Genomic DNA, 72,089 nt, shown 5'->3' on the forward strand with positions numbered 1-72,089 from the left:
CTCACAGTGTTCTTGAGATATTGTGTTCACAAGCATGGGACGTACCGCCAACTGGAAGACACAATGTCTCCAACTATGGCTGTTGCCGGCGCAGAGGCAAACATACATGTTTTGTGAGGTCACAGTGACCTTTGACCACCAAAATCTATTCACTTCATTGTTGAGTCCCAGTGGACATTTGTGTGAAGTTTTGTCATTATTAGCATATGATTTCTTGAGTTATAGCCAAAAAAAAAGTTTTATGGGTGACCCAGTGACCTTGACCTTTGACCACCAAATTCTAATCAGTTCATTTTCTAGTCGAAGTGAATGTTTGTATCAAATTTGTGGAGAGAAAAAAAAATTCCCTCAAGGTCTTCCCGAGGTATTGCATTCATTAGAATAAGATGGGCAGACAGATGTACAGATGGACAACCTAAAAAACATAATGCCTCTGGCCACAGCTATAAACAGAGGCATAAACACGTGTTCTGTGAGGTCACAGTAACCTGGACTTTTGACCTTCAACCATCAAATTCTTATCAGCTCATTCATGAGTCCAAGTGAACATTTGTGCCAAATTTGAAAAAAACAAAAAACAACCTCAAGGTCTTCTCAAGATCATGAGGATGAGAAGGACAGATGGATGGACAACCTGAAAACATAATCCCTCCAGCCAGGGCTTGCGCCAGCGCAGAGGCTTAAACAAATATTTTGTGAGGTCACAGTGCCCTTGACTTTTAACCTTGTGTAGTGTACTTTTGTGCCAAATTTGAAAAAAAAAAGAAAAGAAAAAGAAAAACAAATATGACACCCTGTTGTTTCATGTTGCATGACATTTGTGCCAAATTGCCTCTGGACATGGCTATCACCAGCGCAGGTAATACACTTTGTTCTGATATTGACTTTCTGAAGTACGTTGTTTTTAAAACAACTCGATGAACCTTTGGTTTCAGACTTTCTCGCTCTTTACACTACGGTAGTTGCCTGCAGTGTCAAAACTGCTGCTGTCTGATGCCTCTGTGTGTTAGTGTCTGACACCGCGGTCCACTGGCAAAGCGGCGGTATATGACGAGCTGGGAGTGAGAATGGGGTTTTGGATAGGGACATGTTGAATGCTGCTGCTCTGTGATTAGTTCACACATCTGTAAAAATGGTGGGACAGTTCAGTCAAATCGATCTGCGTCACCAACGCCTGCTGTGAACTCTCCACATGACCTCTTCCATCACAGCCAACTGACCGCTGGTTCCTCTCTGTGTTGAAGCAGGATGTTTGGCTGAACTCATTTCCACACACACAGTGGACATTAAACTTCCTTCTCTGTTGTTTGGGTGTGAAAATGTGAGGATGACCATGAACGCTGACTCTTGTACTTACCGATAATGAGAACTGTGCCTGCTGTGACCAAAGCGACCAACCCGAACAGAACACAGAGCAGAACCACATTTGTACTGCTGCTCTCCTGTAGGAAGTGATAAAAAGACACCGACAGTGGTAACACAACATTTTACATTTTTTATATTTATTCTTGTAAAAATGATTCTGAATTTCTCATGAAATGAAATCATACAAATCACATTAATATTTTCTCTCTAACCTTGGCCACGATGCTGCTGGAGGAGGAAGTTAGGGGGCAGTCAGTTGAGTTCACATGACCTGCGGGACAAGGAAATGAAAGCAGATGTTTTTAGTCCAGCTGTGTCAGCAGCGTGATGTCATGATGAAGGTTTAGACACAGACAGGGCTGGAGTTTTTTTAGCTATTGTCTTTAGTCTGAGTTTAAAGGTCAACGTGAACAGATGATCACTGCTGACAACACTCCGTCACTCTCTGTCTAAAGCACTCGCTGTATTTCCTCATCAGCGGTGACACAGATGAAGTCTGCACCTAGTTTATTGTCCACAGAACAAGGCTGCATGGCGACATTTTCAGAACAAAATAGAACAGGCTGCAGTGAGAGTCTCTCTCCATGGGATATTTAAAAATAGCAGCTTTGTGCATTTAGTCCTTCTCAGGCAAGCTCAGGGGTTTAGTGTTGCTGTAGCCCACAGGAACGATGCTCTGTGAGGCTTTTTTTCCCCTGAGGATTAGAATATATGCTGTCCTGGCTGAAATTAATATATATAAATGCCTGAAGTTCCACTCATTACTAAAAGTATCTGTCATATAAAAACTAAAGTGATGGTCAAAGTTGTCACAGTGAAAATTAAGGTGTGCTGATGGATTCCTGTCATCAACTCATGCATTGAGTAACATAACACGTTAACGTTCCACCTTAAAAGTTGCCGGCAGTCGGCCCAGTGAATGAAGTTATTGTTTCTCAGACTCCAGCTGCTGTGAGAGGCAGCAAAACATCTTTTCATTTTATAGTTACAGTTTACTAATAAAACTCTCCACTGTATGAACAGTGGTTACATGAGCCTCAAAACCAGACACAACTCAGCCCTGAGCAGAGTGACCGTCCTCTACTGACCAATCAGACTGCAGTGTTCACAGCTCCACCTTTTACTACCAGATCTGTGTGCTAAGTACCCCAACAGAGGGGGGACTGAACATGGGGACGGTAAGGAACGGTTCTGTTGGTACCATCCACAACTTTTCACTGTGGAAACAGAAAATAAAGTGTACTGAACTGAACTGTACTGCTTGATGGAAACGGGGCGTTGTGACTGTGTGTTGTACCTGTTACATCTTTGTCTGTCGTCTGCTCTGTAGACGTCTCTGTTTTTAATGTTGTCGATGTGGTCGTCAGTGGAGCTGAAACAGACCATAATTGTAACATTAGCTGCTATATAATGAACTCAAAGCGCCTCAGTGCTCGTCAGATTCACCTGGAACACTAACACCTCACCCAGTGATTGCTCAGGTGTGTGCAGGTGAGAAAGGAGGTGGGGTTTTAAATTCTACCTCAGCTCACTTTTCCATTGTATTCCTGTCACTTTGAGAGACAGAACAGATTCTCAGATTTGTCACAATAGTAAAAGTTAGTGATAGACGAGGACCTGCTCCCTATGTAGATATAAACGTCTCATTCTGAGATAACAAAAACACGATTCTTATTTTCAGCTGATTAAACACTAAAGAAAACACACTAATTATATTATGTCCCCCTAAATCCTCCACACTGGAGCTTTAACATACATCAGAGCAGCCAGAGGGTGATTGCTGGTTTCGTTTTTATCTTGTCAGCCATTAATGACACAGTAGATCTTGGGTGCTCTGACAGCTCTGTGCTTTATTTAAAGGGGTAGGACACTCATTTTCAACATTCATACATGTTATTCCTGTGGTTTAAGCGGTGGTTCCCCACCTGTCCAGTCACAGGGTCCAGATTTGTCCTTCGTCATTAGTTCAAGGTCCAAACAGTTAAATAAATTTGGTGTCATACTTGTGTTTGGTCATACCAATGAGCTAGTTTACTGTCTCTGTTGTCCATTATTCACTTGCTCTACAGCAGGAAACAGCACTTCAAAATAAAAGCTCTGCCCTGGAAATTCACTGTTCTTCAAAATAAAGTGTGTTATTTTACAAAGCTGACACATTTGCAAGTCACTTGTGGTCCATTTAGAATGGACCTGCAACCCCCCATTTGGGAACCACCGATCTAAAGCCCAGTTCAGACCAAAGATTTGTGACAAGTCAAATCTGAAACAAGCAACTACTTGCAACATGCCATTGTGCAGTGTTCTAAAAAGCTGCTGGTTCACAGGAAGTGACCACGATGAGACGGTGTATCATCTCTAGTCAACAACTCTCTGTACTTCTGATCTGTAACGTTGACAGGAAATGACCATGATGAGACAGTGTATCATCTCTAGTCAACAACCAGCACCAATTCATCAGTCAATGAGAATGTGTGTATGTGGGCGGGGCATAAGTACATACAGCCAGCAGCAGCAGCGACCCACCGTCTGACACCGGCACACTGTGAGGACAGAAACAGAAGGCTCGGCGGGGACGGAGCACCTGCCGCAGCAAGCCAACATGCCGTTTGTGGTCATTTTGACTTGACCAGAGGACTTCACTACAAGCTGACTGGCTGTTGAAACAGGTGACGTGCTTTATAACCAGCCGCCTGCCATTTGACCAGCTGAGTGTCAGATGACACCATCAGCCATCTTGAGTCGAGTTCAGACCGGCCAGTTCACACCGCTGACACTTTTCTCTGCTAATAGCGGTTTTGTCTTGTCGAGAATCTTTGGTCTGAACTGGACTAATGACAGTCTAAATATATTGATAAAAAAAACTTTCTCTTAAATCCAAACACTGAAGTGCTAAAACTCAAATCTGTGATGTCATAGGGTATAAAGTCTAGAGCTGCTCCTCAGACAATGAATTGAATGAATGAAAGATGACACTGAGAGCAGCCAGGGGACAAAGAATCGATATCATATCGTCCCGTCCTAGAACGTCAACAGCGGACACCAAAGGACACCTAGCGTGTCATATGTAGGCTACATGTATGTAAGTCCACTGACAAAGCAGTGATACATGATGACATGGGATCAAAGGACCCTGATTAGTCCTGACCACACAAACACATCATCTGAAGCCTGGCAGGACAGATTCTCATGTAATCCTGTGATGTTGTGAGAATCCAGCTGCTGTGCAAGGTGACCAGTGTGCTTCCTGTCTGTCAGCTTTGTTTCCTGAAAGCAGAACATCAGAGATACTCTACCAGCCTTTTAATAACAACATTTGCACAAAAACAAAAGAATCTCTCACCTTCCTCGATGGTCAAATCGATATGATATTTTAGATCATTGAATAGCCCGGGTACCGCAACTCTGCAGCCGTATCTTCCAGCATCTGACTCTGAGACGTTCAGTATCGTCAAGGAAACATCTCCTTCATCCTGTCGTCCCAGTAACTGATACCTGCTGGGAACTCTGCTTCCTTCTTTAACTTTCTGTCCATCAGTGGAGATGAGCTGCTTGTTGCAGCCAGAGTTTGGTATTTCTCCTCGACCCCAACAAACCGTCAGCACGCCATAATATTTGATGTCATAAGTACAGGGCAGAGTGACGTTTCCATGTAGTTGACCGACAACTCTGCTGCCGTCACCTTCACTGACTGTGGAGACACAAACAAACACTCAATGTTTTCACTTGATGTTACTGTTACTGTGTGTAACTCTTGAGTTATATCTTGGCTTTGATGTGTCAAGTCAAATTTGGCACACAAGACAATAAAGACTGAACTGACAGAAATAAAAATAAAACCCTCAACATGTTGGTTTTGTGCCCTTCAAGTTCAGTTCACGCAGTTCAGTCGATACACTACACCCTGCAGCCGACTGATGTTAAACTCTTTGAAACCTACGCCCTCAAATTAAGATCGTCTTCTTGACTTTAGACTTTGACTTCCAGTGGCTTAACAGTGGATCTATATGGCAAAACCACAGGTCAGAGAGCGAGAGAGACATTTAGTGCTAACTTTAAGCATGTTTTACCACGTGAGAATAGGACTGGGCGATATAACGACTACAAATGATATATTGATATATTTTCAAGCAAGATATAAATTTAGACACGGTTTATATCAATACAGGGTCGAGTTGCTACATGAGCCATACCAGTGTTCATCTCTCTCTCACACTCCCACACACTCACTCAGAAGTTCTCCAGTAACATGAGGCCCGTTTCCACTGAAGAAGTTCCTGGTACTATTTGGGGGGCAGGAACTACTACAGGAACGTCCTCTCGTTCGGCCCTCTCAACCGCTTTGTCTCCACTATAGAGCTATAGCCTGACGTGCTACGACTTTGAGGAACACCACAGGAAAATCCATGCTGTGATTTGGAATCAAAAGCTTTTGATATTTGTGGGTTTCTGTAAGAGTTGCATTTTTCAGCATTTGGATGGCAAGCACTTCTTTTCTGGAAACTGCTGAAAAACTTCCTTATTGCTTTGAAAGCCATCCATCCTCTGAATGCCCGAGGTCTCTAGTTTGTAGCTGTAAAGTTTCATGGGACTGTGATGATCCCAGAGGTCACTATGGGTCATTTTATACATAGAGAAATGGTTTCACTACAACAAAATGGCTGCTGAGGAGGCTAAGGTCATCACATATGAACAAAACTAGGCTCACTGAATCCACAAGAGTCTCATCTTTACAGTCAGACCAATTTTGTAAATCCAATCAACTTCTGACATGGTGGCTGGGGACAACAATGAGCCTGTTAGTTACATGTTTTTTGCACAAAGTATCAAAACTGTTGTTGAATAGCAGCCGTCAGCATTCGCTGCATAGCTAACATGCTCCTAGCTACGGCAGCACATTTTAAAAAGCATTGACATTGTGGCGCAAATTTGGTTTATGTGTGGGCGGCGACAGTGGTCAAATGTTGGTAATAATGCTGTTTGCAAGTCACCGTTTAAAAGAAGAAGAAATGGTGGTTAAAAAAACCCTTGTCACTTCCAGTACGCACCAGCAAGTTTGAGACAACACTACCTTGTTGAAATCAGTGCACCACACAGGAAGTATGTTGTGTACATAGTGAACTATGTACTGCATACGAAGTAGGTCTATGCAGGTTGAGATAAACTGTAAGACACTTGTTTTGTTAGTGAACCTTGTGAGTTACAATAAAGCTGGATTTTACAACATTAGTCTTTAAAGATTTTTTTTGGGCATTTTTAAGCCTTTAATTGATAGGACGATGAGTGTGAAGGGGGAGAGAGAGAGGGAGTGACATGCAGCAAAGGGCCACAGGCTGGAGTTGAACCTGGGCCGCTGCGGCAACAGCCTTGTACATGGAGCGCCTGCTCTACCACTAAGCCACCAACACCCCATTAGTTGGCATTTTTATCTCTATATCTGCACTGGGCACTAATAAACTGTTTTTATATTGTTGCTAGGGCTGCACTTGTTTTTGTTGTCAATGTCTGTTTTGGTAGTTTTATTGCTAAGATGTTTTTTAGTGTTAAGTGTCTGGTTTTAGTGATAACACCTTCTCACAATATTTATTTTTGCATTTTGCACCAGAGATCCTGAAACACTCTCATTCTGCTCTGCACACAAATGTAAAGCAAAATGACAAAAAACTGAACTTAATTTAATTTAATTTAATTATTACCTTTGTTATATGTTGCTGATGTTCCTGGCTTCATAAGAAAACTCTGCTAGCCGCTAGGCTAAAATGCCATAGGCTTGTGCTAATAACGTTAGCATGTTGTATTTGTGGGAAAATGTGTGTTTTGAATCAGTCAAAGTTTGCAGCACTTGACAGAAACTGCTCATTCCTTCACGGGGAACAATAGCTTGACACGTTCAGGACCTGAATGAATCAGAGAAAGACACTGAACTCGGACTCCTGAAAAGTGACAATGCCGTCACATTAACCAGATCATTGGACATCCGTGAGTTATTGAAATTATATCAGAGTACCTAAACTTCCTCAACAGTAGCAGTGTAATCCTTGCAAACAAACCAACAAACAGTGTATTTTACAGAATAAGCACTGTGACGTGGTTCATGGTTTCAGACATCACTGTTGTAGCTGTCCAGCTCTGATTTGAAATAAATAAATCAAAATGTAAAGATCGTAAATAAAATTTCTTTGCATTAATTTGATTGCCAATCAAGACACTCTGGTAAGAATTAATTTACCTCATTAATATGGACCTCCAAACTGCTTTGAAATGCAAAATAGTGGAATTTTATGCAGTTAAAAATGTGATTAATCGCAAAACTACTGAATTTCAGAACTTAATCGAGTTTAAAAAAATTAATCATCCAACAGCCCCAAAATAATAATAATAATAATAATAATAATATAAATAAAAAATAAGCCTCCAACAAAAGAAAAAGTGCAAAAAATGCAATAAAAATTTGGTTTGGAGGATAAATGTGTTACAAATTAATAACTTTAACAAGAAACAGAATTATTGTCAGTAACAGATGTTGAGACCTGAGCTGGTGAAAATAAAGTTAACGTGGAGATGAAACCTCGACAGACGGAGAGACGTTCAGTGACCTTTTCCTGTTTGATCAGTTTTAAATCAAAGACAATGAAACAGTGACAAATTGAATGTAAAGTTACCTGTGAGCAGAGCGAGGAGCAGAACGAGCTTCATCATGAACACACTGACAAACTGTCATCACACACACACATTTAAACGCACAGCTGCTGCTGACACACTGTGAGTCACCACCGCTGCACACTGTAAAAAATCTCCCACTGCTGCTTTAAACACACACATACAAAAAAAGAAATGTAGGAACAGGGTCTCTTCCTGTGCAAACACCTGTTGTAGTTTCAGTATCATGAAACAAAGGTGTTGTTATTGACTAATAAACAGCTTCATTTGCTGGGAGAATTCATTAAGAAAAATCAAATGATGACTTTGTGTCTCGTTATTTTAATAGTTTAAGATACTATGTCAGAAAATGGAACTAAGTCAGTGCTTCACAAGTAACGTTAGTCTCAAGTCTTTGCACCCAAGTCCCAAGTCCTAAACTTTGAGTTTTGGGTCCTAAATCCTAAATGCCTTTTAAAATTTGTAATAATAATACATTTTAGAACTTTTCATTTTACCCAAAGACACTTTACATTAGTTAGAAATGATCATAAAATACACACGTTATTCACTCATTAAAAGCCATTTTGAAAAGCTGAGTTTCGATGAGAGACGTGCAGGAGAGGTCGGTGCAGTGTTTGGGGACAGAGTTGCAGAGGGAGAAGGCGTCTATGGAGAAGATCCAGTGTTTGGTCCTGTTTGGTGAAGTCAGGAGGTCGGAGGTCATCAAAGGAGCGGAGACTGCAGGAAGGGGTGTGGCAGGTAGGAGGCCGTTCAAGTGATAATGGACACCTTGAAGGGCATTATCCTGCTTATACCATGGTCACTTACCAAAGAAATAAAAAGTCAGAATATTCATTCATATTGTTATGCTTTTAGCAGTCAAACTCTAAAGTTTTTCACAGGCCATAACGTGGTTCCCGTAGAAACACCTGAGGGTTTACCTAATACCTGGAACAATCAAATTCCCTGTAAGGTTCTTGTGCAATGAAAATGTTATTCATTACTCCATTAAATAGGATGGACCTTAAATACAACCTAGCAACAGGAGATGTTCTGGTCCATGCAGCTCATGCAACCCTCTGGATCAGCCATTAGTGCAGAAAGCTAACATTATGCTAACAAGATTCAAAGTCAGTAACAAACAGTAAATATAATTTGACAGTATGTTTAACAACAAGACAGCGAGCTGTCAACCATGTCCATCATGATTTTCACGAACAAACAATTCGCCTTGAGTAATGTTACTTTTGGCTGCAGCTAAAAGTGGCGAGTAGAATAGCAGACGGGATGTCAGATGACTGTTGGAGTTCAGAGGGGCAGTGTCGTACCTGCAGGAAGTGTTACAGTCTCCATCCTGTGGTATTCAGAGGACGAGACTCTGAAGGACAAACATTACTCTCTAACGACACTATTATGTAGCCGACAGGTTAATTTAGAGCAGTGAACACAGTTTCACCAAACTACTTACTAGGTGTCCATGATCAGTTTTTATCAGACATCCTGCAGCCAATCAGAATAAAGTCTTCACCAAGCCCACGGGATATGGTTTAATAACAATGAGCCAAAGTGATGAAATAATATCTCTCCTTTATGACCTTCTTATTGTCATAAACATTTTGTCATAAAATGTATTTTTTCCTTTGTAGCTTTTCATCTATCAGTATTTCCTGTCAGGAACAAACCACTGTCACATCATCATCATCATCACAGAGACAGAAGGAGCCTCATTTTTAGAAATAAGGGAACTATGTGACAGGACGCTCATGTCATCAGATACCAGACGACCTCAAATGGTATTCTGTAGTGTGTCGCTGTGAACATGTGGAGCAGATGAGCGCGGTCAGCACATGACTTTCTGTAGCATGAGGTGTCGGCTGCTTCCTGTTTCTGAGCCTCGGACTTTCGCTTCAGCAAAAGCTAAAAGAGGACAGCTGAGCTCCACACTGCAAGAAATATCTGCAGCTCCATCTCCTCCTGACTACAGACAACAATTTCAAAATTAAAACATTTATAACATGTTTGAAAAATCTTTTAAGAGTGGATATTTAATACCAACAAAACCAATTCTTTTATTAGTTGTGACGTAAAGTTTGTGTTTAATACAGTCTACAGTGCCCTCTAGAGGCTTGCACTCGCACTTTTAACTCAAAATTGCACTACTCACTTCTTTCGTGCCGCTGAATTCACATATTTTGCGTTGCATCCATTGCGCCGACCTGTGGAATTTCGCGTTTAGTCATGTCTTTACATATAATTCACTCACCTGAAGTGTTTTATTCACGTCTGGTGTGAACACAGAATCAGGAACTGTGTTTTTTCTGGATAAAAACAGGACCCCTGCCAATCCTTAAAAGTCTTAAAAGGCATATCATTTCTTTATCTAAAAATAAGGCCTTAATTAGTATCAAAACGTAAATCAGCCATTAAAAAGTCTTAAAAATGCTTAAACATAGAAAGTAGAAATTTTGAAATCTTTTTATCCTGTCTATGCGTTATAAAATCTTCAAATAATTGGTTACTTCAATGAAAACAACAACAACAACAACAACAACGTAATGCCTCTCACATCAACACCAAAAATGTTTTATGTTACAATAAATACTTGGCAAAATGTCGATTCATGTATTGTTGCTTTTTTTAATTTTGGTTTTGTAAAATTTGTCTTCACTATCATTCAGAGCAGTTTGTTTACTTCTCCCTTTCACTCACTACGGTAGCACTAAGGGGGAATTTATACTTCTGCATTGAATCGACGCCTTAGCTACGATGTAGGCTCCACATAGACATAGAACCTATGCTGTTACCTGACGTGCACCTCCCCAGAAATCTAACAACACGTCCTGGCGACACAGACCTCCTGTTTCTGTAAGCTGAAACCATTTCCCTCAGTGGAAACAAAGCTTGCCATGCCATAGGCAATGGAGAAGAAATGTCTTTTTAAGTGTAAGTGAAAACTGTTTAATCAGAAATTGAATATCATATATATCAAAATATGAACTGACACGAAGCTGTGTTTTTGCTATTAATTTGCCATAGGGAGTGATGAGCAGACGTTCAACTTTATTAAGTTCAGAGCGGAGAATGAGAGGCTGTTCACAGGGCACAGAAATGCCTCTTCCCAGGGATATGAGTAAGTTATCATGCCCATAGCATGAGCAAACAGGTTTGTTATTTAAGTGTTTCATTCAAAGTGATGTAGGCCTAATTGATGAACATGTGCCTTTCAGTGAAATTATCACAATCATGGGGCTGGAGGGGAAAGTCACTCCGCAGCAGTGGAAGAAGAAGTGGGAAAATCTGAAAAAAAGATACAAGGTAACAGCAATTTCCACATTTTATGTAGCCTAATGCTTTAACTGTATTAATGACACTATTCAATGAATGTCTTGTAGGCCTATATAAAACCATGTTATTATGTTAACTATTATTACCCTTTATAATATAAAACCACATTATATTAACTATTATTACCCTTATATATGTGTGTGTATATTTCCCTCTGATGATTAATAAAGTTATTCTTATTACAATTTACATAGGACTTAACACTGCCAAAAACAAGGTCAGGGACAGATGTAGGAGAGGTCACTGCTGCCTCATGGACTTTCTATGCAGCAATGCATGAAGCCATCGGCCAGAGACCCTCAGTCAGGCCAGTCAGTCTGTTTTCATCTGGACCATCTAGTGTAGAGAGACCCCAGACACCTCAGTCAGTGAGGTTGAGGTGGAAGCAAGCTCACCAGCAGGCTCCTCCACAGAGACAGAGACAGCAATCCTGCAAGCAGGAAACTTCCCAGACTCACAGACACATGGCAGTGATCAACCAGGTACCTCAACAGAAGTTAGACCAGGAAAAGGAAAGAGTACTGTAGAGTACCTTAAAGAGTACTGCACGCGCCTTGAGAAAACACAGAAGGAAGAAAATGAAAGGGATAATGCTTGGCTCCAAAACTCTCAGCAGCAAATGGACAGGATATTAGATTTGTCTGGAAAACTGGTGGGCCATTTGACAGAAAGGTAGAAATTAACTTCCTGCATGCATGGAGTTCTGTTCTGTTGTTTGCTTTTTATGAATAATATTTACTGTTATACAACAGTTAGTTCCGGCCCTGCAATCTGATTGGTCGAGAGACAGTAAAACGGTGATGATACTGGAGTACAACATCACGGTTATTTCACTGTGTATGTATCACTCCGCCTCACAGCTGATTGCAATCAACAATCAAATCAAAACTGACGGTTAGTGTCAGTTAGGTCAGCAGTTGCGTTGTAGGCTAATTCATTCATCCACTGTCAAACAGCCAAAAATATGGATTTATTTCCTAAAATAAGTTTTGAATTGAACTATGAATGGTCATGAGGGAGAGGAGAAGCTGAATCCATCTGAGCACACATCCAGGTTTGTCAGTGTTAGGGTGACCATATTTTGATTTCCAAAAAAGAGGACACTCGGCCGGCCACGACATAGCCTTTAAACCCTAAACCCTAGGCCTTTAAACAGCGTCGGTCCCTTTCGCACTTACGCCCCTAACTGCACTTTTGGCAAGTGCACTTCAGGGAAGACCTCAGGGCGCAAGTGCGGGTATTTGGACAGGGCCGCAGTTGATGCATTCATTGGCAGCCTGACCAAACGAAAATAAAGTTTGACCTTCGTGATTATTTTAAAAAGAAAAGAACAGGTGAGAAGCTTGGATTTGACTCATGCCCAGACAAGTGATGTGATTTCTCACACAAAACTTGAATGTTGCAGTGGCTGTTTCCACAGAAATGCCTTATTTAGCTATGCTACTGTTAGCCTAGGCTATTTTGTGATAGAGCTAACATTCAGCTACCCAAAGTGAAGTTAAATTGACCAGCTAGGCAGCTAGCTAACTGCAAACTTTACCTGCTTTTCTGTGCATACCTTGGTGACATCTGGTTATGTGGTAGGGCATAACTTGTTTGATAATTGGAGTAGAAAAATAACACTGGTATCATTTGTTGTTTGATTATAGTCAAGGTTAAGGTGTCCTGCAATAATGTCCTTTGGATGGTGTACATTTTGTGAAAGTCGTTGTGGGCATGATGTGTGCAGACAAAAAAAATCAAAGCTACATTGTATCACCCTTGTTAAAAATTTGACCACTGGCCATAGGCTTGTGCTAATAACGTTAGCATGTTATATGTATTTGGAAAATGTGTTTAGTATAAGACAGCTGTTGTGTCAGTGAACCTTCTGAGTGTCACAGAGCTGAGTTTTGTAAAGTTAACTTTGTAAAATGTTGCTGTTGTTCCTGGCTTCATATGAGTAGAGGAAAAGATGCTAGCTGCTAGGCTAATTTATACAATGTAAAATGCCATAGGCTTGTGCTAATAACGTTAACATGTTGTATTTGTGGGGAAAATGTGTCCAGATAAAGACAAGTGTTTGTCTGTGAATGCTGTGAGTTATAGTGAAGCTGTTTTGTGTACAAAACCCAAAACCAGTGAAGTTGGCACGTTATGTAAATCGTAGATAAAAACAGAATACAATGATTTGCAAATCCTTTTCAACTTATATTCAATTGAATACACTGCAAAGACAAGATGTTTAATGTTCAAACTGAGAAACTTTATTTTTTTTTGCAAATAATCATTAACTTAGAATTTAAAGGCAGCAACACATTGCAAAAAAGTTGGCACAGGGGCCTTTTTACCACTGTGTTACATCGCCTTTCCTTTTAACGACACTCAGTAAACGTTTGGGAACTGAGGAGACCAATTTTTGAAGCTTTTCAGGTGGAACTCTTTCCCATTCTTGCTTGATGTACAGCTTAAGTTGTTCAACAGTCCGGGGTCTCCGTTGTCATATTTTACGCTTCATAATGCGCCACACATTTTCAATGGGAGACAGGTCTGGACTACAGGCAGGCCAGTCTAGTACCCGCACTCTTTTACTATGGAGCCATGGAGCCATGCTGTTGTAACACGTGCAGAATGTGGCTTGGTATTGTCTTGCTGAAATAAGCAGGGGCGTCCATGAAAAAAACGTTGCTTGGATGGCAACATATGTTGCTCCAAAACCTGTATGTACCTTTCAGCATTAATGGTGCCTTCACATATGTGTAAGTTGCCCATGCCTTGGGCACTAATACACCCCCATACCATCACAGATGCTGGCTTTTGAACTTTGCGCCTATAACAGTCCGGATGGTTCTTTTCCTCTTTGGTCCGGAGGACACGACGTCCACAGTTTCCAAAAACAATTTGAAATGTGGACTCGTCAGACCACAGAACACTTTTCCACTTTGCATCAGTCCATCTTAGATGAGCTCGGGCCCAGCGAAGCCGGCGGCGTTTCTGGGTGCTGTTGATGAATGGCTTTCGCTTTGCATTGTAGAGTTTTAACTTGCACTTGCAGATGTAGCGACAAACTGTAGTTACTGACAGTGGTTTTCTGAAGTGTTCCTGAGCCCATGTGGTGATGTCCTTTACACACTGATGTCGGTTTTTGATGCAGTACCGCCTGAGGGATCGAAGGTCACGGGCATTCAATGTTGGTTTTCGGCCTTGTCGCTTACGTGCAGTGATTTCTCCAGATTCTCTGAACCTTTTGACGATATTACGGACCGTAGATGATGAAATCCCTAAATTTCTTGCAATAGCTCGTTGAGGAATGTTGTTCTTAAACTGTTCGACAATCAGCTCACGCATTTGTTCACTAAGTGGTGACCCTCGCCCCATCCTTGTTTGTGAATGACTGAGCACTTCAGGGAAGCTGCTTTTATACCCAATCATGGCACCCACCTGTTCCCCATCCCTGTGGGATGTTCCAAATAAGTGTTTGATGAGCATTCCTCAACTTTCTCAGTCTTTTTTGCCACTTGTGCCAGCTTTTTTGAAACATGTTGCAGGCATCAAATTCCAAATGAGCTAATATTTGCAAAAAATTACAAAGTTTACCTGTTCGAACATTAAGTAACTTGTCTTTGCAGTGTATTCAATTGAATATAGGTTGAAAAGGATTTGCAAGTCATTGTATTCTGTTTTTATTTACGGTTTACACAACGTGCCAACTTCACTGGTTTTGGGTTTTGTACTTGTGTTTGAAATTGTCTCTATTAAGCCATGTTTAATGTGTGTTTTGAATAAACTAAACTTTACAGCACTCCACAGAAATCTCCACCACCAACTAGTGTTTTTTAGGTGTAACTGCAGAGTGACACACACACCACCGCACAAGTATAAATGCTCGCAACATGCTTAGGCTACGGTGTAGGGTCTGCTGCACAAGTATAAATCTCACTTTATCCCTTCAGGATATCCTCACATGCAATATATTCTTGACCACAAGTGGGATTTAGGTGGTGCTGTTTCCCCACTTTCTTAACAGTAATGTTGTGTTCACACCAAATGTCACTGACATTGCGTCCATCTCGCCGCCTGGCAGGAATTCACGTCTAATCGTGTTTTTACACTGACTTTACATGTAATTCACTCGCACAAATTGTTTTATTCATGCCCTGTGTGAACACAACATTAGGAGACCTGTCATCTCTTTGGGTGACAGACGGCACAGCAGCAGCAGAGAACACAGTAGGTTTTTTCCATTTTACAGTGTTTTATCACGCCTTTGGTCAACCAAAAAGTCAAACTTGAAGTACGGCTTATTTTTTCAAGCACCAAATCAACAATTCTCAGATGTATATATGGGCAAACTGTATAATCTTGCTATAAGCTGGCTCAAGTTTTGTTGTTCAGCCTCCATTTGTTGTTAGCTAATACTAAGCTAATGTTAGCTGAGGCTCATGACGTTACATTTAGGTCATGTGCTGTATGTTACTGTAATCCACTGACTCCCTCTCTACACCTCCCCTGGACTCTGCCGTGTGATTTTACTTTATAGTTTTGGTGGAGTGTCGAGCAGAGAGAAGGAGGCACCAGACACAGGATTCTGGATTGTGGTTGAGACCATGACTGTGTTTTATTTCACAGTAACACTCAGTAACATTTCTGCTGCTGGCATCATACATACATACAAAATCATACATCAAATGAAAATGAATATAACTGTCAAGTTAATGTAAATAGGACTCTCTGACAGGAATAAACTACCAACATAAAACACACATTATAATAATATGTAATATATGCATTGTGTTTTGTGGTGCACAGGAGATGATGAAGAAGGCCAACAATTTATTCCCAGGAAGGATGACAACCGCGGCGGGGCCCCTCAGATGAGGCCATGAGGATTAAAAAAAAATCCTTCGCTTCAGGACAAGTGTCCCCCTCAGAGACGTGACCTCGTGAGGACTAACACTCTCACTGCGGTCCTTCAGCGGGGGGGGTGATGTGTCGGACCGACAGGAGGTAATGGGGGAGTACGTGCTGCAGTTCGAAAAGTACAAGGGGAAACCATACAGGTGGCTCCTAGAAAATGATGTCGGCTACACCATCTACCTGATAAATAAGGTAGAAGAGGAGGAGAGAGCTGGGACCTTCAATGCCCAAGTGAATAGCAAGGACAGCCTGCTGTCATTGTTGGACTATGCGAGGAGATATTCTCCAGGATGCCTGCGCCACCAGTGTCGTCAGAGGGGGACAATATAGTTGGCTTTGGAGCCGAGGACGCCTGGAGGCAGATCAGGAGAGCAGGGGGGGGACGGTTACGCTGCCTTCATTGTAGGAGTGAAGTGTGTGAAAAACAGCAAGATGTACAACCTCCAGCAACAGAGGGCTGAGTCCTGTGCACTGGCTACATTGGCTGCTTCCACACAAACATCTCAACCTCTGGGTCGGTCAGAGCTACAGAGCTGCATGTCTTCCACCTTCACCAAGCCCAGTGGGTGACAGGCAACCGAGTGTCCTGTGAGCTTTTCCAGGTCCAGGCCTTGAATGAAGCACAGCGCTTGAACTTCCAGAGGCTGGTAGAGCTGAAGCTGCCTGGGTGTGGAGCCGTCAGCTGTGTTTGACCCCTTGTTGACTGCAGAACTGAACTAGAGCTGGGCAATAAGACGATCTCGAAACAGGATCACAATAAAATGTATGTTGACGATGATAAACTATAGTCATTTTTACTGGATACGGACAGACCTTGATAGATCCAGACAGCGTGTCATGCAGCAGAAGTTAACAGACAGCTGTCAGTCAGTGTTGGGGATGTGTGTCACTGTACACGCCCATTTTTTTTACTGCAAAGTTTGTGCCGAGGTGAGGAGGTGGAAGCTGGAGGTAGATGAAACGGCATCCAGAGTGAAGTGACCAAAACTGTAACATAAACTGGTGGATCCAAAAGTATTCTTTCCTCTGATATGTAGTGGAATAGATTTATCAAGTGGTAAAAAAGGAAAGACTTAAGTAAAGTACCTCAAATGTGTACTTAGGTACAGAACATGAGTGAATGTACTGTGACTTTCCACCACTGCACATGCCAACACATCTCCAGATATGTGAAGTGAAACAACAGCAACTCAGAGAAGGTTTCGGAGACACAGCAGCTGTTTGACCGCAGGTGTGTGTGTGGTTGTAGCACTGCATGACATCATCCAACATTTTGTCATTTTGTCAAAGTCATAAAGCTTCAGCATCACAGCGTTTGTCAGTACACACAGATCTACACATTCCATCCTCGGGGAGCACAACTGTGCCTTCTGGATACCTAACACCATGGTGCGTGGAAGATACTGCATGTCTCCAGATGTGGAATGTAGAATATAACAAACTGCAACAGTCTACAGCACAGAGACGCTGGGGGTTTCCTCCTATTTTAAGTTCATCTGAAAGTGAGGGGCTTCATAACCACACTGCAGTGTCACGTCAAAGTAAAAACAAAACTGTCAGTATACACTCACCAGCCACTTTATTAGGTACACCCGTTCAACTACACATTAACGCAAATAGCTAATCTGTCAATCACGTGGCAACAGCTCAACACATGGAGAAGACAACCTGCTGAAGTTCAAACTGAGCATCAGAATGATGAAGAAAGGTGATTTAAGTGACCTTGAACGTGGCATGGTTGTTGGTGCCAGATGGGCTGGTCTGAGTATTTACTGGGATTTTCAGCACAACCATCTCTAGGGTTTACAGAGGATGGTCCCAAAAAGAGAAAATATCCAGTGAGCCAAAATGCCTTGTTGATGCCAGAGGTCAGAGGAGAATGGTGTCACGTTCCATGCTCAGGGAACAGGACAAAAAGTTGGAGACCACACGCTGCATTACTTTTAACAAAGAAATGTATTAATTAACTTAGAAAAAATAGAATCAAAATCATTTGGAAGTGTTGCATGGATGTGTGTTTGCAAGTAAAGTGGGAGAAAATGTGTGTATGTCTGTGTATGTGTAAGAACCTGAGGATCAAAAGGCCACAAACCACTAAACAAAGAAAAGGAGACCTCAAATAACCCCCACAGCATGTGCTGGAGGTCCAACCAGGGGTACGTCCCAAGTCTCTTAATTTTATACTGCTAACTCCTAACGCCTTACTTGAACCGGAAGTCGTTCGAGCTCCGCCATCTTTAAGGCCGTCTCATGTCTCTTATTCCTGCCAGTAAGGAGTTAGCGTTATGAGTTAGGAGGGATCTGTTAGGTGCGATGAGTAAGGTAACACCAGAGGTTCCTAACAGGAAGTCTTTTTCAGCTTGAGGCCCTGACGTATAAATACCCGCCCCCTACATCTGGCTCATTTGAATGAGATGGCGGAGAAACAGCTAAAGTGTACCCGTTACATGCATTCTTTGTAATGCAACGCTGTAATTCACATGCCTACGTGACTACAAAAAGTAACGTTAATGATATTTCGTGCAAGACTGTCATGTTGTAATTAAGTTTATTTCATTCACAACCCATTGCGTTGTTCAGCGGACTGTCTGTGATGCGTGGCTGTTAAATGTGCAGCTGCTCATGTCCAGAACCACACGTGTTGATATAACACCACGCACACACACACACACACACACACACACACACACACACACACACTATACGACATCTATTGCACGTCTGTCCGTCCTGGAAGAGGGATCCCTCCTCAGTTGCTCTTCCTGAGGTTTCTGCCGTTTTTTCCCCGTTAAAGGGTCGTAAGGACAGAGGGACGTTGTATGCTGTAAAGCCCTGTGAGGTAAATTGTGGTTTGTGATATTGGGCTTTATAAATAAAATTGAATTGATTGAGGTAGACTGACAGGTCTGATATGTCTTATTCAGTCAGCACCTGACTTATTGAATGATGGTAAGTGGATTTAATAATAGTGATAATAATGATGATGATAATAATAATGATAATGATAATGATGCTCATCACAGTAACAGTAGCAGGGCTACAGACCGTTCTTTAATTGCAACAAACTTAGGCATATGACTCAATAACAATGGTAATACATGCAAAAGTGTGTGACCAAAGTCATGACAGCGGGGGGTGGGGGTTATGGCTTTGATCAATGAATATAATGTGACTTGGGATGTACGCCAAACGCTGGCTCCGTTATGCAGCAGATCCAGCTGTGCCGCCGTCATCAGAAAAGGACGTCGCTTTACGTGACGCTTCAGAGTAAGGCCATCTCATGTCTCTTAATCAGCAATCCTCGCTCCTCATTCCTAACTCTTGACTCCTTGCATGTTTTCCTAAGTGGGAGGGACTAAACATTTAGGTACGGTGGCTAGGTAAGGTGGTTAGCAGTAATTTTAAGGGACTTGGGATGTACCCCAAGAAGGAGTGCAGAGAGAGACTGCCTGCACAGAGCTGAGCCTTCTGCTCAGGCCTGCTGGCCACACCCAGCCAGGTGTCAGCCCTCAGCATAGTGAGCAGGCAGCATCAGGACATGGAGAGTTCTCCTCCTTCAGTCACAATGGCCAAACTGGTTCAAGATGATAGAAAGGCAACAGGAAGTCAAATAACCAATTGTTACAACCAAGGTCTGCAGAAGACCATCTCTGAAGCAACAACATGTCCAACCTTGAAGCAGATGGGCTACAGCAGCAGAAGACCACACCAGGTGCCACTCCTGTCAGCTAACAACAGGAAACTGAGGCTACAATTCACACGGGCTCACCTAAACTGGACAATAGAAGATTGGAAAAACCACATTCAGATGGGAGCATGGATCCATCCTGTCTTGTATCAACGGTTCAGGCTGCTGCTGTATGTGGTGGAACAGGAGATTCTCATCATGGATGTGCAGCCGACAAATCTGCAACAACTGTGTGATGTCATCATGTCAATATGGACCAAAATCTGTGAGGAATGTTTCCAGTACCTTGTTGAATCTTTGACAACAAGAATTAAAAAGGGGGTCCAACCTGGTACTAGCAAGGTGTACCTAATAAAGTGGCCAGTGAGTCATTATATGGGGTCATCCCTATGTTCCCCGGGTTCTATGTTCCCCATTTAACTCTGCAAAAAAGGTCCTATGTTCCCCGCTTACACAAAAAAGGCAGGAAACATAGCAGTTGCATTAATATGTTGTTATAACATCTCTAAACACACACAACGGAACGTAATGGGGAGAAATTACAATAAGCTGTTAAGTGCAGTGTTTTTTCGGGAACTCTGTTCAGTAAATCCACCATGATTATTTATTAGTTTTGTGATAAAAATAAATGCGTCTATGTTGTTGATCACGGATGTTGATATCAACTGTTCAGTTCGGCCCTTCGACCAATCAGATACTCAGATTTCTTCCTCTCTTGTTTTTATGACGGTAGCGTCAGGAGTAGCCAAAGACCACCTGTGGCAAGATAGTTATCTACCAGTGTTCGTAAACGAAAGAATATTGATCATGGCCGAAATAAAGATAAATAATTATGTATAGTTAATGCGTTTGTTGATATCAACATCCGTGATCAACAACACAGACGCATTTATTTTTATCACAAAATGAATAAATAATCATGGTGGATTTACTGAACAGAGTTCCCGAAAAAACGCTGCACTTAACAGCTTATTTATCTTTATTTCGACCATGATAATTATTCTTTTCTTACCAGTTGGTCTTTGGCTGCTCGAAGAAATCTGCACTGACTGAAACACTGCATTTAACGGCTGGATTAAAAAAACCTTCTGTAAAGTATATAATTGCCCAGATTGCCCACCACAGATTGCCCAAAGGGTAAGTTTCTGATTGTAATTTCTCCCCATTATGTTCCGTTGTGTGTCTTTAGAGATGTTAAAACAACATATTAATGCAACTGCTATGTTTCCTGCCTTTTTTGGATAAGCGGGGAACACAGAACCTTTTTTTTTAGTAAGAGGTAAACAGAGAACCTTTTTTGTGTAAGCGGGGAACATAGAACCTTTTTTGCAGGGTTAAATGGGGAACATAGAACCCGGGGAACTTAGAACCCGGGGAACATAGATACGCTCCCGAAGTTAGTGTTGTGACAGCCTTCACCACGGTCAAACACAGTGAAACAGCTCAGTGATAGTACAGTTAGCTAACAGAGTATCCTGACACGGTCATGCTAACATTAGCCTCTATGCTAACATTAGCCTCCATGCTAGGTTTGCACAGCAGGCGGCGCACAGAGATGCTGAATATGAGCACTTACCACAGACCGGAGGAAAAACCGGTCGCCCTGGTGGTTGAAGAGGTTGATAAAGTCTGTGTTCATTAAATTATGGAGAACACATCTATTCAGGAGGTTTAGTAGTGCTGCAAAACGACGGCAAATGAGTAGCAGCTTTCCTTTAATGCGACAAATCCAACTGAGAGCTGCGTTTAGTGACATATTGGAAGTTACAGTTCCCTACTCCATCACCACCAACAGACATTCAGCCTGAATTACGAAACATCAGTAAATGTGCTCCTGTTTATGACGTTCAGTTAGAGGACAGAAGTGTTCTCGTGAGTTATGATGAACGAAAAATCAACAACTGTTTCCGCCCGGTTTCGAACCGGGGACCTTTCGCGTGTGAGGCGAACGTGATAACCACTACACTACGGAAACTATGTACAATGCTGCATTCAGGAACATGTAGTAAACCCCACGTTCACACGCACCAACAATGAGCTGTAAAACATATTTAATGAAGGTAAAACAGTCTGAAACAGAACTATTGTCTTAAACATCAAAAATCGATAATAAATAATTTAAATTAAAGAATTTAACATGTCACATATTACTACTACCACCTTATCGATGACTACTTCTGGCATCACATGCACTAAAGTGTCTTTCCTTGTTAGTATAGTGGACAGTACCTCCGTCTGTCACGCGAAAAACCGGGTTTCGATTCCCCGACGGGAAGTAAATATGCTTTTCTTCACGATGGTTGTGATTCCCTCATGGCTGTACTAGAAAAACAACAACACACATTTGTTTCTAAACTTTATACTAAGTCGTTAACAGCTCTCCTGTTAGAACGGGCTATCTGATGGAAAGGTAAAGCGATTAAAACATTTCAATAAAGCACACACTAAAACTCTGGCTAAAATTCATTTTGCTGCAGACCTCATCCACAACTTCTGACTCTGACTCCAGCCTGCTTCTCCAAACTGGGGCGTGCCAACTGACATCTACTGTAGGTAATACACTGACAATGGATAAATATCCCATACAACCCACTTCAAAAACTCTGAACTATTCCTTTAAGACTGAGACCTTTTCATTTGATAATCAAATATCATTTTAATTTTGCCACATACATGTGTCATTTGTTTTGTGCAGCATGTCAGTTTTTTAGCTGAAGTTCAAGATGGTGAACAGGTAACTTATAAATAATATGTTAAAGTCTTGAAGGAGGAATTTTATTCATTGACTTGTACGTTAAATTGTTTGTTGTATTGTTGGCATTAAATGTCTTGTTGTCTCTTTTTTTTTTTTTAAATAAAATGTGCACAGTTCACAGTGTAATCTGAGTCTTTGTTAGAAATCCAAATAAGTTAAAAACATAAACATACAGTTAATAATTGTATAGTGTTAAGAAGGGGTGACTGTGCAAAGAAGTGACAGTTTGGTCCAGGTTCAGGTTGTAAACCCCCCAAAATCTAGAACAGTACGTTGAGTTTTTTTTTTCCATTTATTTTGAACATACAGTCGTCTTCTTCGTCTTTTGGCTGCTCCCATCTGCCTCCCTAGATGGTCTTCGACCAACAATCGTCCAATTTCCACTGGCACCCTGCTGGTCAACAGCACCAGAGGCAGTTAACCTCCACTGATCCAGTATGGCAGACATGTTTGTTTTCCACATCACTGTTTGGCACGAGTTTTACGCCGGATGCCCTTCCTGACGCAACCCTCACCATTTATCCGGGCTTGGGACCGGCATCAGGAGTACACCGAAAGTTACATGCATTCATTCAAACTCTGGTGCCATCCAGTATTAAAAAAACACAACTCCCAGAAGGTGCAGCTCCTACCACCAGAGGTGCACACAGGTGTACTGCATACAGCCAGTGATCAGACTGAGATTGGTTACTTTTACCAGCCTGTTCATTACTGCCTGATGTTTGCTCTGGTGAAGATGGAATAGACCAAAAGCTCAGCAATAAAGTGAGACACTGCACAGATATAAATGTGCCAAAATCTTTCTCTAACTTTTCATTGTTAAAATTAAGGCACTTTTCAAACATTTCTATGTAACACTGAACAAACAGTTTCCCAATGGTCCACAGGTCACAACAGGCTATAAAACTGAAAAGCATCTCATTATATGAAGTTGAAAACACAAAATATAGTTTGTTAGTGTGTTGAAAGCAGAGTTTTACAAGCTACCAGTTACTTCACACTGGAGCTACCCTGGGGAGAAATTAAGTTTCGTTACCAAAAGCTACTTAGAAAAAAAAAAATAAATAAAATCAAACTAACAATATTCATGTGATAAGAAATTATAACAAAATATAATACATAACAAAAAAGCCACTAAATTGAGTTTATTGCAAAAACTATCCACCTGTTCATCTTTGGTTTTGTATAAAATAACATCCATCAGTCAGACAGCTGCCTGCTCGAACAGCATGCAACAGCTTCATAAATCTGACACTGAAGTCTCTGGTTTCTGAGAGAGCGCAACTCACATTCACAAATAGTGATCAAACTTTCCTTGACCATGGAAATGATGTATTGGAATTTTTAATTTAGGTGGTGTTCTTTTTTTAATGTTTCAGGGACTACTGTGCTGCCTTCAAGGTCCTGCGCCCTGGGGCTCAGGAGCACCTCTTGTGGCCTTGCTGGAGGATTTCAGAGGCTATCGTGGCAGGAAACATGACTAACAACAGTGCCTCTAGACATGACTATAAAGACTGTGTCACTGCATGTGGTGGTTTACCAGAGAGTGTGTGTCAGAACACCAGCCCAGAGAACTGCTGCAGAGGGTAGAAGATGTGTTACGTCATTTCTACCTGGCAAAGGACAGCAAGGATGTGCCCCTCTTCAAGGCCTCCATGTTGAGTGTGTGGAGGATCCAACGCATCTACATCCTGAGAGGCTGCCTGAGCGACCCTGAGGTGACAGAGGGAATCCTATACAGGTATGATGGCACCTTGCAGCTCAATTACACCAAGGGCGCAGGAGCTGCTGTACCTATTTGGATTCCCCTGAGAGGCACATCTCAGCAGGAGGGCTTCCACCTTCACCAAGCAAGTGGGTGACAGGGAACCGGGTTCCTGTGAGCTCTTCCAGGCCCAGGCCTTGACTGGAGTGGTGAGGTGGAACTTTCAGAGGCTGGTGGACCTGACGCAGCCTGGTGTGGAGCTGCCAGCTGTGTTTGACCCCTGTTGATCACACAACTCAACACAGCTTCTGTCAGAGTGACAGGGAGAGCCAAATATGCAGCTCTACAGACATTAAACAGGGACACAGGGGAGCGATTTGGGCTGCAGTATGTAGAGCTGGGCTGCCGTCCGGTTGTTTCAGACTAGAACAAGAACGAGGCAAGGCAAGGATTAGAAGAATTCAGTGGCATATAAAGAAAAGACTCAACTAAGTATGAGTACCTCAATACTTGACTTTCCATCACTGCACATAACAACACATCTACAGATACGCAGCAGCTCAGAGAAGGTTTTGGAGACACAGCAGCTGTGTGACCTCAGGTGTGTGTGGTCACAGCACTGCATGACATCATCCAGCATTTTGTCGAACAAGAAATATGTCTCAGACTTGGTCATTGTTTGGGCAAAGTCATAAAGCTTCAACATCACAGCGTTTGTTAGCAGACACAGATCTAAATCTTCCATCCTTTCCAAGGGCTGACTCAGGGAACATGACTGCGCCCTCTGGATATCTAACACCAGGTGGATGTGACTCCCAGTCCCTCCAGAGGAAACCCAGAAACATCTTTCGTCCTTCAGAGAAGCTGCAGACGTCCTCTGCTGTCACTGCATCACTGTGACGTCTTGTCAGTCTGTCAGTGAACACAGAACATGGAGTCTTTATTAACCTAAAACCTTTCAGTATATGAGCTGTGAGATCACCTGTTAAGATTTGTGCTGGTGTCACATTTCCATGCAACGATTATTGCAGCCAAGATATCACAGTAAATGATTATATCACAACATGTATTAAACTCCACTGTAATATAGAGGAAGCACCTCACATCATGTTTGCTTTGGATTCTATCAAACCTTCCAAACCAAACAGTTGTCCACCGAATATCAATTAATATGTAATAAAAAAATAACATTTTTGAGAAAACTTTTCATGGTTGAAGCTGTTAATGAGTAAAAATGTCTCCAGTTACAGCTTCTCCAATGTGAGGACTTGCTGTTTCTTTGTTTTATATCATTTTACGTTTTATATATTTGCCTTTTTAGATGTTTGGTCTGACAAAACAAGTCATTTGAAGATGTCATCTTGGACAACTGTGACGGATGTTTTTCATAATTTTTCTGATATCATCTAGATAATTTTCTCGACTGACATTACTTTCTTTGATACCTTACTTTCAGTAACATCAATATTTTTTGCTACAAAACCTGTTTCTCATCTAACAAGATACAAAACTTCTTAAGTACCACACTGAACAAAAATTAAAATACAGCACTTTAGTTTTTGCAGTTTTAGAGTGTCCTCTTATTGTGACCAGCCCGAGGCACACCTGTGTAGTAATGATGCTGTTTAATCAGAATCTGGATATAACACACCTGTCAGGTGAATGGATTATCTCGAAAAAACAGAAGCACTCAACAGATTTGAACAAATTTGCATCCAAAATGTGAGAAATAAGTCTTTTGAGTGTGTAAAAAGTAGCAGAGCTTTTTTTTTTTTTTTTAAACCTGTAAAAAATGGAGGCAAATACAAAAGAGAGATTGGCTGATTAGCTCTATGTTAAGGAGCAGTTGAACAGGTGTACCTAATAAAGTGGCCGGTGAGTGTAGATACATGTACACAAACAGCCAAAATATTCACCACACAGCCATAACAAGCCTGTTGTTTTAGGCTTGATTATTTCAGTCAGTTGTGAGCAGTGAAATTGGACAAACAAATACACAATAAACATAGAGGGGCAGCGTGCTAAAACTTAAATTTGTGATAGTTATGTTGTTTAATGTTACCTCTCTCAGTGACAGCTTATCAGCCCCGAACCGGAAGGAACACGCGGGCTTAACATTAAATAAGCTCGTCTCATTGTAAAGAAAATGACATAAGTAAAAATCTATAAATCTATAAATGCAAAAATAAATATATAAATGAATAAGTGAATGTGGAAATAAATAATTAAATATGTGGATAAAAATATAAATAAATATATTGACATTTATTTATTTATGCATTTCTACATTTATTTATTTATACATTTATAAATGTATTTATTTATTTATTTATTTCCACATTTATTCATTTATTTATTTCTGTATTTGTACATTTTTACATGTATTTATTTCCACATTTATTTATTTATTAATTAATTTATTTATTTATTTTTAAATTCCTACATTTATTTCCGTATTTATTTATGTATTTCTACATTTCTACATTTATATATTTATTTCTACAAGGACAAAACATGACATAAATATAGATAAATATATAAATGTAGAAATGCATAAATAAATGTGTAATTAAATAAATAAATGTGGAAATAAATATTTTGACTAGAAATAAGACAAATATTCTTGGTATGATTTTGAGTTTTTGCAGTGTGATGCAGTCTGACATTTTGAGACAGTCAATCTACCTGCACATTAATGCCCCCCCCCCCCGCCCCCCCCACTTACTACGTTACCACATTGGTTACGTCATCACAGCAGTCTGGGTGAAAGGAAAAGGGGTGTGGGGGTGGTCAGAGGGGATTCAGTTACAGTAGGAAAGAAATGGTAAAGTGAAATAAATACATAAATCATTAAAAAAATTCTTTCATGGCCCCAAATTGTTTGCTGTTTTAGTAGTTAACTCCACAGAAGGACACTTAAGTCATTTAACTACTCGAGTCACTATACAAACATGAATGTAGTTGAACCACCAGTTCAACACCAACTGTGTAAATGACAAAAATCCAGATTTGTTTCCGCCCGGTCTCGAACCGGGGACCTTTCGCGTGTTAGGCGAACGTGATAACCACTACACTACGGAAACTGTGAAAACGTGCTGCGTTCAGGGACAAACGGTAAACTACTGTCAAAAGAGACATTTTTCGTCAAATATCTGTACAATAAATGATTGTTCCACATAGTTACGCCAACACAGCCTATTTAATCTGCCTCATATCTGCAGAGGGATATTTATGATTATCTGATAAAACTGAGACCTTCTCATTGATAATCAACTATCATTTTGAATATTTTGCCACATACATTTCTTTTTTTGCGGCATGTCCGATGTTCATGATGGTGGACAGGTAACATATAAAGAATATGTTTAAAGTCTTGAAGAAGGAATTTTATTCATTGCCTTGTATGTTAAATTGTTTGTTTTATCGTTGGTGTGGTCTTGTATGGAGCAGTTTTTGTTTAATTTTATTTGCACAGTCCACAATGTAATCTGAGTTTTTTGTCAGAAGTCCATATAAATAAAAATACAAACATACAGGGAATAATTTCATCTTAAACACTGACAGCTGAAGTGAATAACATTTATAATAAATATTTTCAGTCAAAGAATTTAACATGCAACATATTGAACATATCACAGATACCCCTGGCTCGTCGATTTCCACTTTCCATATCATTTAACTCTTCATACCACTCCTCGTTAGTATAGTGGACAGTATCTCCGCCTGTCACGCGGAAGACCGGGGTTCGATTCCCCGACGGGGAGAAACACAAGTTTTCTCAACTCTGGATGTAATCTAGATATGGTTGTAGTGAATGCGCAAGACATACGGCACGCAAGAAAGACAGAAAAAGAGTAAAGTAAACATGAATGAACAGAAGAAACTCGAAAGAAGGAAGGAGAATAAGTACATAAAGAAAAGCAAACGAAGGAAAACAAGAAAGACAGGAAGCAGAATAAGAACAAAAACAGCTGATCAGAGCAGTGGTTGACCAGCAGCTACTTTATAACTGCAATACATATCATCACAGCAACACAGCCATATATATATATATATATATATATATACATTCTCAATAGGTCTAAATGAACATTCAATAATATGTTTAGCCTATGTTAGTTTACAACAAAGAAGCCACTCTGCAGTTGGATAATTAGGATGATCTCGTACTTAAACGTTGAGCTCTGGGGTGTTCTGTGGTGTCTATTGAAGGCGGATCCTTTGAGACCTGTCAGGTGTGAGATGGGGTACCTGCATGTTTCATAGACACTGGAGCAGATTGGGATCTGGAGAATTTGGAGACCAGGACCCAATTTCAGAAAGCAGACTCAACAAACTCTGAGCCTAATCCCGATCTTTGAGAGGCCGTTTACACGTACATCTTCCTTCGTTTGTGCCCTTCGTTTACACGCAAACGGAGATTTCTCCTCTGAAAACGAGTCTTTCTAAAAACTCCGGCCAGAGTGGAGATTTTGGAAAACTCCGGTTGCGTGTTTGCATGTAAACTGAGATAAACGGAGATAAACTGAGTTATAGGCAGCCGACATCACAGTATGCGCCGGAACTTGCGCCTGTGTCAAAAGTGCGACCTATGTTGCTATGGTGACAATGGATACATGGAAGGCTTGAGCTTCTCGTTACACTGCCACCTACAGGTTTGGCATGCTCTTGTGTATATATACACGGGTAAGTGTAAACGAAGATCTTTTTGAAAACGGAGATGGTGAAATGTCCGTTTATGAAAATAGCCGGCCACGTGTAAACGGCCTCTGAGTTGACTGAGCCTGAGAGGCCGTTTACACGTGGCCGGCTATTTTCATAAACGGACATTTCACCATCTCCGTTTTCAAAAAGATCTTCGGAGTTTTCCAAAATCTCCACTCTGGCCGGAGTTTTTAGAAAGACTCGTTTTCAGAGGAGAAATCTCCGTTTGCGTGTAAACGAAGGGCACAAACGAATGAAGATGTCTCCGTTTATCAAAATCACTGTGTACGTGTAAACGGCCTCTGAGTTGATGAGTTTTCAGTTCCAGAACAGCTGATCAGAATTAGCTCAATCAACTCTGTTCAGCCTGAGGGAAGCACAGGGAAGCCCCCAGGGGGCTGGCAGGGGTCCTCTCTGTCTCCAAGTAGGATGCCATCAAACTGTCCTGTAATCATGAGTGGTGGAGGTACGTGTGTAATGTATCTGGAGCCTGAGTCTGAAGATGCATTTGTTTTTTTAATCATGAAGCGAAACTTTAGAGAGACATTACCTACTCCACCTGGTCTTACCTGCACACTGATGCTGTGAATTGACTTATGATTCACATCATCTCCTTTATTCTCAGATGACACAATGATGGGGATGTGAGTCCCATCAATGCAGCCAATCACACAGGGAATCCTTAAATATATTAAACGTACTCATAAATAATTGCATCATGTATCCACGTAGATTAATTTATTAATAACACTGACAAACCTGCAGTTCTGTGGAATTCCTCTTTTATGATCCGGTCTGATTTATGTCCAGGGAAAATCACAAAAACATGCGGTAAAAGTCTTTTCAGAGCCAGAGTCACTTTTCTTACAGCCCGACAAACTGTTGTCTCTCTGATGTGTTCAGTGACTCTGATGTTATAAAGGAAACTGCAGTTCCTGAATTGGCTGTGTGAAATGGAAAACTCAGAGATTCCCTCATCTCAGACTCAACATACTCAGAGTTTTCATTAATCCTGCTTTCTGAAATAGTGCTGGGGTTGAGGTTTTTGTCATGTTCTGTCGGGGAATAACTTTTCATGAAAGGGGAACTTGGTCCACAGGTAAACTTGAACGTACCCTGAGATCGGATTTCCAACTCGGAGCAACGGCATCAACCCCGACTTACGAATTCAAAATGGCTGTTGGTCTTATGGTGCGTTCGCTTTGTACTCGAAGGTCGGAAATTCCCAATTCCCAGTCGGAAGTTTAAACTCGAACGCACCCTGAGATTGGATTTCCAACTTGGAAACTCGGAGCAACTGCATCAACCCCGATTTACGAATTCAAGATGGCTGCCGGTCACATACATAGTGGGTAAACACTATAGGTAAGTACTGTTTATAGCAATTTTATCTTATTTGTTTTACATTAGGTCAGTCATATCTGCGGCTTTCATCAGTTGGAGTCCATGATGGTTTTGAAACTGTCTATACTCCGAAAGTGCAAGGGCAACAAAGGCTTTCTTGCAGGCGTCCATGTTTTTTTCCGACTTGTCCACTGTCGTCAAACTGTTGTCAACTCGGAGATGACATCATTCCCACTTCCAACTTCCGACCTCCGAGTACAAAACGAACGCAGCAATAGTCCTTTCCATTTGTTTTTGATCCAGGACAAATGTTCCAGTCCCTCCGCCTCCAGTACAGGATTGGGACCAGCACAGTCTCCGCTATCGTCATGGAAACATGCTCGGCTTTGTACATTACCATGAAGAATGACTGCCAAGACGCAGAGGGACATTCTGAGGGACTACTTTGTGTCACCGGCTGGCAGTGGTCCTTGGCAGGAGGAGCACATCTAGATCTTGATCACTTTTAATTGACTCCATACTACTTTTTACCAAATAAACATCCTCAAGGAAATCTAATGTTGTGTTGTTGATTTAACCTGAGTGAGAGCAACAGAATTAGATTTTCTTAAAGTTACAAACAGCCTGTATAAAACCTGCATAGCCTTGGGTAGCCTGGTCACATGACAAGTTGATGATGGGGGTAGGGTGTGAGACAGCAACATGTGGACATGGAGGCTAATCAGATCATACAATGGTTGAATTGATCACGTGATAAGTTGTTGATAGGGTGCAAGATGTCAAGACCTGGACAAGTGTAATGCAAATCAGTTTCTCAATTGTCCCAATTTGAATATGCTCTCTGACTATTCACACATTTTGCATTACACTTGTACGGGCGTCGGCACCTTGCACCCCATCAACAACAACTTGTTCCTGTCTGAAGTTCTACTTTGAAAAGCATTTGGAACATAATTACCCATTTTTCAAGTGAGGCCACACACACATTTATTCCAATGAACACAGATACACAGCAGGTAAAGTGCAGAAAAATATGTGTTTACTGCAAAGAAAATAAAAATACACCAAATACACTACGGAAACTATATATAACAATGCGTTCAGTGACATCCACTAAACTCTGTTTAGCCAGGTGAAATACACCTGGCTAAACAGAGCTCAGACGTGATAACCACTACACTACAGGAAATGATGATTACAATTTTAAAGGTCCAGTTCATATAAAATAATTATATCCTGACGTGACCTTTAGTATAATAACGAAGCATGAATAGGAAGTGTTGGGGAGAAATGAGTTTCATGCAATTAAATCACATCATTGTAGTCTGTTACATTTAATGAGAAAAAAAGTAATTTAATTACAGTTACTAATCAAAATGTTGGTGATTACAAAAAGGTTAGATCCTAATATTCTTTTTTAGTAAAAATCTTATACACAGAATATAATATTCATTCTGTTGCTTTGCATGTTTTCACTGTGCACGAACACTTCTTTTACCCACCTCTGGACATGTGTCGGCTTTGTGGCCAAGTTTAAAACATTTGTCAGGAAAGTCATCAAAGAGTAATCAAATGTTAAAAGTTACATTACTTTTATGAAGTAATTTAAATAGTGACATTTCTTATGACAGACATATGTTTTTTTTCATTCTCTACATTTTACTGTTTTTATTGTTTTATTGTTTATAATTCTTGATTAACATTGCTGCTCGTTATTTGTTTTTATGGACTTTTTTGTATCATTTATTGCAGTTGCTATTATTTATTTGTATTAGGGATGTACGATAACATTGATACCTCAGCGGTATTGGCCAACATGTTTTTTCTTATTTTGCACAATAAATGAATATTACAGACACTGAAAAGTATTAGATTTCATGTCTCCATCTGCTGGTGGGCCGTCACCATAAGAGTATACATGAATAATATGTTAATTCCACTACAGAAGAGACTTGATGATCACTAAAATTAGGAGGGAACAGGCCAATAAAAGGGGATATATCGATATCGGTTATCAGTCAAATGGGTTGTTATATATCGGCATATCTGATATCACCAAAAAAAATTCAATATCATGCATCCCTGATTTGTATCCCTCAAACCCATTGATGGAACACTGTGCTCTTGTTCTTAACGGCTATTTGTCTCCACCTAGTGGCTGACTCAGATTCAACAGAGAGACTCGTCACATTCAGTGAATGTAGAGTCTGATTCAGTGAATGTAGAGTCTGTAGGCAAACCCCGGAGATCTTGTCTCCGGAAGAAGAGGGGAAGAGCCCTGGCTTCCGGTTGTAGGCTGTTTGTAGGCTGCATGATATTGACCAATCACGTTTGAGCCAGCTGCAGTTGTTGCCTGGTTAAATGGTCCGTGCGGTGAACTAACAAGGCGGAACACAATTGGCGTCACTGCAAGCTCTGGATCCATCGCAATGGTTCAGCATATTTACTTATATATAAACGGAAGTCGGAATAGGAAATTCGCCTCCTCCGCCCAAATCAAACCGGAATGCCAAAAAATAAGGGGTCTGCCCCCAGAGGCTGTATCGCCGTCTGCCGGAAGTCAGGCACTGAATACAGCCAATGGGTTCCGAGAATGGGAAAAGTGTCTGTTCTGTCAGTAGATTATTTGTCAGATACTTTAGGATCATATCTGTCTTGAGCAGTGATGTCAGTGCCTCTTCAGCAGTATGCTTTAACAACTCTGACTGGTTCAGAGGAAACTCAGCTAAAATGTATTAATAAAGCACATTTTAAAAAACCTCATGTTGACCAAAGTGCTGTACGAAAGGAATAAGACGCTAAAAACACGAGAGGCAACATAAGTCATATGTCAGGCACACAGCTCATACATTCAGAGACACACACTGGCACATGTCAGAAAAAGCCACTCAAACGCTAATGAATTACAGTAAGTGTTGAGCCTGGATTTTAACGAATCAGTGGAGGGGGGGATGCAGTTCCACAGTTTGGGGGCAGACACAGCAAAGGCACGATCACCCCTGAGTTTGAGTCTGGAGCGTGGGACGGCCAGGAGCCCCAGGTCAGCTGACCTGAGGGACCTGGGCGTAGAATAGAGGGTTAGGAGGTCTGCGATGTAGGATGGGGCCAGACTATTAAACAGGAGAAGCTTCAAATAAGTTCTGAACTTCGCAGGCAGCCAGCGGAGAGAGGCTAAAACAGATGTGATGTGGTCTCTCCTCTGGGTACCTGTGAGGAGTCTGGCAGTGGCGTTCTGAACCAGCTGGAGGCGGGACAGGGTGGACTGAGTAATACAGGTGTACAGAGTGTTACAGTACTCTAAACGGAAGGAGATGAGAGTGTGGGTGACTGTGTCCAGGTCTTTGAGGGAGAGACATGGCTTGATTTTGGATATGGTGTGGGGGTTGGAAACTCTGACTGGCTTCAGTGAGCTCTGCAGGACTTGGATGAGGGGCCTCTGTGTTTTGCTTCTCAGGTGCAGCGCTGACAGTTTTGATGGGTGTGATCGTGTCCTTATCTTGGTCAGAACTCATGGGATGTATCCGTCTTCTTCAGCAGGCTAGAGGTTCAACACACTTCTTTGGAGGCATGATGGAGGAGACATCAGGTGATGTTTCAGGGCCGGAACAACTGTGCTGTTGAAAACTGAATCATGTGACATCATTGCAGCCTGCAGAACCTTTGCAGAACCAAACTGCCAATGCAGGTCTCTTAAAATAGTCTTTCAAAGGTTTTATCATCAGCGGTCATAGTTCTGCTTTCAACACCATCATCCCACAGACTTAAGTCAATAAACTGCTGCTGTTGGGACGAACACCATCTCTCAGCAGCTGGGTCCTCGACTTCTTGACAAACAGGCCACAGTCTGGTAAGATCCATGGCATCTCATCTTCCACCATCACACTCAACACTGGCACCCCACAGGGATGTGTCTTGAGCCCCCTGCTGTACACGCTCCTCACATATGATTGCCCTGCGAGGTACGCCAGCAATCATATAGTGAACGTTGCAGGTGACACGACTGTGGCTGGACTGATCTCCAACAATGAGTCTAAGCACAGACTGGAGGTGAAACTGATACTAAGGAGATGGTTGTAGACTTTAAGGGGAGAGGCCACACCCTCCCTTCTCCTCTTCATCAGAGAAACAGCTGTGGAGGTGGTGTCCACCTTCAAATACCTGGGCCTGCACATCTCCAATGACGTCACGTGAGCCACCAACACAGCCACCGTCTTAAGGATGGCCCACCTCAGGCAGAAGGCTGCGCAGCCTCAAAGCATGAACCAAAGTGCAGCTTCTTCCCAGAGGCTGTGAGGCTTATGAACACTCTGCTCTCAGTCTGTTCTTCTTTCACCATCCTATCTGCCAACAGCTCAATGATCTCACTGAGGTCTTTGAGGCTCAGCAGAGAGACAAGGCGTTTGCAGTAGGCCTACGTGTCACTTCTTGGTGTCATCTGAAGGGTTTGGGATGTTATGGGGGAAACATCTGACATGTCTGTTGATCTGTCTCTGTGTAATGAAGGCAGTGTGCATGTAGTCTCTGCAAGACAAGGCAGGAAAGCTGCTGCGTCTCCAAATCCAAAGTGGACAGCCTGTTGGCCTCAGATTGTTCCTGTGTATCTGTCCAGTCACGACTCTGTGTCTCTTCTGGAAATTTCTGTATGTTGTCTCAAAGTGCAGAATCAGCAGCAGCTCTGTATCTCGGAGCCGAGCCAAGAGACCCAGCGCTTTGACTGGCTTTGCCTCCAGTCGTGCTTTGTGTTGCGTGTTGGCTCTTCAGTCGAAGCATGTACTGCAGCCATGACGTCACCAAGTGTTGTTAAAGAAGGGAGGCAGTTTGTGCCAAAATTAGAAGGACAGGTCTGTACCCACAGCTTTAGAAATGTTCATTTACAGCGTCGCCTCTTTAACAACTAACATGATCATTTTCTCTGAGCTCTCATCATATCTTCCTCCATATATGCCTATTATTAATAGTTTACAAATGAAGGTGGGTGCTAAGGGTGCTGTAGCACCCCCTGTTGACGAGCGATGGAACAACACAGTCTGTAAATAGCTATTTTACCATAACTCATGTGCTGTCTGAACATGTTTTACATTTTGAGCAGCATATGAAGAGATTTTAATTAATTGCTCTGATCTGATATGATGTCATCACGTCAGGTCAAAGTGAAAGGGTCGGGGTCAGGTCATGGGGTAGCTAACATTAAACTTGAGAAAAGATTTGCTGTAGCAGTAGCGGGAGCTAATCAATTGCCCATACTAGGGTTGCAGTGGTATATACATATATATATATGACAGTTACGTTTATCGTACTGTGAACATTTGCTTATCTACGATATTGGGAAAAATATGCAACTGGACGGAGAATCTCACCTTTAGGGCCTTTTCACACCTAGGTCGTTTGGTCTGGACTTTTGGACTTTTGGTCCGCAGGTGTGAAAACTACCCCCGGACCACGGTCCGGACCAAACGTCCGAAATTTGGTCCGGCCAAAAGAGGTGGTCTCGGTCCGGACCACACGGAACCATGGTCCAGTCCTTTACTAGTGTTAAAGCATTGTTTTGGATGGACTTTCGGACCATTGACAGGAAATTCTGGTGCGCCGGTTGTTCATTTCTGCCAGGAGAGAAGTCAAGTCCACCATCAAAAATGAGCCATCTGTGGTCACTCACCTCGACACTTGTCGCTCCCGAGTTGGCAGGGCTCTCAGCATTGCTAACATTGCTAACTGTCTCCTCCTCCTTTCCTGCCAGTGACGATGACATCTTCGCACAAGGTGTAGATTTATATTTCGTTTTTGAACGAGCCGCGAGTATTGTGCTCTACATTGGTGCTGCAGCTGATAGCAATGCCATAATAGTATGAGTAGCGTGGCAATTATTAGAATCGGTTCGTCCATTTTCGTGAGGTAATGTTCGTAAACATTGAGAGGATTTCTACCCGCCTACTTGACAACACGCTGACATCAGACCCCCGCACATTTATAAACCAATTGATGTCAAATATAAGGTGACACAACCCACGTAGATGAATGTAACTATGTCACGTAAAGTTCTTTAGTCCACTCACAGAATTGCAATGTCAATGCAAAACAAAGGGACCAAATGTATACCATGTAACAAAAACAGAACCTTGGTCCGGACCTTGGTCCGGATTTTCAGGTCTGAAAACGCCCTTAGTTTGGTTGTTTTCAGTCTATGAATAAGCACTCCATCTGAACCATCCCTTTAAGGATCTGAGTGCTTCATTCACCACTGCAAACATGCAAACGTGGCAACTGGGCAACAAGTACAACTAAACAAAAGGCAGATGTGCTTTGCAAAAAAACTTTTGGCCAAATTGTGTTGTTGTAACAATAGTCCAGTCAGTCTAACTAAAAAAAGGGCCCAACCAAGGAGAAATAGCATGTTTCATAGTTTTTGTTGGTCTCCTCTGCATCATAAATTAAAAAGTATACCTTCATGGATTTAGTGGATCATTCTTTTCGCAAGGTCAAAAGCAAGGTTATGTTTTACAGTCTGGGTAAGATGGTGTTAATACAGAGGGTCTATGTCGCCTAGTCAACATATTTGGTGCCTTTTCCTGAGATTCAGGGGTCAATCTTGTCAATAAAACTGTTTTTCAGAGGATACTCTAATGCACTTGTATTTGGGGTACTTCCACCCAACACCCATTTTTTTGTGATGAATCAAAGGGAAGGGTTATTTGGAGCACCGATCTGTACCTGCTACACAGGCATGCCTTGTGGTCACTGTAAAGGACACGCCTAAATGTTCAGTTTCATCACACAACACAATGACAAGGATGTCTCAAGTATTTAGGGATTGTGCCTCTGGCATGCTGACTGCAGGAATGTCCACCAGAGCTGTTGCCTTCTGAACTGAATGTTCATCTCACTTCCATGAGACATCTCCAGTGTCATTTCCCTGAATCTGGGAGGACGTCCAACCTCACGACTGCAGACCATGTGTAACCGTGGCCTCAGAGGTCGCCACCTGGTTAGTGTGAATGGTTTATGTTTTTGGCTAAACTGTAAACCAGACATAAAGTGATTTGATGAAATGTCACTGTTTTAACCTCAGATTTGGATGTTACCTTTTTGATAGAAGGGTTCATTGCACATGATGTGTCCAAAGACCGTTGGAAATTTGAAAATCCAACCATAATTTCTGTTTTTACAGTTTCTGGCTGTGATAAATGGTGTAATTCTGGTATGTAATGTAGTATTTTTACAGTCTGGTATTAGTACTCTTACTCAAAGGTCTGAATACCTTCTCCACCTTTGTACATATGGTCCTGAATGTAAGCTACATAAAAGAACTAAGAGAGTGCTGCTTCAATTTTTAAAACTTACCCTTTAATGTTGGAAAATTAAAAGCTGAAAATAAAATCCTGAAGTTGAAAGAAGTCTCAGTTTTTCACTCTTGTCATGCAAACGGATTATTTTTGGCCACAATTTAAATGAGACATGTGATTTTGATTAAATATCACTATTTTAGGGTCAGGTTTGGTTCTGTTTTGTTTGTTTGTTTTTCTGAGGGAAGCCTTCCTTGCACATGATGTGTTGAGGGACCGTTGGAAATATGAAAAGTCAATGATAATTTCTGTTTTTACAGTTTCTGGCTGTGATATATGGTTTTATCATGGCATTTAAAAAACCATGCCCTCCAATCTCCTGTTTTCTTTAAAACTGGCAGTAAAATGAATACAAAACACAACCATTTGAATTTGTATGCCCCTCCCCTAAGCCAAACTTTAAAAAAAAACTCCCTCTGACAAGCCTCCCCCTTTTTGTACCACCCCTCCCCCCTTATAAGTAACGAACAGTCCCTTGCTGTTGCAGTTTTCCAGAGGTCAAACCACAGTTTGACTGGACTACAAAGACCTGCAGGACAAACTCATGAACAAATGAACAAATTTTGTTGTCCCTCTTGCCCTGTAAATGTGTCAGATTCAAACTCTTTAAACATAATTTAAGCTTGCTTGCACAGAGAAAGTGCAACAATGTGGAGGATAGGCCCTTATGAGTGATTGCAACCAATAAACTATAAATCACCATTTAGATTTGTTAAATTAAAATTTTTATTTCTTAATTCATTATTTTCTTTGGTATTTTATACAGATATACAAGCATCATAGCGGGTAATATATATATGTTGATGTTATCCAATGTCTGATCATGTGACGAGACGATACGTGCATGATGGCATGCACTAGGGCCCAACATTATGTGAAAGGCTAACCCTGAAAGACTATTGTAACAATTCTAGTACAAACAACAAAATTCCGTGACTTTCCCAAAACTTCCAATGATTTTAGACTAATTCCAGGCCTGGAAAATGAGACTGTGAAATTCTATGACTTTCCCAGGTTTTCCAGGACCGTGGGAACGCTGTGATTTGTCCTGGTACATGAAAACACCCGCGGAGTGAGAGCTCTGTATTTTTATCCTCTCTGCCGCCATCTGACGCATGCGCATTAGGACGCCGCTGGCTCTAAGCAGAAACTATGGCCGTCGCGATGCAAACGGAGGATTTTCCTTACCTACCTTCGGGGCCGGCGGAGGGTATGACCTGTTTATTCAGCATTTATACGTTTATATTAAACAAAAGCTGCGTCATCGCGCTCAGTCACAGTCGCGGTGAAACGGGCTCGAGCTGCTACTGTTGCCGTTAGTTTCCTGCAAGCTAACGTTAGCCGGCACTGCAGGCTGAGCGGAGCGGAGCAGGTTTATGCTAAGCTAGCTGTAGCCGCTCCAGCTCCAAGGTCGATGAGAGCATGTCTGCATCCGATGGTGCCTCACAGTGATCGTGCATCAGTTGATGTGTCTGCGGGCTGGTGGAGGATGAGGTGACAGAGGCAGGTGTGGATGTGGGGCAGCAGGCGGGCATGTGGTGAGGCCGTCGGTAGCTAACGGTGTAACGTTAATCCCTGTCCTGCGTGTGTAACGTTACTTTGCGTTAGTAACAGAAGGCACATGTGACTGTTGAGCAGCATGGGGGCTACGTTACATGTGAAGTGCCTCAATCTAGATATTAAAAAGCAACTGTGTCTGATGGCTTTATGTATGTGTGACTGGATCATATATAAGTCATATTCTCTGTGTGTTTACTTCAGCTCATATTAGGGACTGTTCTGTATTTATTAACGGGGAGGGGGTGAAAGAGGGGGAACCATGTCAGAGACTTTGTTCAGCACTGGGAGGGTCTTATGGTTTTATTTAGGCTCAGAGGAGGGACACACAACTTTTATATGACTGAATATCTGTATATTTTTCCCCACCTCATTTTAGTGATCATCAAGTCTTCTCTGTAGTGGAATTAACATTATACTGGGCATTTATACTCTATGCAGGATTTATACTTAAGCGTTGAAACGATGCTGTACCCTACGCCGTAGCCTGACGTGCACCTCCCCAGAAATGTAACTACATGTCGAGGTGACACAGACCTCCTGTCTGTTTCTATAAGCTGAAACCATTTCCCTCAGTGGAAACAAAGCTTTGATTTACTTTAATTTCACAGATAAACAATGAATTGTTAAGACAATAAAGCCTCCACAAAAATAGCATTTTTAGTCGTGTGTGAGATTTATCCTGGCTTCATATGAGCAGAGGCTAATTTATACAATGTAAAATGCCATAGGATTGTGCTATAAACATTAGCATGTTGTATTTGTGGGGAAAGTACTTTTCCCTGTTTGTAATATTCATTCATTCATTGTGCAAAATAAGAAAAAAGCATGTTGGTGGATTCTGATATTTCATTTTAAAGCTGATATCGGCCGATACCAACAATGAGCTGATATCATTGTGCATCCCTAATATTTTATTTTTATTTTTTTTAACCTTTATTTTACCAGGAAATAGTCCCATTGAGATTCAGAATCTCTTTTGCAAGGGAGTCCTGAGATTATTCATTTTGCTGCTGATTTTTTAAAGTAAATGTGGGTTTTAAAGTCATGTTTTCTTTTACAATCAACATAATTACACCTTTATCACAGTCAGAAACTGTAAGAACAGGAAGTATCATGGGATTCACTTTTTAATCGCAATTAATCGCAGAATTTCAGTAGTCAGTCTCGATCAAATGTTATTTAACATGTCGGTTTAAAATTTCATTATGTTACATTTTGAAACAGTTCTGAAGTCGGAAGGTAAAACAACTCTTACCAGACTGTCTTGGCTGGCAGTCAAATGAATGCAAAGAAATTTACTGTATGATCTTGGCTTTAAGATTTATTACTTTCAAATTCGTGCTGCACTGCTCCAACAGTGTGATCTTGAAACCATGACTTAGGACGGTGGTTCTCAACTGGAGGGTCACAGGTCCATTCTGAATGTCAGGTTTAAATTAAATTGTGCTCATCCAAACTGACGAAGAAAAAGACACGGTGATGTGAAAACACTCCTACGATGTCACATCCAACCAGATTTAATCCCCTGGTTTAATACTTGGCTTAATCACATCTGTCTAATATATCACCAGTTGTTTTTGTTGACGCAGCGACTTAAATACATTTTCCAGATTGTTTGAGTCAAACTCACAGTCGGGCCCAAAACGTGTGTCTGGTGTTTACAGATTTGCTGCCCCGCATACTTGCATGTATTGTTAACACGTATTCAAGGGAGCATCTCAGAGGCTGAGTTAGTATGAGACAGAAAGCTCTTTACAAGGTGCTTGTTTAAATATATCTAACACAGAGGATATCAGTGTGGACACTGCTGAGCTTACAATCATGATCGTTTGTTGTTTGAACTTTTGCCACAGATTATTTTTTATGTTGCGTTAAAAATACATTTTCCCAAAAGATGTGACCTGATTTGAAATCTTGTGTCTCTCTCTTCCCCCCTGCAGTAAATAAGATGATAAAGGAGCACGGTGACCTGTTTTCTGACTCCCAGTGTAAAGTCTGCAGTGCTGTCCTCATTTCTGAGTCTCAGAAGTTGACTCATTATCAGGTCAGTGAGCCCACAGTCTGCTGCTGCTGCTGTTTCAATGTCAGGAGACTTTATTTTTTACTACTATGCTCAGTGAATGCTGCGTAATTATTAGCTCGGAGGAGTGATTGTTGAATGCACTTTACAGCTGTGTCCTGCACGGGGCCATACCCGTAAAAGCCAGTACTAGAACTGACCTGTTCCCCGTCATTATGTCTAAAGCCCTATTCGGACGGGATTAGTTTTACATAGGTACGTGGGGTAAAGTAATAATTACCAGAAATTTTAGTCCCGTCCGAATGTGCCATGTCAGTAATCATTACCACACGATGTCAGTAAAGATTACCGCGGCTTTTACCTTCTGTAAAAGGTCCTGGAAAATTACCTCAGGTAATACTAATCCCGTGTGAATAGACCAGCAGTAAATATGTGTGTAGATATTTCGTCATATCCTGTTTACAAGTGGTTTTTCAGGGATTTTCAAGCATGGAGGCTCTTGAAGAAGCACTCAGTTTTGCACTTCACAGTCGGACAAGTCTGTGTGAAACCTCAGGTACTGTGGGCCTACGACGAACGAACGAACGAACGAACGAACGAAGTGTGTTCGAGTGTGGTACGCACAGGAAGCATCATCATATGCACATGACGACGAGAGGGGACGGCGGCGCGTTAATTGATTTACCCCTCCCACTTGTGATAGTTTTACTGATATTTCTTATCCCGTGTGAATTGGCCATTAATATTACCGACGTCCTGTGGTAAAGTGACATTACCCCATGTGCCCATGTAAAACTAATCCCGTCCGAATAGGGCTTAAGTCAAAGCTGCACCCATTAATAAAAGTCCCGTGATTAAACCCCCCCAGGCTCCAGTCCCTCAGATTAGGCTGGTTCTCCCCTTCTTGAATTGGACGTGTCTTTGACTGGATGGTGAAAACATTCAATCACTGCCAGGTTAGGAAACATTTTAGCATGCTCCTTCCACCACCATCAAACCTCCAAAGGATCCTCCTTGGGTGTCTTGAACTCCATGTAGGCTGCCACCTCATCCTCGGGCTGCAAAGTTTCATGGCTGGAGTCCTCCACGTCGGTGACCAGTGTGAGCACGGGGTCAAAGGTTACACTTGTGTCACTGACTTTTTAAAAATAAAAGGAACTGTGGCTTCATAATAGTTATTTAGATGTTAAAGTATTACACATATACTGTATAGCTTTTTACTTTGTTTTATTCTGAAAAATAAAGAATATTTGCTCTCTCTGCTGCTCACCTGTGTGTAGTTTTGTGTTCTTACACATTAAAGTTAACATTGCAGAGTCGCCTCAGCTTTTCAGCAGCCCTTAAAATATTCCATCTTAACAGTATCACTCAAGTTCTCACTAATCAGACCCCTCTCAACTCTTTCAACAGTTCCTATCACTTCCTTATTCTTACTTCTGAAAATAAGTTTGACACAGCGTTTGTTGTCACTTTTGTGATAAAACAATTCTGCTTGTGTCTCTTCAGAGCAAGAAACATGCCAATAAAGTGCGCCGTTATTTTTCCCTCCAAAATGAGAAGGAGCCAACGGTCAAGAAGTTCAAGACATCATCTGACAGTGTGAGTACACAAAGTTCACCCTTTGTTTAAAAAGACAAACGAGGCCCTCTGTCGCCATAAATGATTAATGCTGCTGTGTCTTTGTCAGCAGGACTGTAACAATGGAGACAGCGACCGGATGAAGGAGTGTCATGTATGTAACATGACCTTCTCCTCTCCTGTGATGGCCGAGTCTCACTACCAGGGCAAAGTTCACGCCAAGAACTTGAGGTTGAAAACCTTCGGGCCCCAGGCCCCAGGTATGTGCCTCTTATTGTGTACAGTTTTATTCCTCACCTCCAGCTCTGTGCCTTCCATTTTCTTCTTCTAATTCTCTTTACTTTTTTATCTTATTTCCTGTATGAGGATAGATAACATTTAAAAATGACTATAGCAGCACTCTTGAAGTGACACTGATGCCAGTAGAGAACTTCATTTGATAGCCTTTCAGAATTTCACACTGTTAGGGTGCCTCGTCGTCTATAAAGCCCACTTCAGATCAAAGCTGTGTGATGAGACAAACACATACAGCCAGCAGCAGCAGCAGTAGTAGTCTCGCTCACCAGACCTTTCTCAAGACAAGAAAGGTCTGGCTGGGCCGACTCTCACTTTAAGATTGGAGAAAAAAATGCCCCGGCTGCTTGTATTTCTTTCAACCAGTCACACTCGTTCTGGGCGGTGCCACAGCAACGGTGCGCTTGCAAAAATATTGCCGGCGGGAAACAGGTTTTGGTGTAACACGCCCAAAAAAAATATCGCCTACAGGACGCGAACCATGGCAGAAAAATGGCTACATCCCCGCAAGATCAAACACCGCAAAAGTTAGTAAAGGACGTGTTGAAAACAGTTGAAAACTGCTACACAACTGGAGGTGGTTGGGCGGGACTTCAGCGGGTGGCTCGTTCCGCCCAATGAGAGGCTGATCTATGCAGCGAACTTCCGCCCACTCAGACTACAGCAGCAGCGACCCACCATCTGACACTGGCACAGCGTGAGGACGGAAACAGAGGGCACGGTGGGGACGGAGCACCTGCTGCAGCAAGCCAACACGCCGTCTGCGGTCATTTTGACTTGACCGGCGGACTTTACGATAGGTGATTGGCTGTTGAAACAGGTGACATGCTTTATAACCAGCCACCGGCCATTTCACAGGTATCAGGTGACACCTTCAGCCGGCTTGAGTCGAGCTAAGGCCGGCCAGTTCACACTGCTGACACTTTTCTCGGCAACGTTCGAAAACAGTTTTGTCTCGTCGCCAACCTTTGGTCTGAACTGGACTTTAAAGGTAGAATTGCAGAATAGGGGAACAGAGCTATCTCACCTTAAAGCGTTGGAGGTTGTAACAGTGTTTAAATGATGTCTGCACAAACAGGACGGAATCATGGGCAGCACGGGTGTCATGTTTTTACGATTATGCGTGCGACCTACTCCAGGAGATTTAAAAAGCAGCATTTAGCAGTTAGCTAGTTAGCTCAAAGAAGAAGAACAGGGGCAGAAAATGTTTGTCTTACCCTCCGAGCAGAGGACGAGATCAGCCGCCATATAACAGAGATGGTAAAGGATTCTTGTAACCATGTTAATTCCATTGTTATTGTTTATAAAGTGCTGCTAATGTGCATCTTATGTGTCACAGTTGAGGCTGATGCTGTTGTGTTCATGTCACACCTGTTACGTCTCTCAATTCCAAGATGTCTGCATGCTGTCTATAATAACGCACTGGAGCAGAATGATGCAAAGGCGGCATATAGAAGGGACTTTGTGGCTTTGACAGACTGTATGTTGTAGCTGCTGCGGTAGTGGGCCAATCACACGTTGCATTAAATCGAGGAACGCTTGTGGTGATTGGCTGCAAGTTAAACCATACAAACTCATTTTTTCCAAGATGTGGGTACAAAAAATACTGGTATCAATCAACTGACAAAGTCTCAATACTACTTGATACTGGGTTGATTTGGTCGATACCTTCAAAGTGACAAGTACCGACACCCAGTCCTTATTTATTTACATGTATTTTACTTTTGTTTCTAAAGGTGCTCATTTTTTTTTATTGTGTTTCCTGTTTGGCAGTAGCCTCCCAAACACCACCAACAGTGCAGCCGAAGAAGAAACCTGCAGATGATTCTAGCGGTATGTCGGTGACGGGTGGCAACAACAACAACCCAGACCGTTTCTGCTCCATCTGCCAGGCCTCCTTCAACAACCCGCTCATGGCCCAGCAGCACTATGTGGGCAAGAAGCATAGAAAACAGATGACCAAGCTGAAGCTGATGGAGACGTACGGCCCCTCCACTGCACCAGGTCAGAGCACAGAACCAGGAGGTCGTGTTGTGTTTGCAGAATGGCACTACTAAATAATTAGTCATGTGTTCGTGGACAGTTTCAATCTTACAGACCTAAAAAAACCCCCAAAACGTTTCTCCTTTTCTGCGTGTTGGCAGCATCCACACTAAAGGGCTACCCCTGCACCGTCTGCAACATCGAGCTAAACTCTGTGGAGCAGTACCAGTCTCACATCAGTGGTGCCAAACACAAGAACCAGTAAGTACACACACTTTTTAGCCCGACAGTCACATTTCATCTCCAGTTTGTTTCATTACTCATCCTGACACTGACAGCCAGCACGCCCTGCGTATAGATGTGTTGTAGGTGATCAGACTGTCCTTAGAAAAACAGACATGTCACAGTCTTAATGTGTCTTTTGACAGAGTGAAGAAATCAGGCCTGAACACCGCAGAGAACCAAGACGCAGCAGAACAGAACTACGAGGGCGACAGCCAGTACACCGGCGGAGACAACCAGTTCACTGCAGCAGATGACCAGTACACCCCCGAGAACGACCAGTACACCCCCGGGGATGACCAGTACACCCCTGGGGATGACCAGTACGCCCCCGGAGACGACCAGTATGCCCCTGGGGACGACCAGTTCGCCCCCGGGGACGACCAGTACGCCCCTGGAGATGACACACAGTAGGTAGCGGGAGACAACCAGTACACTCCCAAGGACACAGAGTACTCAGAGCAGTACCACTTTACTTGAGGCTGGGCTGGGAGGGACTGCAGAGCTTTCAGTCAGAACTTGTAATGACACACAACAACCAGCCCCCTTGACACGTTAACATCGACCTCCATAGACCTTCAGAGTCTCTTCTCAGTAGGTTTTCATCCTCGAACAGAGCCATCTGGACCCTGGAATACCCTGATGTGGTGTTTTATTACTTTGGCTTCCCAACCGAAATACGTTTTCTCCTCTAATGACTCAAGCTTGTGAATAAGTGAAAGGTTCGGTTCGATTCTTCAACATGTGGTCATGGCTCAGCAGCTGTCAGTACCCACAGTCGTTATAATGAGTGTCTTCTTCTGTTACAAACATGTACTGACCGGAAACCATCAGTGTACACGAGGGCTGTGTATCAACCTTTTCTTTTCTACACAACTCTTCATTTGTGTAACAACAGACCTGACTTTTTCCAAAGTTGTCCATATCAGAGGTACCATAAGAATACTGAAAGAAAATAAAACTATAAAACTATGCCAGCTTTCGATGCTTTGTGCTACGGACACAGAGGATCAAACTAAGTATTGACATGTGAAACCCAGCTGTAGTGCACACATACAGATGCCCCAGTCAGGTTTTTGACTCCTCTAATATTCAATATCTGCTAAGTCTGATAGAGTGTTTCTGTTGATTAGATTATATAAACATAAGCTGACATTGTATTTTCTCACAACCTACTTGATCCAAACACCAAAGGTCCTGGTTTAAAACATTTATTTTTATAAAGTTAAGGTTCAGTTTGCAACTCCGGAGAAGGGGAGCTGATTGTTGAGTCTCATTCTCAGGTCGTCAAATTCTGAAGCTTTGGGTTGGCAGTCGTCGGTATTTCTGGGAATGAGACATCATCTATCTCTCTCCAGAATTACACACTGCACTTTTAAGTTACTGAGAATATTTGGATCAAAGTTAAACTGAAGAATGTGATTCCTGATGTGACGTGATCAGCTGGATCGCAGAACGAGACAGTGCGTCACTCTGTGGGATGAACTCTGTACAGCGCCAGAGGATAAACACATCAGTCCACACTAAAGATCCTAAAATCTGGTTATTATAAGTTTAAATTGAATATTAAAATAAACTAATAGTATATATTATCTTATAGGTCACACAATATCAGGCAATTTAATGTTATTAATGATATTATTTTGTTATTTGGCAAATTTCCCATGGACATTTTGGCTGTTTACATTTCCATCTGGCGGACAACAACGTGATACGGGACAAAAGCTAGCATAACATCACCTCTGGCCGCACTAACACCTCACTAATACTAACATTTAGTACCAGAGCTTCATGTAACCAGTGAAAAAGCTGCTTCCCCCGTCACATCTGTGACTCCTCTCTGCACCTGAATCAGTTGGTTTGCATCTCCAGTTAATGTACTTATTGAAACACCTTCTTCTCTATGGGATGGCATTTAAATCAATATTAAATAAAAAATAAATACATAAATATGTCTGTGAAGTAAATCATAAAATGCATTTATGAGGCAGTACATTCATGTAAATATAAACATAAATGAGTCAATAAATAAATAGATTTTTATTTTAGAAAAGGATATTTTTCAAAAGACGAAGAAGATTTATTCATGGCAACTTTTATTTCAGAATTTATTTGCCAGCTTGTCTTTTTTCATCCGTATCGTCAGATGAACAGGGCGTGGTTATCTCACCGACTCAGTGTTGTCTCACCTTTAAAGCGGCGTCAGAGGTCGTAGCAGCGCTGAAACTATGTCTATAAAAGGGATGGGCGTTTGACGACGTATTATGAGTGTGACCCACCTCAGATTTAAAAAGTAGCCGTTAGCAGTTAGCAGCTAACTCAAAGAAGAACAGCAGCTGAAAATGTCCACACAATTGGGAAAACATTGAGGTCCAGGAGCTCCTTACCCTGTGAGCAGAGGACGAGATCAGCCGCCACATAACAGGGATGCTAAATGATTGTTGATGCAGGTGTTATATGTCACATTAGAGGCCAATGTTGTGTTAAATGACACCTCTTTTGATTCCGTTATGCCGGCATGCTGTCTAAAATCACATACTGGGGTGACGTGATACTGCTGTTGTGTGGTTTTGTGTAAAAATGCAAAGACAGCAGGAAGAAGAGACTTCACAGCCGCTCTACGGTGCCATCTCTGTGTACAAAGGTCCCCTCGCAGCAAAGTAGTCTTCTAGCAGCGGGGGGTGAGTCGGAGGGACGGCGGGATGCGTTAGCTTGCTAAGTCTGAGTCAAATTCACTTGCATATAACAGATGGAAATAAATTCGGAAAGAAAAGTCATCTGAAATAAATAAAAGGAGTCTTCTGAAAAATGTCTTTTTCCCCTCCAATATAAAAACCTGTTTATTTATTAAACGACTGGAACATTGACTCTTTTAATATTTATTTATTGCCTCATTTATTTATTTCAGGATTTATTTTATATTACATTCATGTATGTATTTATGTAACATTGAGTTAATGCCAGTCCGTACTTCTCTGTGAGTTTGATCATCTCTCCAGCCGGTGTTGAAGACTTTGGAAAGGAAGTGAAATCACAGCCTGATGAGTCACTGTAGCCACACCTGATGCCGCCGCCACTGTCCAGGCAGGTGAAGAAAAACTTTGTCTCCATTCTGGATTGAGTTTGTAAAACCTGATCTCATTATATGAATCATTAGCTGAATCTGACTTGGTTTTACTGTTTAACTTTTTTATTTAAAGCCAAAATATCTCCAGAAGTTGCTTTTTTGTTGTTGTTTTTCATTGTTGGTTGTTTGGTGTTAAACATCGAGCAGCAGATTGTGATTCACTCGAATTTCTTTTTAATGTGACAAAGCTGATGTTTCTGTTCAGATTCTGCGTTTATGTTGTACTCTCCAGTTTTTACTGTAAACTCAAAAATGATTATTTTAATGGCCCAGTCACATGTTCCTGTTTTTCTTTCTGTCTGTAGGTTGCAGAACAAACAGGAGTGAATAGTTTTCCTGCAGGAGACTAGAAATGATACTGCAAGAATGTAAATCTTTGTCTGAGGCTCATCTTTAATGCTAAAAAAGGATCCTGTGATCTCAGAGAGCCGAAATTAGATCCTCTACTGCTTCACAAAGAACCTGAGTGTGTCACCAGTGAGCATTTTGTAGAGGTTGATGTCATTTTATAAAGTTTGAACAGTTAATAAGAAAACGGAGAGAAGGAAAGGATGATGATGGAAAAACATGAATTCTGTCCTCTCATTTCAAATCTCTAACAGCTGTGAGTTCAAGTGTGTTAAAGCTTTTTTGTACCGTTGAGTTTTATTTTACTGAAGGGCGAAAAGATTTTTAAATCCTTTGCTTCTGTGTCGGGGCTTTATAAACTCTAGAAGAGACCGATAGATGCTTTCTGAGCTCTGTAATTACTGTCAATAGCAGAGATGACAATATTTACTGCATCGATTTTCAAGTATGATGTCAATATTAGAAAGTGATGTCAATGTTAGAATAACTTTCTTTTCGTCCATTTGTCCTCATTCAAGATGACAGGTTGAGTATTTTAGGATTAAATGTTCAACCTTCTGGCTAAAGACAAAAAAAGATTTTTTTTTGGATGTAATTTCTACAAAGAGGGCTTGTACACGCTGTATGTAGAGTTCACGGTGTGTAAAAGACAAATGGCTTTTTTTATTTGTTTTCACCCTCATCGTTTGTGTGTTAGGTGTTTTGTGATTTAAGATTTACTTTGAATATAAGTTGTGTATAACTGAGGGAAAATAAATGCCGCAAAGATGTGCAAAAAGTAAAGAAATGTTTGTTTTTGTGTCGCACCCTGACTGACTGATCAACATTTGTGGACAAGCTCCTCCCCCTTGTGTCAAGATGACACTGCCTCCGCTCCATAAAGAAATATTGTTCCTTGCCTCATTTAGAGAATTCACACTAAATATTTGCGCACATACAAACACCAAAAAATATTCAGATTTCTAAAACCAAGTGCTCAGGTTTTAAAGGGTTAATATGGATGCATAGACATGAGCTGGCTGATCAGTGGTTCTTTATGGTGAATCACTGCAATGGCTGAGAGGAAAACCAAGAAAACGAATATTCCTGACACAGAAATGGAGAAAATGCTTTTGGGTGAGCAGGAAGTTAGAAAGCAGAGTCTGTTGTTCAGTGTGCAGTCGGGTCAGAAATGAGTGGAAACATGTTGCTGCTTTTAATGCAGCAAGTTTATCAAACAGGACACTACCTAAATGTTTTCTTAAAGTTCAGAACTAAAGGTAGATGCCAAAAAAAATTGCATCTTTAGTCTTTGCTAATTTACACGATCCATATGTGCAGGTGGTGAAGATGTGCCGCAGTGTCTCCAGGTTGCTCTGTGCACCTGACAACACACTCATGTTCCCTGCAGCCATTTTACACACAAAAACTATCTGAAAACTAAAATTTCACATGGAGTTTCCCCACATTTATGCACATGTCCTCATCAAGTTTTGTTCTTTATAAATCCCCTTTTTTTTGTGTGTACAGTGGTTATAAATGAGGCTCCAACATGTTGTGAGAGGAGGTGAAGGACTGCGGCATGAGTGTGGTCGCATTTACACCGGTGTGTCAGTGAAAACACCTGGGAGGTAGGACTTAGATTTGACCTTTACTCCAGGCAGTCAAATTAACTATAATTGTAATGGACGTATCCACTGTGACATCACCCAGCCTTAAGTTCGGCATTTCGTCCGTCGCCATCTTGGAATTTTGGAGCCAGAAGTGACCAGAGAAGCTGAAGACCCTACTGGCAGACAGCGTGTCACTCAACTATAGGGTTCATGGGATCCTTTTAACGTCCTAAAACACACTGAATTCATTAATCTAAATATAGGGCCTTAATTAGTACTAAATTGTCTTAAATCGATCTTTCAATAGTCTTAGAAATGCTCAGACATGGGAATTAGGACTTCAGTCATTGCTTTTTGTTTTGATGTTGCCCTCCGCTAAAACTGAAAATCATCTCTGCAACTCATCTGCAGTGAAGCTTCTGTTGCAGTGTGTTTCACGGACTGATTTCTGCCGTGGCACAATGTGAACACTTGATGTGAAGAAGAAACCTCAAACATCTGAACTCAAAATAGAAGATGGAATTTGATATCACAGATTACAAAATGATGAAAGAGAGAGAAAGAAGAGACCAAAGTTCAGGATTATTTCAAACTGAAACAAAACAAAAACTTCCCAGCCTCTCCTGATTGAACTCCTCACACGTACCGACATTTCCACTCCTGTGTAACGCTGACATCACCACACCAAACTAAGAAGTTATTGAGGAAGCAGGTGAAGTTGTTCCCCGTCTTACAAACCGTTTACAAATCTAAGGTTTTGGCAGTGTCCTAGCGACAGGGTTCCACCAATATTATTTTAGGACAGAAGTCTGATACAGAGTTTTTTGTACTGAAGCTGATTACACAATGTTTAAAATCTTTAAAATGACTGCAGGAAGTTTTCACTGTATTCTCAGAGAGCTTTTCTCTGCTTGGTGTGAATGAAAAGCCTCTGAAGTAGCATTTTACATGAAGTAACAACTCAGTGTGTCACTTGCTCCTGAATCCTGGCACCTCTTCATGAGGGCATCAGTAGCAGCTGGACTGGACCCTATGGCGGGCCAGTGGGCTGTTTGACTCCCTGGAAACAAGGAAACAAACTTAGTATAAAAATGTAGGCCTATGTATCCACACAAACAGCAATAAGCCTACAGAGATGTGAAATACAAACTGCTCAAACTGATATTGACTTACATGGCGTCAATCAATGTCCACAATGAACTTTACACACACCAAACAGGACTTGTTAAAGGGGCAATAAGCAAAATTCATCATTTCTAGATTGAAGGAATTAAAAAATTGCTATGTGAAGAACTAGAGGTGTAATTTCATCTGGAGTATAACATGACCTCACACACCTTCTCTCTGTGTTGATCTCCCCCCTCTCTTCTCTGTGAGCCTGTGAGCCCACGGAGAAGAGTTGGAACGTTAACATGGCAGCCGACTAATGCTAACACTAACGTCCCCACGCTTAAGCAGGCTCCCGGAACGTTAGCATGGCAGCCAAGTAGTGCTAACACTAACGTCCCCAAGCTTCTCAGCTCTGACTCACTGAGCCTGGCGGAGAAGCGTGGGGATGTTAGCACTAATGGGCTGCCATGCTAACGTTCCAACTCCGTGAGACCGTGAGCCCGGCTCCCAGCTCAGTTGGAGTTGGAGCATTAGCGTGGCAGCCGAGTAGTGCTAACGCTAACAGGAAAGCAGGAAAATAGCTAAACACAGCAGAGACCGAGAGTGAGTGAAGGACATCGCTAACTGCTAAACTAAGTTGGCTGTTTAGGTTTTATTTCCTCGCCCCTGTGGTGAGTGAATCTGCCTGCAGTTGAAGCGGGGGCTAACTGGTGCTTCCTCCTCATGCTCCACTTCACTCAGCTGCTATAACACAGCCAGTTAGCCTCCACTAGCTTCCCAGCTAGTGGCTCTCCGTTTGGATCCAACCGGAGCACCGAACCCTGGTTTGTTATTCAGGTTAATGTGGGAAGAAGCAGTGGGTATATCGGGCAGCTGAGTGAAGCTGAGTGAAGCGGAGCCTGCAGAAGAAACACCGGGACCGTCTGGATGTGATAGTCTGTGGAGATGCTGCGGTACTCACCGGCACAGACGAGGCAAGGGGGGGTGTTGGAGAGCAGAGGTAGAGGGAGGAGTGGCTCATGACACACTTTGTTTTGCTCTACAGGCAGTGCACAACAGCGAACCTAGCGGTGAAACGATTTCGCTTATTGCTCCTTTAAAGTGTCCTGTGTCCCGTTCAGACCTGGGGCTGTATTCACAAACACTCTGTGAACTCTCTCAGAGAGCTCCTGGCTCAGGAGTGATTTAGGAAAGTTCTCAGAGCAACTCAGGCAGAAACTTTTACCTTTCCCTATGATGCATTCTTTTCACAGATGTGATTGGTTGTCAGAGACACGCCCCTTTGTGAGCCTGTAAGGTGAGGACATTCGGTGGAAATGAAATGAACAACTGACTGTTAAAGTGTTGTCACTGTTAGTGTGATCACTGCTGATGGAAAGTTGAGACAGACTCATCACTGCTGCTCTGTTGTATTTTTCCAGTTTTCCAAATATCTCAGTGTTGTGATCATTTTATTTCTGCTGTCACAGAGTTAGGTGGGAAATATATGCGTATGACATCTACCACACACACATATTATCCCGATATGGTCTCATCTGTAGCATCTCATTAACTCACTGTTATCCAGCGTTTGGAGAATATTTCTCTGACCTCTTTGTGTTTCCACAATTTTTTCCTCTGATTCAGAAACTCTTAAACTCCTCCTCTCTGCTCTGTTAAAGTCTACAATGCTCTGTGAATAACTTTTATCTTTACTAGGACCTAGTCTTAACTTTAAGGGGAAATTCGAAGACAACGTCACAAATCTAAGAATTTTCTTTCCATCACTGGTATTAACACATGTTGTGTGATCCAGTCACTCAAACCACTCGCTGAGGTGGTCTGACGCATTTGACCACATATCTTTTGTAGTGTAAACGCTAATGCGTCCTGATGCGTCCCTAACAAGGATTACATCATCAGTGCATGACGTGGTGGTTGCTCTGGTGACAGCGCACAAATGCTCTGCAATGTACCCATTTTATGCCAAGCTGGATGAAGTGATGCGTGACCATCCCTCGTTTTGCCTTGTGGAGGGAGACATGTGATTGTGGTATCTCCAGCTGTACTGGAGTAGTGAGCGTGCTACAGAGCAGCTCGCAAAAGTGTGGACGTAATAAGTGTGAGTGAGGCAGTAATGAAATCTGAACTCACAGCTGGAGACACATGGCAGGCACAGGTGTGAGCAGTGATGTGTCTCAGCTGTCCACTTGTGATTGGATCACCCAAAACACATGTTAATACCAAGTCTAAACAGGCCTCTGTCTCCTACTGCTGCACCTCTGATTAGGCCTTAACGAGGCGTCAATGAAGCACAGTTAAGAGTGTGGTCGCTCCTCGGCTCCTCAACAATCCTAAAAAGCCTTCACAGGATCATGGAGGCTGTTAAAGCTCAGAAGATATTTAGTATATCCTCCTGAGACCTGAACTTTTATTCTGGTATGCATTTTTAATTTCTCCTAGCTATTTGGGATCAGTAGGACCTGATGAGTATAAAAAACTAAAAATTGTCATCAATAATAAAGTCCCAGTGTCCTCAAACAAGACGATAATAAAGTCCCCTTGTCCTCAAATGAGTACCTCCTAATTAACAGCATTTAGCTTGTTCCTGTTGCTAAAATTGGTCAAACTTGTTGCCGTATCAAACTACAAACATTATTAATCATAAATAAACAAGTTTCAACCATAACGTGTTCAGGTTTTGAACCTTGTCAACTTCTGTGTCGAGATCAGTTGCAGACTGACTTGGCAGAGATGGCTGCCATCTTGTTTTCACATGGATTAGTGTATTGTGCTCTTACCACCTTTAGATGGCACAAAAAGTGTCCACGAACCAGGACAACAGGTTTGAGTTAAGTAGAATGAAGTATAAGGTCAGGGAAACCCAAAATGTGACATCCTTATATGAGGACAGAGGGTCTCAGGAGGTTAAACAGATACAGATATTGCACACGAGTGATGATTGTTGTCCATAGTTTTGGTATGTGTGGTTGACTGGGAGCAGTGTTGGTTGTACAGTCTGACAGTAGCAGGAAGGACGGACCTGAGGTATCGCTCCTTAAAAACACAGCAGGGTGAGGCAGCCTGTCACTGAAGGAGTTGCCCACTGCTGTCAGAGTGTCCTGCATGGGGTGGGACATATTGTCCATGAGGGATGACAGCTTTCTCTCACCACCTCCACCAGATCGAGGGAGCGTCCCAGGACAGAGCTGGCTCTCTTATTCAGTCTGTTGAGTCTCTTCCCGTCAGCTATTGAGATGCTGCTGCCCCAGCAAACCACTCCATAAAGGATGGCTGATGCCACAAAGTCAAGGATCCTTCTTTGTTAGGACAGGTCCTTCCAAGGAAGGATCCTGCAGAGACAAGGCAAGACCTTCCTAGCATTCAGTGAACACACACTGGAACAGGCTAACCATTGCCCCCAGGTGAGCATAAATAACCCTCGCGGACTGGGGGGGTTCAAGGTACTGTGATCATTTTGGCACTCTCTAATGTTGTACAATTTGAATAAATATGAGCAGTATTGTCAAAGTCACGTGACTTTGAGGACGAATGTATTTCTGGATTATACTTCACGATATTTTAAAGATGTCATTATTTGGCAGTGGACACGTTCGAAAGTGTAAATTAGGTTTCTGTCAATATTTTTTTAATGCTGGTATGATAAAAACTCCTGCAGATATTAATCCAAATAAATGACATATTTATCTAGATCCTGCCAAGCTCTGCTGGTGCAGGTTTCATTGAGGCCCCGTCCTCACTTCCAGCAAATTGTGTGCAAAGAATTGTGGGTACTTACCCACTGAGGATACACATATGCATTCTTGAAAATTCTTTGAAGGAAGGACTCAGTCCTCAGTAGAATCTGAGGGATCCTTGACACTGGAACAGTCGCATGACGTAGCATCCTTGAAATTCAGCCATTTAAGGTCCTTCCTTGACTTTGAGAAACACCCACAGACAGTCCCACCTGCTTTTTAGTTTGCCCTGCACTGATCTGGAGGTGGTTCCTGTGGTACCAGCCCATAAAGCCCTGGATCAGTTCAAAAAGCACATGTGAGTTTAATGTTGTCGACACGTCTCAAGGCTCTTTGCTCAAAGAGGAAAATACAAGAAGAAGAAACTGTCACAATGGACCTTTTTCACAGCTGACATTCTGACATGTCGTAGCAGGGAAAGCTCAGGTGAAACTGCTCATACTAACGACGGCTCAGCTCCATTGGGTGACCCAGTGAGCCAGCATGCATAATACATGAACGTCCCCTCAGAGGAATTCAGCCGTCATTAATGTTACTAATAACACCTGTGCTTTTCCTGCTACGGCGTCTCAAAATGTCTCCTGTGATAAAGGCCTATTGTGGAAACTCCGAGAATCATGGAGGCTGTAAAAGCAGCAGATTAATACGTGCATGGTTTTGGAGTGAGACGTTCAACATGCACATGTGGGTCAATGTTACTGATGTGTCTTAAGATTCGTCACTTATAAAGACAAAAACATTAGGAAGAATCTGATCATCACCACAGATCAAAGTTTAATCTCAAACAGAAAAAGATAAAACAGTCAAACCAAACAAAGCTCTGAGCACAGAAGGAAAATGGTCTAATAAACATCTGTTTGAGGGAAAAATGAAGCGAACTCTGTGAGCTCCCTGCAGCCTGATCTTGCTCCGTCCATATGGTGGTGCTCTTACTCTTTGCTACTGCTGTGTCAGGTCATGACAGAGAGGCTGGTTCAGGGTTCAGACCCTAGTGGTATTTTCCTCATATGACCTGTCAACAATGAGCTCAGCACACAGGAAGTGACGTAGATAAAAACAGAATGCAATGAGCAACTCTTTGTTGACCTTTATTCAGGTGAATACAGGACAAAGACAGATGTTTAATGTTCAAACTGATAAACTTAATTGTTTTTTGTAAATATACACTCATTCTGAATCTGATGCTGCAACATGCTCCAAAAAGTTGAGAAGAGCAACAAAAAACTGGGAAATGTTAAGACAAAACAAACATTTGGAACATTCAAAGCTGTGACTCAGTCAAACGCACGAGGCCTATTAAAAGTGTATTATTAAATGTTCTTCAATATCATGAAGAAAGCAGACGTCTGAACACCTGGTCAAGTGTGGCTTGACAAGGCTGGCTGCTAGCATTAACATCAGAGGCTGTGCTAGCTCAGGCCTCTTTTCAGCCCCACCTCCACCCCAGCATCCACCTGCAGGCTCCGGCTAAGGGGGGAAATATTTAATCATCACGTCCTGATATCTCATGTAAACATATCTGCGGGGAGCGACAAGAGTCTAGATGCAAAAGTTAATTATGTTCTGCTGTTGAAATAAACATTTAAATGTGAGTTGTCTGACTGAAATGTTCCGAGCAGCGTTGTCTCGCCTGCCATAATGTGATAAAACCACTGTGGCCTTCAGTGACACACTGGGTCAAAGGGCACCAAGGAAGACGATTAATCAGCGTTTATTTTTTTAATGCATTATTTTTTTTTAAATTAATTGAAGTTAATAAAAAGTACAATATTTCTCTCTGAAATGTGGAGTAGGAGTATAAAGTAGCAAATGAAGGTACAGCACTTGAGTCTCTGTCCTTAGTTAATTTCCAGCACTGATCAGCATCAGGACTTGTACTATGTGGGACCGACATATGTCTGAAATAACAACACCAGTGTGAATTAAGTGTAGCAGTGCAGCTGTGTGTGTCCAGTACTGTACAGTACTTTATCAGGACAGTCTGTGAGAGCAGACAGACAAGACAATTTGTCCTGGTCCCCTGCAGGCTGAATGGGCTCCACCGTTATTGTAATGCAATTAAACCAGGCACGTCATTAAAATGCAGAAACTGCATCATTTTACAGAATCCACTGACGGATGAGCAGGAATAAATTGTCTTTTTATTGTTAGTCGAATTTGCTCCTTGCCTGGAAAAATGCTTTGGTTGCCAGAGTGTGTTTGTGAGACGCTCAGACTGTCATGGATCTCTATATTGCTCTTTGTATGTGATATAAATGCAGATGTTGTATCCAGGTGTTCTTTTCTGCCCTCATTATGCTCAGAGGAAAAAAGACGCGTCGCATCAACAGCTGGTGAAGGCGTCAGTTTGCTTTAAATCAAGTGTCTCTTATTCAGTAATTTATTTGGCGACCCACAGCGTCACCTTGCCGGAGCTGTTATTAGAAATGGTTTCAGCTCTCTGTAGCAGCTACACACAACTACTACAGTACATCTACTCAAGTACTGCACTGAAACACAAGTCTGACGCAACAGTACTTTACTTGTAATTTCATGCTACTTTGTACCTCTACTCCACAACAGTTTAAAGGGAAATCTTTATATTCTATATTTATATTCTAAGTGATGCATTGTGTTTGAAAAACTGCTCCCCCTGCACACAAACATGAATTGAGCCTTTGTTTTAGTGGCATTTATGTGTGTCGGAAAAGTGTGTAGAAGAAGAGGAGGAGGAGAACGTGGATGCAGTCGTGGCTGGGGAAAAGAGGCCAGCTTGGCATGTGTGAGCTTGAAGCGTATTTATAAGCATCTATTAGCATTTAGCATTGTTGCGCTGATCAGTGCGTCATTTCATGCTGCATTTCTATTGGTTGGTTAGTAGATGTAGGTGGTAACAGCAGTCACACAGTGAGATGGTCATCCCAAATTTCTGACAGTCAGAATTTCTTTCCAGGCTGTATTTGATCGCAACAGCCATCCTTGAAACTCACTGTGCTACGTAGGACCTCCGTTTTAAGGCAGCTTTATACTTGTGCATCAGCTCGATGCAGACCCTACGCATGTAGCCTACGCTGTTGTGAGCGTTTATACTTGTGCCGTGGTGTGTCTGTGTCACTCTGCACTTACACCTCTAAACAGTAGTCACTAGGTTTCTGTGAAGTGCTGTAAAGTTTAGTTGATTCAGAGCACACCCAAAACACACATTAAACACACACTAAACACATATTAAACACACATTAAACACACACTAAACACATATTAAACACACATTAAACACATATTAAACACGCATTAAACACACATCAAACACACATTAAACACACACTAAACACACATTAAACACACATTAAACACATATTAAACACACCTTAAACACACACTAAACACACTCTAAACACACATTAAACACATATTAAACACACACTAAACACACATTAAACACACACTAAACATACTCTAAACACACATTAAACATGCATTAAACACACATTAAACACACACTAAACACACATTAAACACACATTAAACATGCATTAAACACACATTAAACACACACTAAACACACATTAAACACACACTAAACACACATTAAACACACTCTAAACACGCATTAAACACACATTAAACACACACTAAACACACATTGAACACACATTAAACATGCATTAAACACACATGAAACACACTCTAAACACACATTAAACACGCATTAAACAACACACATTAAACACACATTAAACATGCATTAAACACATACTGAACACACATTAAACACGCATTAAACAACACACACTAAACACACATTAAACACACATTAAACATGCATTAAACACATACTGAACACATTAAACACACATTAAACACACACTAAACACACATTAAACACACATTAAACATGCATTAAACACACACTAAACACATATTAAACACACATTAAACACACACTAAACACGCATTAAACACGCATTAAACACAAATTGAACACACACTAAACACACATTAAACACGCATTAAACACACATTAAACACACACTAAACACATATTAAACACGCATTAAACACACATTAAACACATATTAAACACACATTAAACACGCATTAAACACGCATTAAACACACATTAAACACACATTAAACACATTAAACACGCATTAAACACACATTAAACACACATTAAACGCATATTAAACACACACTAAACACACATTAAACACACACTAAACACACATTGAACACACATTAAACATGCATTAAACACACACTAAACATACTCTAAACACACATTAAACACGCACTAAACACACATTAAACACACACTAAACACCCTCTAAACACACATTAAACACACACTAAACACACACTAAACACACATTAAACACACATTAAACATGCATTAAACACACTAAACACACATTAAACACGCATTAAACACGCATTAAACACACATTAAACACACACTAAACACACATTAAACACACATTAAACATGCATTAAACACACATTAAACACACACTAAACACACATTAAACACATATTAAACACACATTAAACACACACTAAACACACTCTAAACACACATTAAACACACATTAAACACGCATTAAACAACACACACTAAACACACATTAAACATGCATTAAACACATACTAAACATGCATTAAACACACACTAAACACACATTAAACACACACTAAACACACATTAAACACATATTAAACACACACTAAACACACTCTAAACACACACATTAAAACACGTTTTAAACAACACACACTAAACACACATTAAACACACATTAAACACACACTAAACACACATTAAACACACATTAAACATGCATTAAACACACATTAAACACACACTAAACACACATTAAACACATATTAAACACACATTAAACACACACTAAACACACTCTAAACACACATTAAACACACATTAAACACGCATTAAACAACACACACTAAACACACATTAAACATGCATTAAACACATACTAAACATGCATTAAACACACACTAAACACACATTAAACACACACTAAACACACATTAAACACATATTAAACACACACTAAACACACTCTAAACACACATTAAACACACACATTAAAACACGTTTTAAACAACACACACTAAACACACATTAAACATGCATTAAACTATAACAAATACAACATGCTAACGTTATTAGCACAAGCCTATGGCATTTTACAGTGTATAAGTTAGCCTAGTGACTAGCAGAGTTTTCCTCTGCTCATATGAAGCCAGAATAAATCACACTTTTGTGGAGGCTTTATTGTCTTCACAATTCATTGTTTATTATCTGTGAAATTAAAGTAAATCAAAGCTTTGTTTCCACTGAGGGAAATGGTTTCAGCCTACAGAAACAGACAGGAGGTCTGTGTCATGTTACATTTCTGGGGAGGTGCATGTCAGGCTACGGTGTAGGTTACAGCTTCCTCCAACTAAACAGACAAGACTGAGGTTCTTATTACTGCTGATGATTCTACGGTCTCTAAGGTGGTCAACCACATGGGGTCACTGGCACATAACATCAGGTCTGGCCTCAGGAACCTTGGAGTAAATTTTGACCAAAACATGCTATTTGAAAAACATGTTAATTCTCTGTCCTGATCATGCTTCTTCCACCTCAGAAACCTTACAAAACTCAGGTCCATCGTCTCAGACTTGTAACTGGAAATGGCCATCCATCATCCCGGCTTGACTACTGCAATTCACTGTTCACCTGCCTCAGTAAAACATCTCTGGACCGTTTACAACTTGTCCAAAATGCTGCTGCCAGGTTGTGCACTCGGTCACATAAGTCTTGCCATATCACCCCTATCCTAGCATCCCTGCACTGGCTTCCTGTTCACTTTAGATTCCAATTCAAGGTCCTGGTCTTGACATACAGAGCCCTCCACAAAGTAGCCCCCGCTTACATTTGCGAGCTCCTCAACCCTTATATCTCCAACCAGTCACTGAGGTTTTCTAACCAGGGACTCCTGGTTGTGCCTCAGACAAGGCTGAAAACTTGAGGTGACCGAGCTTTTCAATCAGTGGCCCCAAATCTTTGGAACTCCTTGCCCTTGGACCTGAGATCCTTAGCCTCTGTCCATATTTTTAAGATGCAATTGAAGACACACCTTTTTAGGCAGGCATTTGGACAATTGTAAGTAATTATATAGATTGTTGTTTCGGTTGCACTGTATCTTTTGCTGTTTGTACTTGCTGTGTTTTCTATTTATTTAACTGTTTGTATATTTATTGTGAAGCACTTTGTGACTTCGAGCTGTGAAAGGTGCTATATAAATACAGATTTACTTACTTACTTACTTACTTACTTACAGCATAAGCTCTGCATTGACAGAGAGCCTATGCTATGGCGTAGGTTATGGCATCAATTCAACACAGAAGTATAAATCCCGCTTTAGAGCCACAACCAAAGATATCGCCATGTTTCTTTCTCGTTGGTCATCTCTCTTGTGGGACAGCCCAAAATCACACAGTGTCACTGGGCTTTAGTTATAATGTTGAGGTTTGGACCGTTGGTTGGACAAAACAAACACTGTGAAGGTGCTCACTTTGGGCTCTGAGTCACTGTGACGAACATTTCTCACTATTTTACAAACCAATCAATCAATTACTGGAGAAAATAATCAGCAGATTAATCATTCATCATTAGTTAAGAGTTCACAATGAGCTCCACCTCAGCAGACTGAGGCAGTAAAATCCTGTTCTGACATTAATGCATGAGCCAGAATCATCTGATGGGATCAAATACAACAGTAACATTTGTCAAGTGTTATTACTCAAAGTGCATTTTCAGGACTTTTACTTGTAACAGAGTATTTACTGTGTAGAATTAGCGCTTTTATTTAAGTGAAGAAAGTGAATACTTTCTCTTCCACTGGTCATTTTGAATGCAGTATTTTGTGTCTGCAGGTCGTGGGGAGGAAACCCGGCACAGAACATGGCTTTTCTTTACTCTGGTGTCTTGTTCCATTTCCTGTACCAAGTACTGCATGTGTTCCAAAGATCAAAAGAAAAATCAATCCCATGAAGCTGCTTGACGGTTTTATGGCGTCTGATCTTCACCTCATCTGTCTGCAGGAAAGAGTTCACATCTCAAATCTGAAAGAAAACATCACAGCGTCCGACGCTGCTTTCTTTAATCACACAGAACAAAACACTCAGGAAGGAAAGTTGTAAACCTTCAAATGTCTGATGTAACTGAAGATGCTTCATCCAACAATACTAAAGTTGGGAAATGAAACATATGAAGGCTGCTCTGTGTCCAGCATCACTGTGGGAGTGTTAGGAAGAGGAAGTTTTCTTCCTCACAGAGATCATCTGATTTAATGACTTTATCTAATTTCCCCCCAAGAGAACATTAAACTTTAATTAAATCATCCAGTTTTAGTCTCGTCATTTCAAACCTGTGCGATCACATCCAAGTGTACAAATTTACATCTAATCTGAAAATGTTATTTCATTAGTTGTGCCTGTGCTGTTTGTTAAACGTCTACAGCATTTTGTGCTCCATGTACAAAACTGTGTTTGCAAACACTTCATACAAAATAATATCTATTTGTACTGAGGGCGTCCTGCGGCCTGAAAGCATGACAGGTATTCTGAACTACAGAGTGGTTCTCTCAGACACCCAGACTAGCTCTGGTGCAGCTCAGCTTATGTTTCTTATTTTGGATATGTTACATTGCATGTTTTACATTTTAATTTTAATTTTTTTTTAATTTTATATACTTTATTAATCCCCCTGAGGAGACAAACACAAACAGGACCTATACATGCACAAAGTGGAGAGATGTCAGAGTGAGGGGGCTGCCTTGGTCAGGCGCCCCGAGCGGTTGGGGGGTTCGGTGCCTTGCTCAAGGGCACCTCGGCAGTGCCCCAGGAAGATGCCTGCCAAGCTACAGACTTCTGTTCCAGACCAAGTGAGACATCGGTGACATCTCCAGCTGCGAGTGTGCCGCAAAACTGTTTGTTTTTTTTGGTGAGACATTTACAACATTTGTTGCCATTGTGCTACCAAAACCAGGTGTTTTTTTTGCAAGACATCGGCGGCACTTCCAACCACAATTGTGCTTACAAACCAGATGTTTTTTAAGTGAGGCAGCATTTCCAGTTGTGATTATGCCACCTAACCCAGTGTTTTTTAGGGGCAGTATTTCTTATCCCCAATTGTGTCATCAGCCCCGACTGTACAACCAAAACCAGGTGTTTTTTAGAGAGACATTGGCAGCATCTCCAGCTGCATTTATAACACCTAACTGGGGGTTTTTAGTGAGAGAGCCGCAACATTTGTTGCCGTTGTGCTACCAAAACCAGGTGTATTTATGGAGACATCGGCAACTGTCTGCAACTTTTCTTTCCATTGTGTCGTCACAACAAGGTGTTTTTTAGGGAGACACCGCAAACAGTTTTTTTGTTTTAGCTAGACATCAGCGGCATTTCCAGATGAGATTTTAACACCTAACTGGGTGTTTTTTGCAAGAAATGGTGGCATTTCCAGCTGTGATTGTGCCACCAAAACTGGGTGTTTTTGGTGAGACATTAGCAGCATTTCCAGCCATATTCATAACACCTAACTGGGTGTTGTTTAGCCAGACATCTGTGGCATCTCCAGTTGCTGATGTCTCACCAAAACCGGGTGGTTTTTAGTGAGACATTGGCAACATTTTTTGCCATTGTGCTACCAAAACCGGGTGTTAAGCAAGTCAGTAGCAGCATCTCCAGCTGTGATTGTGTCATCATTACAGGATGCTCTTCAGGGAGACATCCACGGGATTTCCACCAACAATTGTGCCATCAAAACTAGATGTTTTGTAGCAAGGCATCGACAGTATTTCCAACTGTGATTGTGTTGCAAATACCGGGTGTGTTTTTAGGGAGACACCATCGGCATTTCCAACCATCAGTGTGTTTACTCAAAGCCAAAACATGATCTTTTCTAAACATAACCAAGTGGTTTTTGTGCTTAAAACAAAACCACTCACGTTAAAGTTTCAACATGTCGGCTACATATTCACGCACAAATGTTGCACCTGTGGTTTACTGAAATGTACAATGCCAACATTTATTCTGGCGACTGGGCTGTTTTGAGGCAGGTAACTCCAAACTTTTGAACAGTGACGTCTGTTCATCAGGTCGACACAAACATGACTCCAAATAAATGATAATGTCGTGTGTGTTGTCTCCTGGATGTGTAAATAAACAGCTGTTAACTCCATGAGGTAACTGTATGTCAGTGATGTGTTTACAACTGATTGCAGCAAACGACCAAAACAAATCACCTATTACTGCTTTATGCACCACAGAAATCATGTCTCCTCTTCTTCAGCAGACTGCAGGAAAGCAACAGCCAATCAGAGCAGGCGGGCAGATCAGGCTGTCATCAGTTCATTACCCAGCATGCAGCAAGCCCACTTCCCATCAGCCATCAGTCAGTAAGCCACTCTGTTACTGACAGGAGGCCAGGTGGGAAACACCAACATCTGTGTTCTGTGCTACCTGATGGCTGTAGGTGTGTGTTGGGTGAAGGAGGCGGGGCACTGGGCGAGTGTGTGTTTCATCACTTTGTCTCGTCAGTCACGTCTCTAAGTGTGTGTTTGTCTGTGTGTGTTTTGCTAAATCCTTTATGATCTCTGTGGTTTTAAAGTTTTAAAATAATGATGTGCAGCGATTACCAATAACAGCTTCAGGGTTTCCACCACTCTCATAATGTATAAAGGTGATTAAACAGGAATGTTAGGAATGTCAACCACCATCCACAGAGTCTATTTCAAACTGCCTGTACAAGGCAGGAATATCATGTAGCCATGAGAGTAAAAAGTATGATTGTGGATGGGACAGAGTTGTCTTGCCTCTGAGCTGGGAACAGAGACAGTTACAGCCCTAAAATGATGTCTGTGTAAAACAGACAGCCAGCAGGACGGGACGGTGAGGCGGGATTAAAAGCCGCAAGCAGCAGGTAACCGGTGACTAAACATAGCAGAATAAGAAGGAGCTAGCAGCTAACTGCTAATCTGCAAGTAAGAATGTGCAGCCTTCTGTCCTCTGTGTGCATTTTGTCCATATTTGTGCACATTTTCTGAGAGCTAATGGAGACGGACGAAACGGAGCAGTAACACCAGAGATCATGGAGGCAGTGTGGCGTAGTTCAAGCAAGATACGACCACAGGAGATGACCAAGACATTTAAATAACGGTGGAATGGAATGAATTGCTGATATAGTAAAAATAATTTTGCGTCCACATGTCGAGTGTATACAGTGGTCTCACAGACCACAGCCGTCAGACCGTTGCCTCATTTGTTGCTATGTGAAACTTCTGACTCTGCCCTCTGGTGCCATCTATTGGTTGTATCTAGCCGACATAAAGGATGCAAGGAAGTATGAAGCCAATCACTTTAAACCGTTTGAAAAAGACGCATCTATTTTCGTACTTAACGGGAGTATAAATGAGCCTCAAGCTCCAAGTAGCTCGGCTTTGCTCGGGACAAATTACAGGTCACGATCAAGCTGACAACCCTGTGCAAGGAACAAAGGTGAATGACCATAGCAGCAGGAGAGGTAAGGGACGTTTGGAGTGGACATATTACGACCTGTGCCATCCATGTGGGGGACCAGCCACTCCACACACCCAGTTTCTCTTGTGAGCAACATGGAGGTGCTCTAGGCGGCCTCTGCTGAGACAATTCCTGCTCCTCCTCCTCCTCCTCTGCAGTGCTGAGACCGGAGACACCAGCAGCAGTCAAAACAGCAAATCTTTGCTTCACATGATAAAGTACAACCTCATTTTTGTTTGTGGTCAACTTGTCTCTTCATGTGTTTTTTCCCCCAGTGTGTTTGCCCTTGAAGAGCCGAGTGGATGATGTCACTGTATCACACTAGGTGAAAAGAGGCTAAATATTTATTGACATTCAGTCGAACAGATCACAGTTTAAGCAGACTGCAGAGGGCTCAGAGAAAAACACTTTTCTGGACTAAAAAACAAATTCAAAATCCACGTTCACACAGTATTCTCATGCAACACTGAGACATCGACTGAATGGAAGTTTGAATTGGGGACTGTTCATTACTTATGAGGCGGGAGGGGGTGGTGCAAAAAGGGGGAGGCATGTCAAATATTTTTTTAAGCACTGGGGAGGGACTTCCAAACCCACCTGCGGGCATGTTTGATGGAAATCACCAAAATTTTATCACATTTATCACAGCCGGAAACTGTAAAAACAGAAATTATCGTTGGATTTTTCAAAAGTCCAACAGTTCTTGGACACACCATGTGCGACGAACGCTTCAACACATTCTCACTGTGACCTCGTCACATGTTCACGTTTGGTCATGGACTTTCCACGTCCACATATGACGTCCAAGGTACCCTGGGTGTGTTGGCTGTTGATGTTCTGGGACGCCGTGTCAACTTCAGCCTGTTTCATGCATTGTCTGTTTTCAAAATACACTCGGTACAGCACCGTGAGTTGATGTTTTTTTCCTTCAACAACAAATGCACGTGGTTGGGTTTATGACAAAAGAACATGGTTTGGGTTTATAATCTTACAGGAAGTGTGGGTGAAGGTCGGTGGTTGCTGGACCCATCCACTTCTCCTCCTTGCCTCCGTACTTGGACATCCGCCGCCTTAACTTTTGTTGTTGCCCTGCTGCATTTCCCCCTGATGCAGCAGGGCGCCATTAACAATAATCATCATTCATTCATTCATTTTCTGTAACTGCTTATCCTGTTAGGGGTTGCAGGGGGTGGAGCCTATCTCAGCTGACACTGAGTGAGAGGCAGGGTTCACCCTGGACAGGTCACCAGACTATCACAGGGCTGACACATAGAGACAGACAACCATTCACACTCACATTCACACCTACGGACAATTTAGAGTCACCAATTAAAATGCATGTCTTTGGACTGTGGGAGGAAGCTGGAGCACCTGGAGGAAAACCCACGCTGACACAGGGAAAACATGCAAACTCCGTCAGAGGGGTTTGAACTGAGAACTCTCTTGCTGTGAGGCGACGATGCTAAGAACTGCGCCACCGAGCTGCCATATTTTGCTCTACGTCTCATTTAAAATTTTGCCAAAAATAAACGTTTGCATGACAAGTGTAAAAACGAGACTTTTTCAACTCCAGGATTTAACGTTCAACTTTCAAACATCAAAGGGTCAGTTTTAAAAATCTAATAACTAATCGATGATGGAGGGAGGACTCAGAGAGGTTTAAGCCCCTGCCCCCGATAAATAAAGAACAGACCCTTAATTCTTCTTTTGGAGCCAAAACTATTTCAAATGAAAATAAATCATGTGGTGTGTTATTTATACTGTTTTAATCTCTGTCAAAGTGTTGAAGGAAAGAAACAAACCTCAGTATAACAGCTGATTCCAACCTTTTGAATGGTTGGACATGTATGTGACGGTACGTTATGTCAGCGTGAGTCTTTTCCCATGAGCTGTTTACATGACTCATGTACATTCTGTGCATTGCTTTGGTTGGCATGTCAGTAACACACCGAGAGGGAGGGAGGGAGTGTGTCCTCTTTCTCTTTGGGTTTCTCAGCCGTCTGTTGCAGGTGGCCGGGTGGTCGGGTTACAGCCCCAGTGAAAGTACACACACACACACACACACACACACCTCTCCTTCCATGACATCTGAAAATTCCTATGGATTTATTCTAATTCTTGTGACAGATGGACAAATGGTGGTGGTTTGTGTGTGTGTGTGTGTGTGTGTGTGTGTGTGTGTGCACAAGGGAGCAGCTGGGGGCACGAGGTAAAACCTGCAGCAGACCAACCAGCAGGCTGCTGGGACATTCAGACACCTGTTTGAACCCCCTCCTCCTCCTTGTCCCCCTCTTCTTCCCCAGACACTTGATATGTGGGAGAGTCTGGGGGGGGGGACGTCGAGGAGGGGGAGGGGGTGAGACAGAAACAGATAGAGGAGGAAGGGGAGAAAGGGAGAAAACAGCTGGATCAACTGAATGTTTCCGTTTTCTGTTTCCTGGCTCAGAGTTGTTTCTAGCAGAGACTCAGGAGCCTTAAAGGGCCGATCTGTAAAGTTTTAACACAGAATCATTGATGACTGATGCCGACACGCTGCAGTTGATTTACTTAACCATGTGCAGAGAGCTTTGGATTTTCACTGAAAGTCAAAAATGTTTCTTTATCCACTGGATTAGAGATTTAAATTGTAAAATGTCACTAAGAGTTATGTTCAGGCTGCATAAAATGAAATAAAGCAAAATAAAATAAATTAAATTAAAATAAGATCAAATCAAATAAAATAAAATGAAATAAACCAAGTAAAATAAAATAAAATAAAGTAAAATAGAATAAAAAAAAGGATATGGCTGACATGGCTGGGAGGGCAGGGGGAGCATCCAGTGGACAATACAAGACACCCCGACACAGGATGAGAGGTGTATGCATTATGTGTGAAATGAATGCACGTAGTATGAATGTAATTGTGTCTTATGTCTTAGGTGTGGTTTATGTAAATATGCTGATGTTTTCATGTCAGCCTGATGCCTTCCTAAGGTAGTATATGTATCTGGCTGTGGCCAATCAAATAGCAGAGAGAAGACAAGATGGGGAACCAATCATGTTGGTGTATGAATACCCAGAGTTACAGCACCAGCAACTTATAAAGACGACCAGTAGAAACACTTGGCCTGAGATATGAATGAATTAATGACTTTATTTTGAACCAAAATAAACAATAAAAAAACAAACAAGACAAAGAAAACAGTGTCTGAAAGGAGTAGGTGGAGGTAACACTTAAATGTACCTGCCTTTCTCTTACATTTCTTCTTTTAACACATATTATTTCAACAAATACAACTATGCCCAGTCTATTTCCAAACTTCAGATGACAAATTATCCAAATATGTGGAAATCTGGTTATTTCAGTGATTTCTATTGTTTTGTTACAGAAGCAGCAACAGGCTAGCGTGTACTTCTGCCTGTCGTCACAACTGTGGAGCACAGCAGCAGCAGCCACACAAAAAACACTTTGCTTTCTGGGGGAACGTTCTTGCAGGTCCGTGGTTGTCAGGGCAGTTACCAAATGTGGTCTGAGAGCAGCTTTATCCTCGTTATGGTAAGTTATTAAGTTGTGATTTATGCATTACTGAAATTAAATCAGTTGCACCTCAGATTCAAGTTACAACATAACTCTAAGTTTTTCTGCCGCGGTCTTGGAGAGCAGGGAGCAGCTTTGCACCCAAATGTAGAGAACAAACGAGGCAGCTGGACAAGTTAAAGGCAGGCACAGGGCCGCAGGTAACAGACCTCAGAACCAAACATGAAGACGAACTGACAAAGAACGAAGGAACTGGGCAGATATAAGCAGAGAGACATTAACTGGGGAAGTGAGAACAGGTGAGTAGGCTGAAGGACTACTGAGGGACAGGTGAAACTAATCAAGGCGAGGCAGACAATCAAAACTGGCCAGAAAACACACAAAGGCAGGAAGTGAGGTGATCTGACACAAGAGGAGATTAGAGTAACAAAATAAAACAGGAAACACGAAGCATGACTGATGAACACAACCTGAGGAAGAGATCAGGGCAGATCATGACAGTTTGTGCCACACAGCATCATGTTCTCAGTATATGCATGCCACCTTTCAACACAGTAATTCATTTATTGATTTGATATTTCAATATCAATTGAAATTACAACAATGTGCTACGAAGCTAAGTGGCTCATGTCAGCCAGAAACGACCCATTTGCCAGAATAAATGTTGGTATCGTACATTTCTGCAAAGTACGGATACATTATCCCACCGCTGTGGTTAAAGTGTTTATGTTTAGGCACAAAAAACACCTGGTTATAATCAGGAAAATGATACTGTTTGGGGTTAAAATACCTGGTTTGGTGGCTAAAAAGCTGCTGGAGACACAGCGATGTATCTGTGAAAATACAAACGCTTTAAGTGCACCATCCTGGTAGGTAATGCAGTGATGTCTCATTCCTCACCGTCCCCTTGACCTCCTGATGACAGAGTCAGCCTTGTCACATGTCCATGTTTGGTCGTGGACTTTCCACGTCCACATGTGACGTCCAAGGTACCCTGTGTGTGTTGGTTGTTGACGTTCTGGGATGCCGTGTCAACTTCAGCCTGTTACATGCATTGTCTGTTTTCAAAATACACTTCTGTTTTCACAGGAAATGTATAGTTTGCATACTGTCTCTTGCAAAATAAAAGCACTATGTCAGCAAAACATTTTTTTCCTTCAACAACAAATGCACATGGTTGGGTTTAGGAAAAAAGAACAGGGTTTGGCTTTACAATATTACAGGAAGTGAACACCGGCCTCCTCGGTGAAAGCCTGTGGTTGTTGTACCCATCCACCACCCCTCCTGCCACCCTTCTTGGACTTTCGCTCCCTTAACTTTCGTTGTTGTCCCACCACGTTTCCCCCTGATGCCACTGTGCAACAGTAAACAACAACGCTGACTGGCCGCGTATCATTGTCGGCTCATCTGTGTCTGATGCCAGAAGACTAAAAGCTGGTATCCAACAACTCCGAAATGAGACCAGGATGACCACGTCACTTTAGAAACACTAATATGATACCTATGAAATTTTCTTCTGTCCACTGGGCTGCCAGAAGGCTAATATGCACAGTAACCATGATGACGTAACTTTGTCTTTGATTGTTGACTGGCCACTTGCCTTAACTAGGACTTAACATCCAAACTTGTTCAGTTCTGCCCTAAGTCGTCGAGGTGCAAACACTTTTATTAGTTGATTTAGTTACAAACTAACTGGTAGTTGCTAAGCCTCCAGTGTTGACTCTACACCCTAATACAGCTGGTGCAACACAGTGCAGGACTTTTACTTGTCGTGAGTATTTTCAGTGTGGTATTAGTACTTTTACTTCAGTAAAGGATCTGAATTCTTCCACCTCCGGCTAAATGTGGATTAGTGATGATAATATGTCAGAGCTTTATCGAGAACCCTCCAGATAAACCTCTGAAACCTTCCTGCCTGCTTCTCTCACAGAAACTTTGCTCCACGTTCATCACTGTAATGTTTTCATGATTTATTCAGTGTCAGAATGTTTGCTGGGAAACAGACAGAGTTGAGAGGAAGCCGAGGCGGCCTCCTGACTGCAGAGAAAGTGCCAAATCCGCAGTCAGACAACAGGTGAGCGGTTACGCTCTCAGGCACGTCTCATTGATATTCTAACCTATTGCACTTTCCCAGGGAGAGGACTCCCCTGTGGAAACAAATTACTGCCTCACATGCCCCCCCCCCCCCCCCCCCCCCCCCTTCAGGCTTTGATCCTCTCAATGTGAAGCAGATCGCAGGCTGAACGGCAGTTAATACGACCAGCGTGTCTCAGAGGAGACAGCGGGAGAGTGGGAGTGGATGGAGGGTTCATCAAAGTATACTTAATTTTTTACAGGATCAGTTCACCTGAATAACAAAACACAGAACATTTACTCAACATTTACATTCACATGCTACTTTATACTTCTTCAACTTCAACTTTATTTTTGTCCCTAAAGGGAGATTTGGTGGTACAGCAAGTGGCAAGAGTGAACACATAAGAATATACATACATAACAATCGAAGGGAGCCAAATACAGTGAGCTGAAACAACTCTACGCAACTGTATTTAAGATTATTGTAATTTTTACATCACCACATCTATCTGATA

At 41.8% G+C, this 72,089-nt stretch overlaps 2 protein-coding genes, 1 long non-coding RNA gene and 3 other non-coding genes across 10 annotated transcripts in view; 3 read left to right on the plus strand and 3 right to left on the minus strand.

The window, feature by feature from the left end:
- Positions 1–8,161, minus strand: part of LOC117270148 (hepatitis A virus cellular receptor 1 homolog) — a 12,647-nt gene extending 4,486 nt beyond the window's left edge. Inside the window, exons 1-5 of one of the 2 annotated variants that reach the window (XM_033647642.2) lie at positions 8,025–8,161; positions 4,706–5,053; positions 2,663–2,737; positions 1,578–1,636; positions 1,358–1,442 (exon numbers count right to left, since the gene is read on the minus strand). In XM_033647642.2, coding sequence (XP_033503533.2) covers positions 1,358–1,442; positions 1,578–1,636; positions 2,663–2,737; positions 4,706–5,053; positions 8,025–8,061 — 604 coding nt within the window. In that variant the 5' untranslated portion in view covers positions 8,062–8,161. The remainder of the gene's footprint in view (positions 1–1,357; positions 1,443–1,577; positions 1,637–2,662; positions 2,738–4,705; positions 5,054–8,024) is intronic. The other variant, XM_078172264.1, reaches the window with a different exon arrangement.
- Positions 8,162–21,835: 13,674 nt separating this feature from the next.
- On the minus strand, positions 21,836–21,908 carry trnav-cac (transfer RNA valine (anticodon CAC)). Its single transcript has one exon. It is a non-coding gene; the product is annotated as a tRNA-Val (tRNA).
- A 5,495-nt stretch (positions 21,909–27,403) lies between these two features.
- On the minus strand, positions 27,404–27,476 carry trnav-aac (transfer RNA valine (anticodon AAC)). The gene has a single exon. It is a non-coding gene; the product is annotated as a tRNA-Val (tRNA).
- A 609-nt stretch (positions 27,477–28,085) lies between these two features.
- trnad-guc (transfer RNA aspartic acid (anticodon GUC)) lies at positions 28,086–28,157 on the plus strand. The gene has a single exon. It is a non-coding gene; the product is annotated as a tRNA-Asp (tRNA).
- Positions 28,158–29,448: 1,291 nt separating this feature from the next.
- LOC117247162 (uncharacterized) lies at positions 29,449–30,999 on the plus strand. Its single transcript, XR_004500801.2, has 3 exons — positions 29,449–29,563; positions 30,197–30,462; positions 30,745–30,999. It is a non-coding gene; the product is annotated as an uncharacterized LOC117247162 (long non-coding RNA).
- Positions 31,000–38,889: 7,890 nt separating this feature from the next.
- On the plus strand, positions 38,890–49,760 carry znf346 (zinc finger protein 346). 4 transcript variants are annotated; one of them, XM_033650169.2, is made up of 9 exons: positions 38,890–38,991; positions 41,282–41,385; positions 42,868–42,960; positions 43,049–43,199; positions 45,007–45,237; positions 45,378–45,477; positions 45,645–45,908; positions 48,481–48,582; positions 48,931–49,760. In XM_033650169.2, the coding sequence occupies exons 1-8, from the start codon at positions 38,934–38,936 to the stop codon at positions 48,551–48,553; spliced, it is 1,074 nt and encodes a 357-aa protein (XP_033506060.2). In that variant the 5' UTR covers positions 38,890–38,933; the 3' UTR covers positions 48,554–48,582; positions 48,931–49,760. The 4 variants fall into 4 exon arrangements, with proteins under 4 accessions (XP_033506060.2, XP_033506052.2, XP_033506086.2 ...); XM_033650161.2 differs by having other exon boundaries at positions 48,481–49,760; XM_033650195.2 differs by having other exon boundaries at positions 45,010–45,237; positions 48,481–49,760.
- The last annotated feature ends 22,329 nt before the right edge of the window (positions 49,761–72,089 follow it).

This window comes from Epinephelus lanceolatus, chromosome 11 (genome assembly GCF_041903045.1).
Source record: "Epinephelus lanceolatus isolate andai-2023 chromosome 11, ASM4190304v1, whole genome shotgun sequence".
NCBI classification, from domain to species: Eukaryota; Metazoa; Chordata; class Actinopteri; order Perciformes; family Serranidae; genus Epinephelus; species Epinephelus lanceolatus.

Coding starts and splice junctions, on each gene's coding strand:
- znf346 (XM_033650161.2), top strand. CDS start 38,934: ATGGCCGTCGCGATGCAAACGGAGGATTTTCCTTACCTACCTTCGGGG. Junction 41,386..42,867: donor AGAAGTTGACTCATTATCAG/GTCAGTGAGCCC, acceptor GTGTCTCTTCAG/AGCAAGAAACATGCCAATAA. Junction 42,961..43,048: donor TCAAGACATCATCTGACAGT/GTGAGTACACAA, acceptor TGTCTTTGTCAG/CAGGACTGTAACAATGGAGA.